Source organism: Anopheles marshallii, chromosome 3 (genome assembly GCF_943734725.1).
Source record: "Anopheles marshallii chromosome 3, idAnoMarsDA_429_01, whole genome shotgun sequence".
NCBI classification, from domain to species: domain Eukaryota; kingdom Metazoa; phylum Arthropoda; class Insecta; order Diptera; family Culicidae; genus Anopheles; species Anopheles marshallii.
In genome coordinates this window covers 52,837,468-52,909,556 of record NC_071327.1, presented here as the reverse complement: position 1 = coordinate 52,909,556, position 72,089 = coordinate 52,837,468, and the positions used below count along the sequence as shown (strand labels likewise).

The following is a 72,089-nucleotide window of genomic DNA, read 5'->3' as shown; positions in this document are numbered from 1 at the left end:
GTTTCTTTGTTTTTTTTTTGTAATAGAGCGACTAAAAGGCAAAAATACATGTTCTGCCTTTTTAATTGTTCAAACACACAGTTTCAATCGTTAACGTCTGCTTGCTTCGCCCCCGTGCTTTCCACCTAAACCCGTTTTTGCCCTGCCCTTCCCTCATATACGGTTTAACCCCTTTATTTCGCGTTTGTCCTTCGCGGCCGTTCAAGGGACCCCCGTACACATTTATTTCCTTCTATCCTTTAACCCTTTTGCTAGTGTGTGTGTTTGCTTGCACGCACATACGCCAACCATTCCATTTCCATATGTGTAGGCGTATGTGTAGGGTGGGCGTGTGCGTGTGAGTTTGGTTAGACGCATCTCGCGGCAGTTGGGGCAAAAGGATGGATAAACAAATGACGCGGCTGCCTATGATCGAAGTAGAAACATGCAGAAAGCGAATGGAAGCAAATGCAGACAGAAAATTTGCCTCCATCACTACATTCACTCTCCATCTCACCCTGCTCGCTTAGGCGTCTGCTTTGTTGCGTTTGCGATGGGTGAGTCATAATTATTTCATTCTGTACGATCCACCACCACCTTTACCATGCATTGCCGTCATTTTGCGCATCCATGCTTCGTTGATGATATTGTAGAATTGGAAGGCACTTTGAAGCAATGGCGGGTGTGTGCGAATAATATGTATTTTCGCTGGGAAAGAGTTCCGGTCGAAAGAAAATTTAGTTTACGAAGTAAGGAAAGCTAAGTTTGTTGGAAATATACTTTTTATAAGGATATTTATGGTGAAAAAATGAGGTGTGAAACATTCCATATGGAGAATGTTGTCTCGAGGGGGTGCCCCTCTTACTCGAGAGTTCAGAGAAGAATACTGAGTCGAGAACGTATAATCTCATTGGTTGATTAATAATCTCTCATGAAATCTCATCTCAAGAGATTTGAACCCACTTTGCGGCGTGTTATTCAGTCGTGCTTTACTTTGTATACTACCAGACAGATGTAACTACCATTATTATGGCGCCTAATATAAAGGTACGGTTGCTACTTCTGTTCTATCAGCATAAGAACCTCAAAATGTCTAGGCCTGTCATATCTGGCTTTCTGTGACTTTATTTAACCGTAGCTGGATAGTCAAGTCCTTGCGTACAGGAGGTTGGTCCGGATGGGTTTTTGGTCCGGTCCGTTTGTGTGAAGACCGGATTTCTAATATATAATTCATTACAAAAAAAATGAAGTTACAGAAGCAAGAAGTAAGTACATCTTCTAGCGAAATCGCATATGTTCAAAATTCTCAGACGGGTTTTTTTCTGAAGTACAGGCATATTTTCACGGAAAATATTTTTTTTCAATTTTAAATTTTCGTCATTTGACACAATTAAACATACAATTGGTCGATATTTTCAGTGAGATTTTGTTTAATGCACGTGTTAACGAATATATCTTGAAATGGAATCACTTTCTAATCAATATTAAAAGGATGTTCTTTAAAATATTAAAAAAAATGTATTTTGAGTCTCCCAGCAATAACTTTTCTTTACTTGATTCCATATATTTTATTGCTATCAGCAGCTTCTGCGTCATATTGCAGACTTATCATTCAACTGACAAGCAAGGAAAGAGCCTATATTTACTGAGTAAAATAAAAAAAAAACATTATTGTATTGCCCTTTTTTGTTGTTGTTCGGTGTTGAGCAAATTTGTTGTGTTCCTTCCGAGCTTTCTCGGCTATCAGCTTTTAACTCTTGTGTGCGCTCACCGTTTTTTCTTTGTTTTTTTTTTTGGGGGGTTTGCTCTGCAGTTCTGTTTGATTTGCTTCTCGTTTCGTTTTCATTTCTTACAGTCTTGGCTTGGTTTGTTTTTTTTTTGTAAGCAAATTTCGTTCCACTCGTTGAACAACACCACAACACAACACACCAAAGTGTAATATGGCGCGCGCACATACACGCACACAGGTCGCAAACAGCTCACTCATTCGTTGTACAACAAATCAACAAAAAAAAAAAAAAAATAGAAACAAAGCTTCAATTTCGCGCCAGACGAAATTACCTTATTTAAGGCAGGGAGTTCGTCCGGTGCATAATGAGCAAAGGTGTGTGTGTGTTTGGATTGTAGACCGGTAAAATGCATTTTACCTTCTTACCTTATCATACACTAAAAATGTTGTGAACCCATACGGCATCCTGTCTTACGAAGCGGTTTTTTCTTTATAAGCTCCAAAAACACCGCACCTCACCAGAATTGCCCTTTAGAACGACCTTTTCTTAAGCCGTGTTTGTTTCTGGTGCATTATTTATCTCGGGGGGGTAGAAGGAGGGAGTGTGCTATAATTTGTGCAAGACGTTCTTATCGAGCGCAAACTGTGCCATTTTTGTACTCGACTGCGACTCGAATGCGCATTTTTCAACTTTCCGTTCTATAACGTACCCGCCAGCAATGCGTTCGTACAGAACAAGACTAAAACAAGGCGAAAACGTTCCGTGAGCTTTGTTTTGTTGGTGTGTAAATATTTTTTTCCCCTGTTGCGATTGTACCCTGTCTTGGTACTGTTTGCGGATAATTGTGTGCTGTCGGATGATAAGGCCGTAGTTAATCATGTCTCAGAGTTTGAGAGTTTGTTGCTGAGCTGTGGCATGGTTGCATTGTTGCAATGGGTTGTTCTAGAGTGAAATGAACAACATTAATGAAATGGAATTCTATATTGCCTCTTGTTTTGCTGCATAGAAGTCTGTGTAGATTTCAATTCAAGTTCCAATATCGGTCGGCTTCTTACATGTACAGCATAACAATAAACATTAATAATAAACACAGCTATTCATGTGGCTGAAAGCGTGGTAAAGGAACTCTCGCATCATTCCATCCAACCGGAAACCGTCAATCGAACGATGAATTTGCGCAAACGTATTTGACACATGCGGATGAACTACTTTACTTTATGATTCTTGATTTCGCTGCTAAAGTTGTAATCTTAGATTAACTAAGTTTAATCAGTTGAAAAGGACCCGCTCTTTCTGCAACTGGTTCCACTTGAACGTGAACGATCGGGTTTCTCTCTTACTATTCCGTTACGTCTTCTCCTTCTGTCGATAGGTTAGTTCCTTCGTGTTCAATCATCATTGCGAAAAATGGTTGATCTTGACCCGAACTTTACCCCAAAAACCATCACGTTAAGGGAACAGTATACTGTACAACATTTTTAAAAGTTGCCTTTTTGCCTAAAAAACTTTCTAAGAATTGTCTGTTTGAAACACTATCAACCGTTGTAGCGAGTTGCCGTTCCAAAGTTAAGCTACTGACAGCTTCAAAAGCGATTGGCGATCTTCAATGCGTTTCAAAGTTGGTGGTCATCATAACTGATTGCAAACCCGTTATTAACGCAATTGCAAGAAAATATAAGTGTTGGTCTTATTTCAACGACACGAGCCTCTAAGATGTCTACGATAATCAATGTATTATCGATTAATTAATTAATTTTTGTACTCTAAAACGTCATAACAGTCATGGGTTTGCTATGTGTTTTTATGCATTTATAGGTATCTTAAGAAAAAATACGTTGAATAACCTTTTTTTCAGACCACGAGAGTGTAGTGTACTACCCCTAAGAAAGGTCCCAATGTTGCTGCTGCAGGTTTCCTTGGACACGAAGCACGAACTTTGTGTTCGTTTCACCTTCGCCCACCACCACTTGACATACCCCGCACATCGACTCAAGAACAGATAACTTCCGGGCATTAATTTTAATGTCCATACCGTTTTGTCCCGTAAAATTGTGGCCGATACTTCCTCTCGTTTTTCGCACCATAGTCGGATTTCACCAGCTCGCCCCGTTGGGCGTGCTGTTACCGGTGTGCCAGTCGGCTGTGTACTTTCCTGTTTTTTTTTCGTTCTCTATTATTTATTTCACCATTTGTCTTTCACCCCGTGTGCGTATCGCGTGGTTTCCATTGTGCGCTTCATTCATTCCTTCGTTCGCTTGCCGGTCGATTTGTACGAACCCTTTTTTTTCAATGTATTTAAACTTTGGAACGTTTGCAATTCTTGCTCATTTTTGCACGACTAAACGAACCTCAGCCACATGATCGCTCTAAAACAGCACTTAAGCTATGGACGGATTTTGTCTTCTTTGCATCACAACAGTTGGCTATTGCTTTAGTAGCAGCATTAGAATCCCTTTGGGACATGATCAGATCACGCGACCAGTGCTCTGGGTGTTTTGCTATTGCCACCGCTTCAGCATACCGGATGCGCGAATGTCGTTTCACGCAATAATGTTCCTTAAGCCGGCGTCACAACACGTGTGCTGTATACGCAAGCGTGCATTCGAATGGAAAACGTTTTAGTAATCGGTACATGCGGAAGTTACTGCCGACTATGGTCTCGTAAATGTCGTATAAGGTGTGAAGAGGAATAAGGACCGTTAGGAACGAATGTTGCTTTGGATTAAGAATGGTTAGGAGTAAACTGAAGTGTATTATTTTAACGAGTAAATAAAGAATCAAGAGTCGAATGTCTGTCGGAATTCATTAGGTTTTTGGAAGAATTTTGTCTATTGTTTTGCACAGTACTCTTTGCATTAAGTTTAATTATTAGTTTATTGAGTAAAACTAATTTAACTTATTAATGTGTTGTTTTGTTAGCATTGCTATAAGTGTCTTTTTGTGTTGTAATAATAAGCAAATCATAAAAATATTCTTGTCTCCAAATGCCATTAAAACATTTTTAAGTTACAGAAGTAAAAAAATGTTCATGTAGGTTTATAATTACAATATTTTTTGGAAAAATTCTTGAATTTTTGATTAAATTTGAATGAATTTTTGAACTGAATGACACAACCCTGAATCTCGATTTTATGAATCCTCTAAGATTCGTCAATCTTCCAAGATTTATGCCCTCCAACTTTGAGCTAATTCGTCATGTACTCCACTGTCATCAGTTGCCAAAAATGGGCCCAACTATTATTTCGCTTTAGGTCTCCAATAGGACATGATCCACCACTGCTCGGAGGATTCATGCATCGTTTGAGAGTCGAATTTCCCAATTTGAATGATTCTTTACTAATGATTCATGTTAATGTGACTCCTCAAAAGCTTCCTTCGGCATAACACCAAATCGGAACCTATCGTAATAATCTAAACGGCTTTAAAAAATACTATCCACCTTTCGGAACAGAAGCTAATTTTATTTAGAGCGAACCACTTATCTCATCAGCAGCTATTGGCTTAATTAGCTTCGTGAGATTGGGTTTCGGGAAGCGATGGAAGATGGAAAAAACCAACCAGCCGCCCCGGGTGGTGTGCATTTTCGCATGACGATCACTTACAAATGGTGCTGTTTATTCTCACAGTGGTTTTCTCCGTTCGGTTTGGTTTTGCCTAATGATTCGTTCTTGCCGCTGCGCTGCTGTTTCTGGCTGTGAACGGTGTGTGGGGACGTATCAAATTTCTAAACGTAACTTCCGGTGCACTTGGTTGTTGTTGTCCGCCTTGGACGGGTAGAACAGTGCGGTTTCCGCAATTCGGGGTTCGGTGTTGCATTCGGGGTTGCATCGATTGTGGTGTGTAATACTCGTGACTTTGCGTTTAACTTTTGTTGTATGTGCAATCATTCGAAAGACACAAAAGGGAGTTTGAAAGAGCTATACTAACATGTGAAAGATTGTTACAGTTATAAACGGCTTATATTCTGAGGCGGTCCGGTGGCATCATGGCTGCGGCGTCGGTCTTCACACGAACGGACCGAACCAAAATCCCATCCGGACCAATCCTGCGTCGTAAGGACCGACTATCCGGCTACGTGGTGAAATGAGTCGATACGGAAATTGATTAAATGCTACAAAACGGATTGGATTGAATAAACTGAATGCTAATATATATCATATAATATTTATAATTTGGTGAAAATGTTTCTCAAACTTCACTAAATATTACTAGCAGAGCTGTTCAATAAAATTCATAACTTGAAACACCACAACTGCAATAACAAACGGAAACATTTATGCGATATTTACATTATAACATTACACCGTGCACTCGCCGCCTTGTTGTGCCTCGCCTGGCACGTCCGTGCGTGTGTCTGTGTGTGTGTGCATTGGTGTTTGCACTTGCAGACGACAACAGTTGCGTCTGAGCACATAAGCTGCATCTCATTTCACATTTGCCATCATAAATCAAACCCTGGACACCATTCTTTTCTGGTTTTGTTGTGCGCCCGTACGTTGCAACACATACACACACATTCACATGGAGCGTTGTGTGAGAGTGCGAATGATGTGACCAGGACTCGGAATTGGAGGACCGCTTGGTGGAGTTTGATGGAAAACAGGGCGGTGTGTGTTGGGGGAGTGCTCTGAAAACTCATGAGTTTACCAAATGCGGGGAAGTAGATTTATGGCGACAAGTGGAAATCGTACGTGTTTCCTCACGCATTATGGTTGGGTTTTGGTTTGTTAAAATTTTGCGAGCGAAAAGTACGTTTTATGGGGGAGATGATCAATTTTGTTCACGTGGGAAGTTGACAATCGAAGTGGTGAAGTGCCATACAAGTGCCGTGTGCTCTATTTTATTTCCCAATTTTTCCCTTCCGCTGGTCCACTTGGCGAAAAAGCGATTGGTTTTGATTGTTGTTATGAGAAAAGCTCCAAAATCATCATGCATGATACAGTAACATTACTGAAACATTCAGCAATTAAAATCACTGTATCACTGTAAACGCAATTCCTAACTGAAACCATGTCCTTGATCAGGCTCCAATTGTCGGTTCGTGGTCAATTTTGCATCAATTACGCCAACGCCAATGACGGCGGTGTGTGTCCTTTCACTTTGTAGCCACTACCGCACAAGCCGGGCCCCGGAACCTGCTGATGGTGGTGGCGCCAATGTTGAGCGTGCGGCTCCCATGTCCTCTGCCCGCCCGTTGTACGATTCAGAAAGCACCCGAAATCCCTACCATATGGCAAGCGAGAGGCCAATAAGAGGCCGCCTCGGATCGTCCCGGCGTCCATTTTTCGCAAACCTAAAACCCCGTGCAAAAGCGCTTGTGCTCTCTTGTGCGACTGCGCTGCCAGCGTCTGCAGCAGTAGCGGGACAACCACCTCCCCTCTGCATCGCCCACGCACGGTCAGGTTGGGCTTAGGGCAGCAAGACCGTGTGTGGGACGCAGAAGAAGATGCTGTTGCGCTTTTCCTCGGTCGGGACGGGTCCACCTACGCGTGAAATCCTTCGATATTACCATTACTGCCGTACCCTCTGGAGGCGCGGGGGTTTAGGGCAGCGGCAGGAGGGAGAGTGTCCAGCTTTTGTGGTCTCGGGAATGAGAAGAGAGATTGATTGGGCGAGCGAACGAAACATGGAATTGAAAATCATCCTTCGGGGATAATGTGGTTCCATTAGGTGCACTGAGTTGCAGCAAATACCTTCTGCTCTGGATCTGGCTTCCATTAGTGGTGGTCCTTTAGTTTTAAATGCTGGTTACGTACGTGTGTTGCATCGAACAAGTTTCTGTGACTGTATTATATTGTATGTTTTTTTTATTGGTAATAGATGATATAAGAAAAGCGACAGTAATCGATACAATTATAATTTTAATTTCATTCTGTTAATAATGATTGTATAAGTAATTGTAAAAAAAAGCCGATGTTACCATCCAAAACGACGGTAATTTATAGTTTTTACTAGTTTATTGTCAACTCTGGTAAGATTTTTTTTGCTATAAATTGTGCCACAGTTGTGATATCATCTGCTTGTTAGAATGTAATTGATTTATCATGCTTCTTGTGTTTAAAATAGCTACGATTCTATTGTATAAATCTTATTTGTTTCCAAAATCTGCCCCTATAAATGGATTTCATATTCTTTCTTTGAACGAAGTGTAGTGAAATTTTACTAGTCAAGTTTTTCTGATGAATTGGGAGCAATTGACAATATAATAGAAAACCTGGACTTGGCTCACATCACACCCGTTTGCCGGAATGTTATGTGTGGATAAATTATTTTGCGTATGAATTCCACTCCAGCGGAATAATGAACGCAACAGCTTAACGTCTCTCTTCCCTTTGTTGACAGCTTCCATCACAATCGATTGCCATTGATGCCAGCGTGTGGTTGTATCCATGCTTACCATCCGCACATTCAAATGAAAGAATGTCCGCTTTGTGTGTGAGAAGATGCATGCATCGTTGGCTGGGCGAAGAACGATTCGAAGATTTATTGGTGGATTTTTTTTGGTTGGTGTCGCTAGTCTCAATGGCAAAATATTTGGGTCATTTAAGGCATTAAGCGGAGAGAAAATGAAACAACCCGGTTTCGCAAACCATTCCGCTTGGTACTCGGATGCTTGGGCAAATCAATTCTCATGAGAAGCATCGGCCATCAGCACGAAGAAACGGCAGGATGAGCTTGGAAGTTGGTCGTGGATGATTGAAATTAATATATCGTCCAGACGCGTATAACGTTGGGGGGGTTCGGGCTTGAGTTTTTGGATCACACCCCCTTTCCCGGTGGCAGTTTTTGCGAGTACAACACCCCGAAACAAACCTACAGTCTGTCCATGTGTCCCATTGGTCAGTGTTCTTTGCGGGGCCGTGTGTCTCGTACGGGGTGCGATCTTTCCAGCGGGTTGTGTACGCGTTACCCTTTGCTTTTCCTTTCTCACTTTAATGACTGCAATAAATTGTATTATATTGCTTTTTATCATAAGTTGGTTGGGGTAGTAGACAAGGCGAGTGAAAGTAAGTGGAGCACAGCTCAGCAGAGGGACCACAGTCGTCAAGAACGTCTGACGCACTTTGGTGGGCACATTTGGCAAGCAATAGTGACTGCTGTGACATATTACCACGCACTGTCAAGTGGAGCAACAATTGCCGGCATATGTACCGTTTATAGTGGGTCTGCTTTTTGGAAATGTTCAGTTCCAATATTGAATGCTTTCAAACTGCGACTGAAAGTTCAGCGAGTGTTGAATTTTAAAAGAATTAAAGCAATGTCGATTGTTAATAAATCGTCTGCAAAAATTAACTTTTGGTGGATATTAATTTATTGAATGCCGTTAGTAATCCAAACGAGAAATTCAAAAGAACTACAATGGTAGCGCAATATCAGATGAGCTTCAAAATGAAATCTTATATAGCGCGAAGATGCAGGAGGCAAGAAACAGATCGAGGAACTTTTCGCACATATGCGCCTCCTTGCGCTGGAAATGGAAAAGGCACTGAAGATCATGGACGATCGCTGAAGATCACAAGCCCGAGGAAATAACGCGAACGGATGATGCTACAAATGATGCATTTCCCTTTTCGACTTTCCTGGCCTTTTTTTTTGTGGTGCACTTTTGCAAAAGTTGCCATTTTACCATACGGTCTGGTGTTTAATAAATTATTTCTTTAATTTCTGTCGCACTTGTTATGATGCCATCTTTCTTGGTGGTTTCGCTTGTAGGAGAATCGTGTGGTGCAAGCCTAGGGCCACTACAGGAAAGCATGTGCGTAAATTTGAGCTTAAGGAATGCAATAGAGTTGAGATTTCATCGTCGTAACGGCAGGAAACTGAAGCAACTAGTGGCAAAAAAGATCCTGGCAGATATGCTGTATTCTCTGGGTTTCCTTCTTTTTTATCTTTCTTCGAGTACGTTTCGCCATTGGACAGTGAGTGATAAAATATATTACTTGCCCAATGCCACAGAATAATGGGACTGTTAAATAAAATTTAATATTTTAAATTTTATTTAATATTACTATAACGTTATTAAATTTTATAATAAAGAATAATATTAATTTCAATCACAAAATATTGCTTAATCAAAATCTAAACATATATAAACCATAAGAAAGAGTATTAAATAATGATCTTCTTGTTATGTTTGAATTTTTAACGTTAAAATAAATATGTTACCAATACCGTTTCTTTAAGATGAATGGTTGTTGTATTGTTTCGACGCTAGGTTAATTTCTTTTTCACCCCTTCGCTTGCCATTTGTCTTCATTTCCATTATCATTACTTTGGGCAAAAGTATTAATCCATTTTCATAACGGAAAGCTTCCAGCACACAAAACACTGCTAGGACAGGGAACGGACAACGAATGCACAAACATTTGTCCAACAATTACGGCGATTTGTAAGAGAAAATCGCCAGCAACACCACACCATCATAGGCGAACGATTTTCTCTCTCGCCATTGCTCTTAGATTAGGATCAGTTTGTGTCATGTTAGCGGATGCGCAGACACGCGCCCGTTTGGGGTAGGATTCCGCGTGGGAGGTAATTGAGGGTAAACTCCACTTACACAAACCTGCTGCCCGGTCGCTGGTAAAGCGCCCGAAAGGGAAAACTTCCTGCTCGCATAGGTTGGCCTCCGTGCGCGAACAGCATCGTGCTCCGATAGCGGTAATAAAGAAATTTTACAATAAAAGTCAGCAATTATCATCGTTTCCCGCTGTAAAACACATTCCGGTGCATATTGCGGGCTCTCTTCGGCTGTACGCTTCTGTTGCAGTTGTTGCGCCTGCGTTACCACACGCCGGGGCATACACATCCGGCCGCGCAAATATCGCGTACACGATCGCAGTCAACTTGGGTTCCACGAACCCTGTAGATTGGACCGTACCGAGCGGGAAACGAAGAAGTTTAAATATTTCTTCAGATCTGTACGATTTCGCACCTCTACCCGGTGTTTGAAAGTACGTCCGAAGCGAATAAGTGCATCGGGCAAACGATAATGTTGTTTGATGTTCGGAATGGTTCGCAAACCGGGGGACAAGGTGAACAAAATCTGGCTTTGATCTAAGGCGAAATATTTTCTTTGCAAAAGCAACATTTGATTGTATTGCAAAGAGGAAGTAACGGAATAATAGGCTCCGAATAATGATTATTTATTAGACTTAATTGTAACCAATTACAATTTACAGTCTCAGTAAATTTTCCACAGAAAATACCTGTCGTAACCACCATCGCTGGGGGAGATATAAAACATGAAGTTGGTGCTATACGTATGGTGAGACCAGGCTAGTAATCATCTATTATGAGTCATTGAAACTCCAACTGTTGCTAAAGTAGCCCAGCAGGTGTCAGATTATTGGTTTTTGAGGAGATAATTGGCCTTAATATTCAAAATATGATTTTTTTGTTTTAAAATTCAATCATCAGGCGTTTATTATTCATAATTATCTTGCAAATGTGAAATAACAAATTAAACCTCATTAATGACCGGAATCATATTTTCAGCTATTATACTAATGAATGCTTCAGTCAACTGCTCGACAAATGTCAAAACAAACATTTTGCTAGCAGGTCTGAACAACGTATGGCCATGTTTCTCGTATTTTAAAAATGTAAACCAAAATTTTAAACTAAAACTACTGCTAAATGTGTTTTTAGTAATCAGATTTAGATATTGGTTTCAAATGAACTGCATTAAAAATTTAAATTTCTGAACTTAAATACATTTTTCTCAAATTGTAGTTCTGAAAAGATGATCCCTTATGTCATTCTCTATGTCAAAATGGTATGTCCTTTACGAATCTGTACAGAATGATACAGCCCGGTTCCTGGATTATTTGACAGAAACAGGCTGACAGCTTAAGCTTTCTAACTTATGGTATGATCTACCCCAAAATATTTTGTTTTTGCTAAGTGCTAAGTGCTTTATCTCACTCATTATGAAAATTGTTTCAAAATTTCCCTGTCTCTCTTGACTGTCCAATTAGTATTGATTATGACATTCATTCCTCATTATTGGACGATTTATACATTTCAAAGTATAAATTATTTAAAACAATTCTATAACATATTATGTTATTACAGATCATGTGATCGTTTTAACACCCTGTTAGTAAACTATAACTTCACCTCGCACAGCCGAAACGCAGGCAACGATAAATTTCGTCTCAATTATATTCCATTGCTTTACAGGCCAAGTTGCAATGTGGGGGTATATGGTGTGCCGCTTGCGTATTGGTCTGTATCCCGAGGCTTTACTTCCTTCGAATCCTTTTAAAACGGTCGGCATTCTCCACTATATAGCCATGCCCTCTCGGAGCCACTGTACCACACACACCACCACCCCTAAGAACTCAATCCTTTTTGGCGCTACGTTTTCGAGTGCAGTGTTTTATCGGTCTTTACGGAGCAGTGTGGACCGTGGCAAGCGCACTTGCGGTGTGTGCGCATCGCGTCGACCATCTTCATTGCCGAAAAACCGCAAAGAAAATGGAGAATACATTTGGCTCCCGCTTGTCACAGGCGAAACGCGTTCCGCGTTCTGCTGTTGTGTTTGTGTGCAGTAAAAGGGGCAGAAATTAATTGGTTCTTAATGAATCATTCGTTGACGCTTAATGGCGTATAATGGATCGCTTATTTAGGATGATTTAAGGATGGGAAACGGTTTCCTGTTCCATTTGCATTGGAACGGAGTTTTTAGCGAATGCATCGGTTGGGGAATATTGCAATTTAAATGTATTTTTAATTAACTTATTGGGGACCTGCTTATAAATTTTGCAACATGCATTTTGGAATTTATAAATCAAGATCACTTTCAAGTACTCTAAATGGAGCACAATTTTCAATAAAAAAAACCCTCCGAATAGGTGAAGTTGTGCAAATCTAGACTGGAACAAACCCATCTGTAAATCCCTCCGGCATTGTCTAAAACTTCATCAAATTGCAAACAACCGCCCGAGAAAGTTCGCTTTTTCTTTCGTTTCTTCGCAAACCGAAGCACCATTTTCTTAATCGATCGTCGAATCTTCTTCTCTACATCTTCCATCCGTTGGCACTTTCGTTCCATCAGCAGCGAGATGATGTTTGGTGCGATTTTCTTCTTTTCAGCGGAGTGGTTGGAGCCCATGCGTGGTTTTGAATGGTGTGGTTCGTTCCAAACGCATCTAAAGCACACAAAGCTGTAACTTGATGTTCTCTCCCACTAGTGGCCTGGGTGCTGAGGGTATCGCCATCTATCACAATAAAATAGCAAACCAACAGAACGGGCTTCCTCCGTTTTACTGGGCCCGAAGAATATGGAGTCCGAAGAACCGTTCACTTCAACGCTGGTAATTTTGTAAATTTAAATTGCCTTCGACCATCAGCGGCGCGCTTCCACGCCATGATGATGATGCTGTTGGTCATTTTGGGGTGAAAACTCCCTTATGTTTGCGGTAGTTCATATTCACCTTGTACACCGGCTTCCCGCGCGGTTCTGCCGGAGTAATCATTTTCCCAGTCTCCCTGAGCGTAATTGTCTGGCGGTGTGCAAATTTGTGTAAATAAATACTTTTCTTTTTCGGTCAGCAATGGTTGACCGTTAGAAGTCGTCATGTCGGGGACGGGTTTTTGTGGACAACTTCATTCTTTTCCCATGTCCGCAAGTGCAAATTTGTCTCGTTCGGTTGATGAATATTTTCGTTGCGAAGTTTTCCACTGTTTGGGGCGGCCGAAATGAGTGGCAGAAGAGCTTTGATTTTTATGCTTTCATGATTTTCCCATCTCCCCATCGCTGCTGCGCTGTGTTGTTTGTGCCCTTTAATCACTTTTCTGCTAGCTTGTCTGCACAAAAAAAACCCGTATGATGGTGTTGCTGGTTGGCTAAATTTTCCCGTCTGTTCGTGGCTGTTGTTTTCCGTTGACCTCCCAACATCGTTACAACCGTTGTTTCTCTGCCTTTCGCTCAATTCACTACATAATAATGATGATGAACTCAACGCGAGCTTCTGCTGGTTAATACGAAATGGTTAGGTTTTATCCTCGCCTCTTCCTCGACGGGTTCAACCGTACTCGTCTCCTTCTTGTCTGTGAACCGCTGTGTGTCCAGTGTGTGTCCTCATATTTGATGTGAACCGATTGTTTTTTGCTTCCTTGCTTGTTGGTATTTTATTTGCTTTGCTTTGCCCATTTTTGGTTGGCTGGCTAAACCACCAAACCAGAAACCAGGATGAAATTTGCGGTTTTTTTTCATGGCTGTGCGAATTTGGCAAAAAAAAAAATGCAAATGAAATGTAAGAATGACATCTAATTAGAAAGCATATTTTTCTACGGATAGATGCTTTTTAAATTCGTTAATTTTTTGGATGAGAATCCACCTTGATGCTGAACTTGAAGATAACAGTAAGAAGGAAGCATGCTCTCTGTTCGATCGCAATTAAATATAATATGCCTGGGAAAATGGGGGAAAACCCTATATGTTTGCCACTCCTCACCCTTTAGGTCATATCGATTGGTCAGCTTTGATCGCCTGAGTTCTCGTTTTTATGACGCTTCGTGACGCTACAATACGCTTTGTTTTTTACCGCATTATGATAGGAGAGGAACCATTAATTGGGATACAACGTTTATCAACGAAAGGAAGGCGCGCGCAACGTTTGGTGGAGGATAAGCAAAAACGAAAAAAAACAGAGGCAAGACCACAACATTAATGACTTAATTATTTCGATCATATTTTGTATCAATCATCATCACGTTTCGTGCCGTTTTCAAGTGTGTGTTGTGGTTTTATTTTCGAGTGTTCTCGTTTTTGTGAGTGTGTGTGAGTGTTTTTTTTGGATTTTGCGTTTGTCAGTATCATTATTATGGGGTGGTTTCACTTTTCTTATGAAATAGTGTATTATAGTAATTGCTTTTAGATTATTTTTTAGAGCGAGTTATACTTTATGTAGGCGGCAGAATTACAATTTATTAGGACATCATGTCCTCTAACGCATTCATGTTAGTAAATGCAGAAGACATAATATGAAATGAATTTTTCATACAAATTCGAACTTTGAGAAGGGAACACGCACGTTCCCAATCAATTTCAATTTAAATCCTCATAACAGTCAAGCGGAAGACATGAAGAAAACACCTTACCGTTCCTGTGGCCTTCTTGTGTTGCTAGAGCCTCTTTGTTGGCTTGGATACACGCGAAGAAAGTAGGAAATTTTCTCCAAAAATAGAAAAATCAACTTTGATAAGCAAAATGGGACACGTTCTGCATCGGTAATGTGCTGAAAATTCCCCATTTTTAAATATAATAAAAATAAAATATAAAATAGCGGAAATAGCGGTTTTACGTGAATATTTTTTTCAACGTGTGCAAAATTGTGTGTGGCCTTCGGAAAAAGGGGAATATAGGAAAAAAGCCAATGCATTTAACTGTAAAAATAGTTTAAAGTTTTGTGAAAGAGTGAGGCAAAATGACTTTAGATTTACAAGATTTAACACCTGAAGTTGTTAATGAAGGTGTAAAAGCGTTCAACGCGAGAAAGTAAATAAATGCACTTCATTTAAATGTGTTTGAGGCAGAATGTGGAGCTTCTTTCGTGCAGGAATTTTTGGACTATTTCATGTTAATGTTGCTGGTGGGTCATATTTAAAGCATAAGACCCACTTAAAACTTTCTTTCCCTCTCGTCTCGTTCCTCCCAGTGATGAGATGCAGCGTATTTTATGGGCAGCATGATGTGTGTGCGTGTCGATTTCCTTTTTTTCTTAGTTTTTCCCTGTAAGTTTTAGAGAAAACGGGTAGAAAATAAATACATACATACCGTCAATTTTCTCTCTACCTCGCTTTAACAACATTCCAATACATTCCTCGTTTACCTCGGCGCTGCTCACCGCTAGCAGTCCCGTATAATGTTTACGGAGCTTTCCACCGGCTGCCTATCATCTTTTGTGGACCTAGCTCTAGCAGTAGTTGTGTTGTACCTTCGGGATGGTTAAGATTTGTAATTGCTGCTACACTAAGTAGTTAATTTTATTTATTTTTTTCATCTTTTCCCAAACATTCACACTGTTCGCTAGTGATCCAGTGTTGGATCCGAAAATGGAAAAGTGTGGCAAATAGTAGTGGTGTTACCATTTTGCTGAGATTCCTTTTCTCCGTACGGAGAGCGCCACAGAAAAAAATATGTTCGGTACTGTTGTGTCTAACAAACCGGTGAATTTTGTTCGCAATTTTTGCTTTATTTATCTCCCTTTTTGCATCGAATATCTTTAGCTGGCAATGGCTGAGCATACTTGACCATATTGGGACACACGGTAGCCTGGGTTGCAGTTTTAGAGCTTTTTGGGAGCTTCAACTTTGTATCGAAACGTTGGATCAGTGCACTTTTGGCAGAAAGTTGCGATGCAAGACATTTCAGGGCCTTTCAAAGCGTTTGTGTGCGTCCGGTGTATTCGGTCCAATACAGAAATACCAACCTAGTGATTCGTTAGTAGTGGATGTTTTTGTTTTCTTTTTCGCCTGCACACCCACCTCGCCACCTTTTGTCCTTGTTCAGTTTTTGGGGTTGAGAATGCTTTTTCCCACTCGCTAGTGCCCGTACGGGCCAGCAACTGTTACACGAGCGTTACACTTGACGAATTGCCGAACTCAACCGTGACCGATGTGTGTAATATGGATTTTTTAAAGTGGGTTGGAAAGAGTGCAGAAGCGGAGGGAAGAGTGTCGAGCAAGAGGAGAGGCGCAGATTGTGGAGTGGGCAAAACAAAAACAAACGCTTTCGATACGCACCACGCGCGCGCTTATCGACATTGACTTTGAAAATGAAAACGAGTCGCTGGGTTGTTTTCCCGGAGGGGGAGAGTGGTGGGGCAGGGAGAGGTTTCGGTGCATGGCGTGGTGATGTGCCTCCGTGCAATCCATTGCACCGGGGACTAGTGCATTGGTAGAATACCGGTCCAAGGTTTGCCATAAAGTTCGTGATGATACTTTGTGGCCATGGTCGTGCCCAAACATTCCCAACATTATCGTTCGTGTATGTGTGTGATCCCCAAAAGTGGAGCTGTGTCTTGTGGGTGACATGAACAGGGGGATGATTTTTGTTTTGTTTTGCCTACTAGTTAGTCCGTTGATTTGTCAAGTGTTTGATGAATGATGGGAAAAATAACCACCCGAAAGATGGGTGGCCGAACGGGAAACGAGATTGCTGCTGGTGACAGTTCTCGAGTGGGAATTAAATGCATGAGCATGGAAAACAGTCAGATTGATGAAGAGCAGGAAGCGTGCCTTCTCAGCTCTGACGTTTAATGTGGAAAAACAACTTCATCACATCGGTGCGAGTGGTTTTTAGGGGTGAGAAAATTGTGTTGCCAGCGGTCAGTCCTATCTTGGGATTGCGTTTTTTTTTTATGTGTTCTCAAAATCAATTGGGCAATGTTTTCGACAACTTCTGACATGTGCTCTCAACGTCGCACGGGACATGTGGTCGGGATACTGGAGTGTCTCTATTCAATTTGAGCAAGTAGTAGTAGTTACATGTGCACGCCACTTCCTAGGGAATAAGTATTATATTTGGGGATTATTTATACTTGGATAGTCTTTAATGAGCAGTATCCACAGTGACAGATCCGTTGTTTGAAGGTTAGGGCTGTTATCTGGATTAGTGTTGGGCGGACCGGATCGGATCGGATCATTCAGCGGATCCAATCCCTAATCCAGGATCCTCTGGATTGAAATCCCAAATAATCATTTTAGATCCGGATCTGTCATAACGAGAATCAAGGATCGAAAGCCAAAACAAGAGTCCGGATTCAGAGCATTTTTCATGATGGGAATCCGCGGAATCCAAAGAGTCCGGATTCGGAGGAATTTTCATGATGGATAATCCGAGGAATCCAAAACAAGATTTCTTACGCGAATCATTCACGATTTGTGATGATAAGAACGTTTTGCGATGGGATTCACATTATTTATTATAAATATGGAATTGTAGTTATTGTAGTTATGAATGGAATGAGAGAGGGATTTGGAGGATCGATTCCAAAGTGGATCCGGATCGGTCAGTTCGAATCCCTTATGGGGAGCGATTTATCTCATCAATAGACTGGATGGTTCCGGATGGTAGGTTTGTTGAGTCGTAGATTAAGAATTTTTAGAAACTACCTTCGGCATTTGTTGGAATGTTTTCTTTTATAGATCTTGGTTTATGAAAAAAAAATAATGCTAGTTCCACATGCTTTGTGTATATTAGTGTTGAACAGCATCTCCTATCAATCTGTTGATTCGTCAAATTACGGAAAGCCTACATCCCGGTAAGTGCTAAATCCAACTCCAGATGTTTCAGAAGCATCACTAAACGTTCCAAATAATTGAATTGTACGCAGTACTAAACATCAGTACCGACGTTTTTGTGTTTAAAGCCTTAAAAACTCCCTGCAAAGTATGCCAAAAACAGAGCCTTCAACCACCACACTGCGGCACCAGACCAGAAGTGAAATGAGTAAAGTCAATTTGCATAATTTGGGAGAGGGCAAATGGTGCGTTAATAACACCCAACTGTTCAGGGCCTTGCTCCAACCCCCCGGACCTTGCTCCGCACCCGTTCCCAGGTTCTGGTTACCGTATTTCCACCCCAGCAATGGCTTATCAACCCTGGAGATGGCGATCCCTGGTTACCGTTGAACCTGCCCTGCTCAATTACCTCCAAATTACATTCCCCAGTTTGGCCCGGACGGGCAATGGTACCATTTTCGGTTCCGATGGGCTATGGCGAGACCGTATCATGGGCACTGCCACCGAGTCTCGTCGGAAATGCTGTCATTTTCCGTCTCCTCCACTCCATAATGCCCACTTGTTTCCTTTTGGGTGTGCGCCGTGAGTTGGGGATGGATTTGTTCAATTTTTTTGCGAACAAGCTGCCATTTTTGGATGTCGCTGCGGCAGAGGTTTCTGGTGTGTGTGATCAAAGGAGGCGGACAAGGAAGAATGTATTTTTCGCCGTGAAGGAATCTGTCAAGTTGTCTTTCAGGACACGATGTGCGGTGCGGAACGGAGCACCAAGATTCCAATGCTTCCTGTAGGAGTGGAGGGAGGGTATTGCGCAAACGTCAATTGCACAGGAGGACCACCGGGTTGTTGGGTTCTAGTACATTAGAGATCGCTCCTTTGCGTCTCTAAGCATAACGGTAATGACCGGTTGTCGACTTTGTTGTGCTATCGAAAGATTCAGCGGTGAATATTAAATTATCGGCAACGGCAAGTGTTCGCACGCCTGCCTCTCTACATACCGGATGGTCCGGAAAAGCGTTTTGGTGAGGTGAGACTAGGGTAGAGAAACCCAATTACGTTACATTGTAGTCATTTTACAATCGCCTTTCGCTTTTGTTCTCCAACATCATCTGGATGATATTGAGTTGTGAAGGTATCGAGAAGTATTTAATCTAGTTTTGTCAATTTTCCCATACAATTGTGGAAGCCCAGAGCATATTTTACATTACATCTCTCTCTGTTCTTGGCGTAAAGACCTTTCTAGGTCATGCCTGCCATTTCTGGCTTACTAGACTTAATTTTACCATATAGCCGAATAGTCAGCCCTTGCTAAGGTCCGATTTGGATTTTGGACCGGTCCTGTCGTGTGAAGACCGGCGCCGCTACCAATACATCACCGGCCGTCCCACATTAAAACTAAAATCATAAATAATTTGGAATTACAATCATTGAACGAATGTTACAAAGAAAACGTGAAATGACTATGATGATCTATTAGAAAATAAAGTATTACAATATTTGATAAAATACCCAAGCAACAACATTACGTTCCGTAAAGTAAGTAGCAGAGCTTATAATGAATATAAATGTATATCATTTTTTCTACCACGGAGATTGGAGGCGATAAATATCTTCGGTAGCGGCAACTCGCCATTAAAGGAAGAAACCATCTATCGTCTCTTGTAAAGCAAAAAGATAGTGATCGTAAGCAGATCTGTTCGCTTCTCCCTTTTCCCGTAGAGCGACACTTTACTTGAAATACCAGATTTTGTCCTCCCGTGTTTCGGTGTTGTTTTCGTCCTGTGAAATAAAAGTTTGGGAGTTTGGTTTTTTTCCATTGCTCCCACAGGATAATGTTGTACACAGAGTTGTCTTTTCTCTTCTTTTGCCTGTCTCCAGCACAGCTCCAGAAACAATCTTTGGGTAAAAAAAAGAAGCAAGAGATCATTTTTAATGAGCTGCCATTTTGCTTTTTTCCTCCTGCCGTGTGTTTGTTGGTACGTTTGTGGAAGCACCGTGAAAACTTGGTCATAGTTTTCACTCTCTTCGCTTTGATTGTCTCATTTGGAGTAGTTCCGCATGTATGTGTCGTGTGCGCCCCCAATGGGCGGCTTGCCGAGAATGCCGAACACAGGATATAATACATCTTCACAGTTACCATGTGCGCCCGCAAGTAGTGCAGGTGCCTGTTCCCCGGCTGTGCTGGAGGTATGCAGAGGGCAACGGCGTGGAATCGTTTGCTTTGTCTTGTCGTTTATAAATATTTACACCGGCTGGAGGAATTTCGGAAGGGTCGTGGATACGGCGGAACACACAGCAGCAAGCGGGGTTTAGTTGAGAAGTAACAGCAGTAGCAGCATCCATTTGGCATCTTTAGGATCTGGTCTTGGGGAACGTTCACTTTTCCTCGCTTCTTCCGATTCGGTTCGGTTTGCTGGTGTAAGACCCCGTTAGCAACGACGCAACATGCGGGAAATGAATTTTTTTTATGCGCTTTCGTTCATATTCTTGGAAGACGTCACGAGAAAATTATATTTTCCATGTACACTCACATACAGTAGTTTTGGTCTTTGTGCTTCGGTCGGAAATGCATATTTGTTGAGGTGCTCCGTGATTCTGAAATGCACTCCTGTTACAGGGTGAAGAGATCTTAAATAATCTTGAATCATTCTTTGTTTTATCACAGTAGCCACCGCCGTCGCCATTGATGAATAGATATTAATTAAAATAGGATGCATTGATCACAGTGTGCAACACCACCGTACCTAATGTCGGATCCATTCTTTATTTTCTGTATGTTTTCAATCCTCAGACAACATCCGCGCGAGCTCCTTTTTAACGCATAATCAGCAAGATGACTGAAACCACAGAAGCACCAGTCGTTGCACAGACCGCCGAAACCAAGACACCGTCGCCCACGACCGAGACGGCAGTCGTCACGCCGGCAGAGAACGGTCATGCCGAGGGCGGCGATGCGAAAGCGGCTGCCGCAGCGGGCGAAGAACAGACCAATGGAGCTGCGACCCCGGACGAGAAGGCCAAGGCCGAGGAGAAGAAGGAGGACCCACCGAAGGAGATGCGCGCTGTCGTGCTGACCGGTTTCGGTGGTTTCAAGAACGTGAAGATCCTGAAAAAGCCCGAACCGTCGCCCCAGGCCGGCGAGGTGCTGATCCGCGTCAAGGCATGGTAAGTAAGTCACCGTAGAATTCGGGGCAAGGCGAGGGTTTCTTGCAAGCAGGGGGATATCGTCAGGCGAGAGAGTAGTAGTGGTAGAGATCGTTAATTAAGGGTTGCAGTAAACGAAGTGAAGAAGGGGAGAAAGGATATCTTCAGAATACTTTCGGTAACTTTCGTAACCGAACGACAGATCTCTAGGGTCTAGACGGGGCCAATAGGTCCACCGGTTAGGCGTGGGTTGTCTGGAGGGTATCCTAAATTGGGACACAAGAGAGCCTTCACAATTCTCGGTTGAATTCATCTTTCCTGTGCGTGTTTGTGTTGTTTTTTTTTCGATTCCGTATGCATTCTCGTCCCTTCTGCAAAATTATAACCAACGAAAAAGAATGATGTGCGACAATTCTTCCCTTTCACGTCTTATTGAGGCACAATTCCCGGCAGGGAATTGGACACCTTATCTTCTCCATCTATCTACATCGTTGAAGCGTGAATTTGATGATTTTGGAGTGTCGAATTTACAGCAGAAGGGTTTCTTCCCTCTCGTGTGGTTTTGTTACGCTTGATCAGTTATGTTTGATGTTTTCAGATCGAAACGGTTGACGGCATGGGTCTTTTTGAAGGGTTGTTGAAGGTGAAATGATATATTTAAAAACTGTGCAGCAACAAAAAAACAAGATAGTAGTGTAAAATTGCCTGTTTGATTGTTTTAGAAGAACGAGAACATGATACGTTTTACTGTGAGAGGAGATGTCGCGAGGAGTGGAACAGATAAATCAAATGGAAAAATTTGATTCTTGTGCCGCGACTGTGTTGCAATACTCTGAATAGGCTTCAATTTTTCATGCACAAACCTTTTTTTTTGTTTCAATTCTTCTATATCATAGTTAAGAAATTTCGTAGAAATTCATAATCGTTTCACCACTGATAAAGTTATCAGACCGGGGTTCTGAGAAATTTGTCATATCCAGCAAAAATCCATAATCGTAAATCATGTTTTTATCACTCGGAGCAACGCAGGTTGGTACCGTAGGTGGTGTGTGTAATACGCTCACCCGACGAAGCCGATATGAAGTTTCCCAAAAACTTCACCGCTCGACACATCTTGAAGCAGTGAAAAACACACCCTCGGAACACGGAATCGCACACACATGGGCGCATCGTTTCGGGGCATCCTCTTTCAGCTTCAGTTTCGCTCCGCTTCTGCTCTCGGAACGGTTGGGAACGTACTGCGTAAGCGAACTCACAAAGAACAAGTGGCCCGATGATATGTGCGCTTGGTTTATGATACATTTTTTTTTTATGTGCAAACATTTATGATTCATGTTTTACGTCGAACGGGCCGCGTAAATACAGGGAGCAGGATTGAGAAGAAGAGGCTGAGTTCAACATGCACGGACCGGGTGTAATGGTGCAATGTTCTGATGTTGGGGGACGAATTGGCGGGAGAGAAGAAGGGGCGGGTTTGTGTATTGGAAAGGATTCTGAACAGGATGTTGGCGGTTAAAACGAGTTGTGCCCGTTGGTAAAAGCAAACGCCGGGAATGATGGGAAGCGGCCATGTCCAAAACTTGTCCCGCAGGCTGAGTAAAAACTGATTGTAGCAAGTAGAAGACGCGTGACGTTCCGGCGTATGGGTACCCTTTTAGCGAAGGCAGCACTGGTAATGGTCCGCTATCGCAACACGTGCACTGCACATGTGAAGTTGTTGTTTTTGGAGGTTTCAGGTTTGATCTGTATTTAGTTTTTTTTTCCTTTGACTGTGAGCCCTGTCCTCAGTTTGGTGCGTTTCTCCACTTCCGAACGATTTTCACACACAAGTGTGCGCCATGTTCGAAACGCGCACCTTTGAGGATTCCTTCTGCAGAGAGTTTTTGTATGGAGAGCTCAAGAATGGAATAGCTGGGCTGGCCATGTTTGATTTTGAGCGTAACGGTTTTGGGGACGTTGAAATGTCCGACGCATCTTTCGTGGTGTACTATAAACTGGCACTGATTTCCTGGAGGCGACCGAATCATTGCAGTCTATAATTACAGAATTTCATTTCAGCCGCACTTCAACAACATGAAACGTGCACTTTATTCGCTAATCGGTTGGGAGAGTTGGTTGCAAAAAATAAATATTGGATTTCAGTTTATCAATCAACAACCGCACCATTATCAAATTAACGCTTTATTTGGCAGTGCAGGTAAAATGTAAATCGATCCACTGCTAGACCCAATATCAAGTGATTAATATTGCTTAACCTTCGCCAGATTGTTGACAAGTGGAATGATTTCGCTAGAGTGCAGGGCGATTGAGGTCGCTCCGCACTTGCAAAGGCGAGACGGTGCATTCTCCTTGCAATGCTCAGACGATTGCAGTTAGTCAAAGAGGAGGTTCGTTTCCCGTTGAGGGGATCATAATGATAGCTTTCCTCCAAACGCCAACGGGAGACGGATCAGATCTGTCAGATCGGTGATCAGTATGGTGTGACTGTCATCGTGTGATGGGTGGAGGGGAGTTTTCAATTTTTGACAGATGAAACGAAACCAAAAAATGGAAACCCAAACCAAGATGGGGCGATCTTTTGAGTGCTGCAGTAAGAAAGGAACTTCAGACTGACTTTGTATGGAGGAAGTGTTGCTATGCATCACAGTGACAGGGAACGCTTAAAGGTACGGTTATTGTGCTTTGGTTGATTTCAGTTTGTTTTATCTTCAATATTCACCCAGCCTGCGATCGTGCAACATGATTCTCAATATGATATGTGATTGCTGACGACTTGTCCCATGTGTGGAAGGATTGAAGGATAGCAGATTGATTTCAGATTGCATCCCACGCACACTTGTTATATCCGGTGTGATCACGTGTGAAGATATTTGTTACTCAACTCATGACAATTGATTCTTCGAATGGCTTTGACTGGGGAAAATGCAGCTTTTAGACGTCGATTGAAGATGAAGGTGCACAGTTTTGTAATTGAAATTGTGAGTTATTACCGGAACGGTTGGTTATAGACAAGGGAGAGTACGTACAGAGCATCGAGAGACTTTTTAGTGTTCAAAATCCATCTAAAGTCCATAAAAATCGCATTGAAAATGTTATTGCTTTTATTGTTTATTATGCACATTTAATGGTCCATCAGAAGTGGGTTTATATTTATTTGTTATTAAGATTTTACCACAAACTGATTCATTGATGAAAGTTTGATGGTGAAAGTGATGTTTTGTCACTACGAAAAAAAATGGGTGTAAAACACACGTAGTTCGTATGGGATAGGATAGTATCGGTTTGATGTTTCCATACTCCGATAGTTCCTGTTAACAGAATTGAAAATAAAAGTCAGTTTTCATTTTGGACACTGATCGAAAATGAAATCTTAACGTAATTTTCCTTTCAGAGTTTGCACGAGCGAATATATGGTTTTTTTTTCTCTCTCCCTCGACTGTGAGTAACGATCGAATGTCATTATTTCCGGTGATAAATCCCGTCACGAGCAGTGATTTCACGTTCATAACAAAATAATTTCCACGCTTATCATATACCAGCGTGCTATTTATTTCCAGGTGCTGCCCTTCTATGTGGGTGCATGTAGGGGTGGGTGGGTTGTGAATCATTGATTAGACACCGATATGAGGGTGTCGAAGTTGCAATTAGCGTTGCAGCAGTATTCCGATGCCAAGTGGCCCGGTTCGCTGTGCGAATGCTAACGGCGCCGTTATGGATTTGCCGTATGAAGCAAGTGATATCTTGAACGATGCAGCAAGACACAATAGATCACTTATGGTACGGCGACGTGATGAGTCGTCGGCGGCACAAGTGTCCTGTGTGTACAATGTGCTCGACCATGCTGGAGGAATTTGTCTTTGGATTTACAATAAATCACTGACGGCAGGGTGAGCCCTTTTGTATTGTGTAATTGAGAACGTGAATAGCACAGTACACAGCACATTGTTTGCAACTGCGAGTGATGAGCAACGCCCAGAAGTCCCTGGGTATCGATCGGGACAGCTCATCATCACCTGCGTGGTTGAGCTATCAATAGTCATCGACGTGATTTTAATATTCCACGCATATACTGTTAGCATCGAGCAAATGCGATGAATTATGGTGACGGAATGTGCACTTGGTTCCGGCACTGGAATGATAGGAATGCAGAATAATTTTGCCCCGTTGCGTGTTAGTCAAGGTCTTTTTTTTTTTTGAAAAATTGGGGAATTCTTTGAAAATTTAGACGAAAATTAATTTCTGAATGATTTGGGGTTTGTAACGCTGAATTTAAATTTAAATTTGAATGTTTAAATATTTGACACTAATTAAAAGTTATGCGCAACGCAACAAAAGTGTGGACTCTTAGGTCCATTCGCTTCTTTAGCGCAAAATGTACTTCATCACGTCAAGATGTCTAATGGACCTTTACATCTTGCGTCGTACAATCAACACGTTGGACAGCTAGCCCACGCACGTCCCGGGAAATACCGGGATACTTTCTTCATCAAGCTGTCCATCTTCCGTAGCTCAGAAGTCGTCGGATCAGATTAGTGTCCGACTTGCAGTGCCCACTGTGCTCCTGCTGTGCACAATAGATTGCCGTTGGAAGCAGTGCGCCCGCTAATGCTGGCGTATCCGACAGGATTGATTCGTTAAGGCGTTTGTTGGTGCCGTGACCAGGATTCACCAACAATCTCCCGGTGCCGCTATAATTGAATCAAATCAATCAATTATCACCGACACGAACTGGCTGGATAGGGCAGCCAGATTGGATTACCATCATCAGAGCGCGAAGGGTGTAAGATGCGATGGAGATTAAAGTCTTCACTCGACGGAGTGTGCGAAGCTTACTTTGGTCATGGGGGTTTTCTTTCACAGTACATTTTCTTATGGTTCCAATTACTGCTTCGGTGCGCGCGACCTAGACCTTTGGGATTGTTACTTGTTAATTGTTTCTTTTTTTTTTTTTAGAGGATGCAGTGCCTTCATGAAAATGAAATTTAATGATTAGTGGCAGAGTTTGCCGTTGCTCACACATAGCACAGAGGAAATGCGATAAGCGAAAGCCGTAATCAAACGTCAGAGATTCGACACACTGTCGCTGTACTGGTAGTAATGATTCATTTCAGTTCTTGATAAGCAAGTTACTCATGCTGCGTACAAAAATAAGTGGAATAAAAGCGCAGTGCTGTTGCATCACATATTATGGCGATAAATATAGCACTTACACACTGACTGTTTAGAACGTTCATGAATGAGCAGATACACGGTACGGTTAGGAAATATAAGGCTACTGTTACTCATAGATCCGTTCGTTCCGTACGCGAGGAGGATGACGAAGAGCTTCATTTCAGTGCACTCTGCACATCATTCTTTTATTTCAATGTTGTTTGTTTTTGCTACATCCATCACCTCTCTGGGGTGCATAAAGTGAATGTTCTAAGCCGTGAGAAGAAGAAGCTGGTGTGGCAATCATTTGTCCCTTCCAGAGATCCTAAGCTCGTTTACGGGGACATGGGTGTGTGTTTGTCATTTGAGTAGGGTCTATTCGGGTATTTCTCCTAGACCATTCCTATACGGGGTCTATGCAATGTGTGCTCTGTCCTTTTACGCCACTATATTCTCCGTACCTTTTCTCGGGAGTGGATGATTATTTGTCAAACCATACTGGCGATCCCTCGTCGTGCGATATGCCTCCCCGAGAGCATCGAAAATGCATCTGACGGTGGTGTATTAACCGTGGGCATGGGTTTGATTAATTACTTATCGCACAATTGATGGTAAACCAACCGCCATCGATGTGTGGCGGCGGTTCTGTCCCTACGTTCGGGACAGGAGAACATCCGGAACGCCCGCAGTGCTATCGAATGGCCAGAAATTTGTTAGTAGTCAAAATGGTGCTCACGTCTGTGGCTAGAAGATAGTCACTCTGGGATTTTCTTCGTGTTTGTGGTCTTTTTCCAGCATACACATCCCGGCGTTGCTTGGTCCTGTTTAATGCCCATGTATCCGTGCCACCAAGCTCTGCACATGGTGTGAAAATCATTAACCGGATCTTTTTACCAGCGGAACAAACCATTAGAGCCGGGTCGGAAACGGTCGTATCACGTTCACCCAGGGGATGAGATGACATTTCTTTCTTGTCCCGTTCGTTTCTTAGAGCCAGCCACAAGGCTTACTTGTTGTCGCCTTGCGCGTCCAAGGCCCTCCAAGGGTGATGATGTTGATCCGATGAGGATGATAATAAATAATCGTAATGATGGTGTGCTTTGGGTCTTTCGTGCTAATGCACGGTTGCCGACAGGAGTATGGGTGATTCGTTTCCAATGAAACACTATCCGCGTTGTGATTTTATCCTTTTCCCCTTTTCCTTTTTCATTAATAATGGCATGTTGGTCGTGTAAAGTGCGCGGTGATTGCGGCTTTTTGGTTGGCCAACATCATATTTCCTTGCGATAAAAGTCAATTGTTGCGGAGTAGATTATGTCGTATTTCAGAGAAATTGCAATGATTTACTCAAGTAAGAAAAGGTGACTGTGCTGAAAATTGAAGAAAAAAAATCTTGAAAAGAATTATGTTGGCAGTTTGTTTAACTTCCAAAAATCAGTCGCCACCGAATGTCCGATGATAATAATACAGCGCTAATTAGTCGGCTAGAAAATTAGCAACTAAAGCAACAAAAAATCTTGCTCATGTCCAGCGATAACAGTAACAATTCGAATTAGGGTGATGAGTTGGCAACTCTTGATGATTGGCTTGAAAATTTAGAAAAAAAGTGAGGTTATCTACTTTTACCTCCTCTACATTCTATATTCGCTAATTGGCAGTGAAAGAGCTGAAAGACATTGAAATCATTTGATTTATGAATCAAAGGGGTTTTAGCACCCTATTATGGTCTATCACCATCCAGTTGCCAATATGTGGCGCCTGTTCCCAATCATTTCAGTGGGTCCTGTTCTGTCTTCCGTTCGCTTTTGTTTTTATTCACATTTGGCTACAAAGGTTAGACATAAAAAAGGTATGATTAATGTGCAAATATTTTGCAAAAGGTTGTGGTCTGCTGCCATAAAAACTAATTTTGACTAACATTGTTGGGTCCCTCTCGAGTTCCTTGCGCATAGAAAGTTTTACTAATTGTTTTATCCTTCGCGGAACAATTTATATTCTAGCTCGCTCTGAATCTGTCTGTTTTTTCGTGATGTTGCAGCGAACCAGCCGCAAAAAAATATAAGAAAGCATAATGTATTATTGACACCACTTAGCCTGGTCCTTTTGTAATTCCGGTCTACCACCTTCCAAGCACCATAAAAATTGCCAAAGTGAGGTTAACCGTCGATTGTGTCTGCTCTCCTCCTCCTTTCGCGCATTATTTTTACTCGTCTGGCCGGAAAACTCTTACCTTTAGCCAGGTCTTGCTCGCTCAAGTTCGTTATAGTTTGTGTTTGTGGTACTACTTTGGCACACAAAGAAAAAAAAAAGCCACATGAAAAACAATAGCCACACAATGTTGTGCTTTGCGTTCATGCTTCAGGCTGGTTTTCCGCAACGTTCGTGGTAATTTAATTATATCGATCTCTGGGGAGAATCGACAACCCGTGTTTTACTCGAGTAATTCCGAAGGGTGTGTGAAACTGTCGGTATGCGTTAGGCCACAATACGTACAAATCGTCTGTGACCGGCAAACGAAATAGCTTCAACCTTTTTGGTGCTCGTTCGGTCCTTTTGGGTGTTGTTGCGTTTGGCGAGGCAGTTTCGGAGGGAGCGTGTTGGAAAAATTATTAGATGCTCACACCGGTCTCACCGGCTCGGGGTAGAGTGGTAGAGAAATATGGCTACCGTTAGTCTCAACACCACTGGGACGTTCGGTCAGGTTCAAGGTCAGTCTGGGTCTGAATCTGATAGAATAAAATGTAAATTATCCATTTCGAGTGTCGATCCGACGGTGTACATTGGGGAGTTCTAGGAATAAATTCAAACTCAAATATTCGGGAAAATAAGCACGAGTACAGTAATACGACTACAAATCTGCTATATTTTCAAATTATAGGTTTAGGTGAGTATTGCGTTATACATACACATTTTCCGACACCGATTGAATTGGATTAGAATCATAAAAAAAAAGTTTGCACGAATAACAGCGAAGCAAACGTCGCAGGCAATGATGTAGAACAATTTATTTGTCTCGGTATTTGGATACAGACAACCCGGTCCCTTTTGGGTAACCCCTTTTGTGGATCGGGTTCGCGTAAAGGGACGCACGTAGCATAGATATCCTTTTCGGTTTCTGATCAGCCCCAGAAAAGAGAATACATTTCTTCTGCCGAAAACATCGTGTTGTTTTCTGATCTCAGATGTGGCGTCGTCGACTGACCATTTTTCACCACCTCAACCTTTGTTTTTGTGCCATCGTTTTGCTGTGTGTTGGAATGTGTTTTCTATCCTTTAATGGTTGCTGGTGGTTAGCTCGAATCGTAAACCGTATCCAAAAGCAATTTATCTGATGATATGCGTGATGGTTCGATTGTATGAATCTTGATCCTTCCGATGAATAATTTTCCTAAGTTTCATCCAGTGGAGAATCGTTTCGGTGTGGCCTTTGAGCAAAGCGTGAAAGGCAAAACTCAATTGCTTTTAGAAAATCGATGAGGGGGTGAGTAGGTGTAGTTTGCAAAATACGTCTAGCTTTTGCCGGTTCTCAGGGGATAATGTGTGATGAAATTAAGAATTTATGGAAAAAGGAATTGTAAATTGCATCGCGTACGTACGAAGCTAACGTTTGCATTAAAACAATGGACAAATTTTATACATTTTCAATGTGAGTACTCTAACATCTAGTGGCGAATTTAGCAATGTTTCATCTTTCGTAATTATCTTATTGTGCACATGTATAGTTTAATAAGATCGAGTTAAAGTGATTTCTTCATTCGCCAGGAGTATTCGAACCAGGTGCCTATTAAAGTGTTAGTCGAGGTAATACGAATCAGATTAGCAAACAATTCCCCAGAGGAAGCTGCTGAACAGAGATGATGTGGCAGGATCTTGATGGATGATGATAACCACTTGACTCTAAATGTCAACATCAGATGTGCGGATTGTATTGTTTAAATTTTCCATCCAGATAACAATCGACGACCATGTTGCGGAAGAAAGTCCTTGGGTGGTGAACGATCAGCGGAAAGGGAAATAGGAAGGAAAACATGTTTATATTTCAGCCAGCTAGTTTTTGGGCTGGATGTTTGAAGTTCCACACGGTGGTGGTCCACACGTTATACACGGTCGGGCATAACAATATGTTTAAAACAAACGTTGATAGACGAACAGCGAAACATGGTACGGTTTGTTGACCTATTGGTGTATATTTAATATTTCATCGATTTTAGTTAAATAAAACCACGAAACAAACTGAACGTGATTGAAACTGCTCGCTGCACTTTCCCGTCACTTACGATGACGCGTGGGTACATCGGTGCACGTTTCACTGTGCCCCATTGCCGCCTTCCCAAGCAGATACGATAGCTGTGGTAGCAAATTTTTACTCGTTAGCGAATGCGTTGTTACGCACGAAAAGCAACGAACCACGGGCAAAAGGAAAATCCCGCGCGCGCACCTGTTGGAAAAGCGCTTCGTAGAGAAATTTTTGATAACTAATAACCACAGGCCCAACACTGTACCCCCGCTGGTACCGGGAGGGTTGAGGTTAGTTTTCACTTTCCGTGTGGCAGGTCAGTTGGGGAGGGGAGGACACGCCAAACCTGCGGTTGATGAGGGCGGAAAAATATCGCCGAACTTGCCCACGGTGCGTGTATTGGGCTTTGCGGTGTATGGGCACGCTGGTTTGTGGACGTCTTGAGAGAAATGTGAAATCATCCTTCATTTTCCGTCTGTCTTTGCTTGGAACATGGAAAAGAGAAGCAATGGAAGCAGACGGAGCTGTAGTTGGGGCTGATTGTCGGTTGCGTTTCACTGCATCTCCTATGCCGCGAATAGCCAGCAACCCAAGCTATTCGAACACACCGGACACAAGAGTCGCTCGGCGGTACTCCCAAACAGAAAACAAAAAAAAAATGAAAATCGGCATAACATTTTTCACGCTTCGTCATACAACAAGTTTTTCGTTTTTCTGCTCCACAAACAGTACGGGCTGTAGAGCGCATGAAACGGGTGGCAAAAAGGGGAAAATTGCGATGAGTTTTCGTTGTTTTAGGATTGAGGGGGTTTGCGTGTGTATTTTTCAATTTTGTACAAAGCCGGCGTGGAAATAAGGAAGAGACCTACAGTATTTGCAAGGGTGCACAAAATTGCATCATTCTACCAACAGCAAAAACTCGCTTCATGTGGAGCTTTTCACTGCCGATCATATTGCCGCTAGGGCTTTATTAGAAATTTATCATTCCGGAGGTTTGCGCGAATTGAGCGTAGAATGTAGCTAATAAATGGTAGGCGCCCTTGGTCGTTTCTGGCGCAGAGGACGGAGTTCTCGACAGTGCTCTATCTCTACCAGGTTTTAGAAGGAACAGGAGAATGCACATGAATGAATGCATGTTCGCGTACGTTTCGTAAATTAGCATTTATTTTGCCCGATCCTGGAGACTTACTGTCTGCTTGTTCTTTGCTCGCATGTTGTCTAATGAATAGTTGCACTATTTTATTAGAGAAAGCCTTTTCATTACTGTTTCTTTTTCTGTTATACCTGTTTTTTTTTTGGAACGCTCCAATTCCAAAAAAACTCATCATTTTAATTCATATTTAGTTTATTATTTTTTTAAGTCCCACTTTAACGATTTTCACCTACCTTCCGGGTAAGTGAGTGGCGTAAAATCATGCTCTCTTTACGATGATAACAAAATTAGATCATCATTAGTGCCGTAAAGATCGAGGATGGTAATTTGGGTGGATGGGCGGTGGGGATTGGTGTTAAAATGGGGCTTTAACTAAATTATGCATTCAATCAGGGTGCCGAAATTTGTAAGTCGAAGTAGTAGTATCTAGCCTGGGTGTGTGTCGCTACCCCGGCGCGCACCGTAAAGTGGGCATCATTAGGCGGCGCAACGTTGTAAAACAAATCGGGCACTTAGGGAAACTAGTTTGCTATTAGAGACCGCCCCGGGCAAATTGGCGTTTGCGAATGTGAATCACGTTCATCATTTTCTCTGTAATTGTAAATGACTCAAAGGGGGAAGAATGATGAAAGCTTCCGAGTGTCATAAATAGTTCGACGTATCACGAATTTTGCATTGCTACCGAACGTGAGTGGATGATTCATCGTTAGCATATAGATAAATTTAGCTTATGTAGATGTTATAATTTTTTTAATTTGGGCGGGCCCGGTTGGTGTATTTAGTAGTGACGTAGATATTCACACAGTAGAATCGGTAAAAAATCCCATCCGGAGCAATCCTCGATATGCAGGGCTGTGATTATCCAAGCCACATACGTCAGGCCCTTAGACTTCTTGAGGTTGTTGGGCCTAGAGAGATATCAATAATAGTCATCAGATATTTCGTAGAACGTGAAGAATTTGTCAGTGATGGAGTGAAAGCTGCAATTCCAAAGATTATAGAGCCTGCCATAATCAATCTTATCAGCACTTGGGGTGATAAAATGGGTTATACGGCCAGTGTATGACTTCACCGACTGCATACGACCGAATTAATGACTTCTGACCAAGACACCAACCTTTTGTGTTTCTGCACAAATCCTTAAAGCCAGTCTGTCACGAATTTCAATACATTACATGGAGGGGTATTCTAGAATATAGCTTAGGTCCTTTGTCAGTTAATGACGCTTATCTCTCGCTGGAAGAGTTGAATTGGCAAAGAATAACGACTTTTTGTGAGGGATGATTTTGGTTTTATGGTCGGCCTTACCTCATTCCAGTGCTATATCACGGCCGTTGCTGATTGTCGGTTACCGTGCTTGTATTATCCCTTGACAGATTAAGACCAGTTGCGTCTGGACACAACGGTGCTCGTCGGTCGTCAGGCCGCCTCGGTCATCTCGGACCGTACTAATTCTGCCACCAAATTGTCAGTGATAGTCCAAGAGGAGGTTTTTTTTCGGTTTTTCGAAGCAACAAACTTCTTACCGATGTCAACTTGGTCGCCGTGAGAGACGTGCTTTTTGCGTTTGCCAGAATAACTTGTAGAAAGTTCTACTACGGCAAAAGAAAGAAATGGCAGACAGACACATACACACACACTGTATGAGAAAAGTTTTTGCCCTCTTTAAGCGGTTAAAGAAAATGCGACCACCAAACACTCCATCGGGCGTGTGATGTGCGTGTACGATGTTTGTCGTGCATGTAGACGAACCGAGAGTAGCATGTCGGGGTTTCCACGCCAGTTTGCCGTAATTGGTTTGCCACGGTAATAAAGCTAATGCGATACAAGAACGCAGCGGTGTTACCGGAAGGATAAGCCATCGCTGGTGTGCTGGTTGGTGTCTTTCTGTAAGGGTGCGCATGAAAACATAACCTTTGTGTGTGGTATTTAACTTTCCGACACAGAAGCGCGCTTTAGTGACTTTTTTCGTTTCATGGTTCAAGACATTTGGTGGCATGAAAACGATCTATTCGTGTTTGTTTTTCTTTATCAATGATATTTTATTCTTTTCTACTGTGTTTTATTTTGAAGTTGAAAATTGTATTTGTTTTTCTAAAATTTTCACTTTGCTACTTCTAGCTGTGGTCTATCAAGTGGGAAGATCACATTGTTAGCTATCTCTGTTTCTTGGCTAGTGAAACTTCATGGTCCGTGGTACAACCATTCCGGATGTTGCATGTCTTAAAATATTACTGCAGATATGTTGTGTGGATAGATATGCGGGTGAAGTTTAATTATTTTTGTGAAGATGTCCCCGGAAACCTATGCTTTTCAGTCCTTAGGTGTTCAGTAGTTTATGGAAACTCGAGGGAAATAATCACAACAGTTTACATTCATCTATTTAGCAATGTTTTCGTTTGGTTCTTGATTCAACAACAGTCTTATATCGGTACAAATTAACAAGACAAAATAAAAAAAATTGTTGCATCTTGACATTGAAATTTTTTTACAAACTTGCACGGAAAATTGGTAAAATTCAACCTGAGTCTCGTATTACATATGACTTATGTTCTTTTCATATTGAAAGTATAAAAGTGAAATGAAACTATTGTGAGCAATTCCAAAAATAGTTCTCTCTACGAAATTACGAGTTATTGGTTTCTGTATGTTTACAACAAGGCTGGTTGGCTAAAGTTGTCATTGGCACGCTTATTGAATGTCGTCATATTGCACTATCCAATACCTTGTGGAAAGCATTTTTTTTTGCAAAAGAATTTTCTCTTTCTTTTGGAATCGGAGTTGCATTCGTATTGGTGTCGTGTGCAGCTCGCACACTTCGGGCTTCCCTTGAGATGGGCGGAAATGGACACGAATTGTTTTCGAACCGCATTGCTAGTACGAGCGGAAATCTGTCATCGACCAGATAGGGATCCCACGGGACGGATTTCCCGCGAGTGGCGCGGACATTTTGATAAGACTGTCCATTTCTCACTGCGAACTGCGTCGTGAAGAAGAAAGTGGGAGAGTTTGAAATTGAACACACGATCAGACTGTCCAGAGCACAAACGTTTTTATTTCCTGCCGGAAAAGAAAGGACAAAAGAACTAAGTCATAATGTGGGCGATCTTTGTAAGGTGTCCAAGACGTTCCCGCTTCCGCCGGAACTTTCTGTAAATCTGAAGAGAATCTTCTGGTTCAATATTGTCCCGAGCGTCTCGCGTAGGCAACGTACGCGCAACCGATAGAAAAATGGAAATAATTGAATTAAATTGATTTCTTCCATGTCTTCTGTTCCGACCGTCCGGATTCGAGAGATCCGGGTGGCAATAATGACACACCGCCGCTTCTCGTGTATGTGTGTAGTTACAGTCGATCTCAGGCAACAGTCGGAACATTGTTGCGGTGCATTCTTTTGCTGCTTTGGTTTCGTAGCCCTTCAGACGAATGACCCGCGTTGGTCACTGAGAGATGTCGGAGGTTAACTTTTTTTTTTTTTTCCTGTTGCACTTCTGTACTGACAAAAGCTGATGTAGCAAACCAACGGCAGCGTGTGTGTGGGAGTATGTGATGCAATGGGAAAGGAAACTCCCGCTGTTCTTTGAGCTCCTTTGAGCTAATAAATCTCAAGATTATACATCCGCTGGGGTTGTGGTAGCTGCTAGAGAGAGTCGCCGGGCGCGCATGCGCTCATACATGCTGGCGGAAAGCTTTAAACCGGTATGGATGAAAAAGATGAACGGGGACCGTTGGCTGGCATCTGGGGGAATTAAAGAAATGGTTCACTGCCACAACGCCCCATTCGGGAGCAAGTGCACGTTTCACTGCTGAATGTCACTCATATAACCCATCTTTCTAGACGATGTGTAGAGCAATGGACCCTTTTGCAGCAAGAGGACAAATCTCGCACTTGAACTTCTCGCTATTGACTGGCTAATTCCCTTTTGCAACATTTTATCGTTAGTCGTGCGCGGATTTCGTTGGCTGCTGCCGGAAATATAATTTTCGACCTTTATTCAATTACCGTCTGGAGGAGGCTACTGATGCCGGCTTCCACTGGTGTCTGTTGTGTCTGTTGAAGTTCGTAGATAGTACCAGGGAATTAGTGTGGGAATTGGGTATTATTTTCTTATCGTGTAGAGTTGTTTAGTTTTTATTGTTGGTGACCCAATACATATGTTTAATGGAGTTTGATTTCATAAACATAAATAAATAAAAAAATAGGGTAAGTGTTAATAACCACTATTGGTAGATTGGAATCTCTTAAACCTTCACATTTTTTCAGGCAAATCAGTAATTAAATTTCGTTGATATCGAATTAATAAAATTAAAAATGCTTTTTATATACCTAATGCGTCATATTCACCCTATAAGGGTAAGCAGCATTTCCACGAATACTTCAAGCCAACTCCGGTTCGCAGGATCTCGACCCAAACCAATCAATAAACCGCTTGCGGGCAACGATACATATGCGCTTAATTTAGATTGATAGCGTTCAACAGGCACACCGACCTTTAGCAAAGAAGAATCCGATAAAAAAGCCGATAAAGGACAGCTTTTTACATCCGCTATCGCGATCCCTTAAAATCAACGCCAACTGTAAGTTTAGAAAAACTTGATCCCAAAAAGGAGAGCCAGGAAAAAAATCCCACCTACGAGCCCCGAATAATGTAGTTTTGGAATTCCTGTGGCCTTTGCGTGATGTATCCTTGTGTGTGTTTAACCTCTATGCTGTCTGGTTGGGGGGGTGAAGGCCAAATCCGTTTGTTTATACCCTAAAATGGTGGATGTGGACACCTACGAGACGGACGGGTTGGTGACGGACGGACGGAGATGCACGAGATAGCGCACGGGGTGTAATCGTGCGATCGTGATCGAATGAAATGCCGACAAGAAAATAAGCATCAGCCCTCCGGGTTTTGTTGGGCTCGCTTATAGGAAGGCGCGATCTAGATTTTTTTTTCTTTCGATCCATCGAAAAAAAAGGATGCATGAAAGAAAAGGAAAAAAAAACTAATCCTCAACTTCTAATCCTTCTCATGGGCTTCACACGAAATCTGCCCCAGAGGTTTAAGTTTTTGGGCGAATGTTGTTGAATTCGGCTTCGTCGCTGACACATCATGGATGGGCGTCTTCATGTGGCGTGGTTCTTCTTCGTCCTTACGATCGCATTAGCCGAAATGCGTGGGTTAGCATTTGATGGTTGCATGTGTGGATCTGCCACGCCGGTAATTATGCTTTTGTGGTTGTTGCTCTCCTACAAAGCAAATATATGCAATACAGTGCCTAGCAACAAGTAGAATTAATGTCCAGCGACACAGACTCAACTGTGTGGCGAGAATGTGTCCGTCCATCGTGGAGGATTATTTCTTTTTTTCCATTTCATCCACTGCAGCGCGCTGATGTGTGGCAAGGGCTTTGTGAATAAGATACACGCAGGCAGTACATGTTCACACATTCCTCGCACGCAGTGAAAAATACGTGTGTGCCCTTTGCGTTCTTTATTTTTTTTGCCAATGTCAAATCAGGTACGTGGCAAGGACGAATGGATACGTGAAAAGCGGAGCAGGATTTGGAAAATGGGCTTTGGTATTCACGATGGTTACGCTTGATTTGGCTTCGATGCTTCGTATATCCGATTTATCTGGATGAATTTTATAGGCATTTTATGCGTTGGTTATGTCTTATACGTCTGGTATGTGTGTGTGTGTGTGCGGTAGCATGTCGGTAAAAAGCTGTGATTGTTTGTCGTTGGTATATCTCCAAAAAAGGAACATTCCGAAATTTTGGGAAAATGTTTATTTTTGGATTTGGCTCTCCGCGAACCGTTGCGAGCTGTTATCATGAACCATGTTCGACGGTCTTTCGTAGGTTGTGTCGGCGATATCGTGAAAAATGTGATTATTCTCCAGCCAGGTGTGTTTGGACTTGTAACTATTTCTGAATGGGAACGATAAGAATGATAAATAGCATCCAAAAGTTACAGCTTGCGGTAACGTTGTGTGCCATGGTTGATGTTTGTTTAGGACACGTTAAAGAGGATTAAAGCGCGCCTTGTGTACGGGGCACGAAAAAGTATGATTATGATGCCGGGCCTGTTATATTTTTTTAGCAAATTGGATAGATTGATAGATTTATGCGCCCAACAGTCGCATTGATATTGTTGCACGAACGTATACTACGTTCATTACACGTTAAATCGATGTTGAATTATGCGGTTATCATAATTCAAAGATAAAAACTTCACTGCTATTCGTCTACGATCGTACCTGCTGACTCACTGATGGAATTCTACGTTTGCGAATATGGTTCTTGGCATGGGTATGTGTAAATATTTTGCTTTTCCTTGCGTCGAGAAACCAACCCCTAAGTAATAAGCATATTAATGCAGGTGTGAAAAAGCTCATGCCATTTGTTCATTTTCCTTCTCGGAAAATCGTCTTTTCTTCCCCGATTGCAAGATTACTGTGGGCTTGGTTTGTGAGATTACATCATCCGTTGTTGACGATTCGTGTTTGCTCTAAGCTTCAAATTAAATTCTTCCCTTTTATTGTGAAGAATGCGCACTGCTCGATTTAACACTGACAACATTGTGTTATTTTGCTGAATTTTCTTAGCTCTATTGGAAGCTCTATACTGGGAAGCACGTTATCTTCAAAGATTCTTCACAAGGAATGTTTGGTATTTCTATATGAAAATTCATCTTGGAAATGGTGCTTACATAAGTCGCAAGGTTTGATGGCACACGTAGCGTCACGAATCTGCCGTATTGAAAGATTTTCCCGTTCTTCTTTTAACCACGGCAGCATTACTCTTAACATTGTGCGTGCTGACGAGTGTCTGGAGTGGAGTTTGGTAGTGGTACCATAAATCATAATGATGATGTTGATGATGCTGACGTTTATGACGGGGTGCTACGCACATGCCGTAGAATATCGAGTCACACTCACCAAGGTTCTGCTGCAATGGAGTTATGGAGACAGTAAAGTGACTTACCTCAGCTGGGCTTATCATCCCGGGGCCCCTACCACCTCGGATACTAACTTTAAAGATCGAACACGTTCGAAGCAAACGTGACAAATCGAGTGTACCGTGGGACTGCGTGGGTGATGGTGTTCACCAAGATGCAACGTTGGAAGAAAAATTCAAATGCCAACACTTTTTGCACGCAATTTTTCTAACTTCAATAATGTATGTTTATGGGGAAACGGAAGAAGAATAGGTAGAGGGAGAATGAATGTGTTTCCAACAAGGACCTACTGATGGTTCCGCCCTTATCGGCGGAAAGTCATCTGTCTGTGAATATTTGACGCACGTAATCGATTTTTCCTCTTCCGTAGACATCAGCAGATTTCGAGGTTTTCTTTCTTGTGAGTGGAAGAATCATGGGCCATGTTCGATGGCAATCCTTTTGTAATACATTCGGTCGATTGTGCACAAGAACAGCAAGTGGTGGTGGAGTTTTTGATTCATTTAGATAAAACGTGTTCTACCTCGGGAACGAACTCCACTTATCTATTAGTTCCCCTTTTTCGCTGTTTACAAGCCGTTACATATGGGGTTTTATGCTCAATATTTGATTATTCATCATTTCGTTGTGACATGTGGTATCGTTTTATTGTTACCAAAAATGCCCCGTGCAGGTGTATAAATTGAAAATAATACACAAATGATTTGAAATCGTAGGCAAAATGTTGGGATGGAAAGAGATGGAATTATAATTGAATAACAAAAGAAGCCGGAGAGAAAGGAATTTTGGGAGCAACCACTTTTCATAATGTCCTTTTTTGCTTAATAATATTACCCATTTATACCAACTAAACGGCTTTTGTCTAATGCTTTGTTTTTCTTTTTTTCCATTTTAGGTAAGTTTTCTTCAACAAATTTCGGCATGAACTAACATCAAGGACACGGTTGAAATTAATACGAATAGGAGCAAAAAACAAAAAGGACTCAAAGCAATCAGCAAAAACAAAAACAAAAGGTCCTTCGGTAATGACGCCATACCCAGCACGACGCCTATGTATGTGGTCGATAGTCCGGGTGTGAAATGTCGAGCTCTGGTTTGAACCTCTCCCGCATCAGAACCGTGGGCCCTTTTCAGCTGTCAAAAGGTCACTGCCCTTACATTTTGGATACGCGGGACCTAGCGTATCCGCTGTGCGGAACGCAACGAACCGGCATGTTTCTTTGTTTGCCTGAGTACCGCGCACACCGGTAATGGGATGTTTGCGTTTCAAATAGGAATTTAAATGGAAAGGACATTCTCGTCGGCCAGGTGGGCTTGCTTGTTTTTCAACGGTCTCACGGCTAGATGGTGGGGACCATTTTTTCGAAAACGACTATACGCCGGCTCACGAAAGAGGCAAAGGATTTTCGGTGTATAGTAGAAAGGCATTAAATCATGGGTTGAGTTTAGTTTAATTTTTATTTTATTACGATACAGGAAATAGCAATTCGTAATGGTTTACTAATCGGGGAAAGTATATAATTACTGTAAGTCATGAATTCTTCGAATCTTAACAAGTAAACGTTATTTGATAGTTTACCCTTGCCTTATCGATTTAAGTTTCGAACTAACTTCGCAACTAACGGTTGAATGGCTGTCTTCCTTATTTTTGCCACGTCTCTGTCATATGCTATAAATATTCCCTCAAAGCAGACAACCGTAAAAGACTTAAACGAAAACATCTCCGCAGATATTCTGTGCGAGGCGTTTTTGTTACAGTGTGCTTCATTGGTCGAGAATTTTACTGTTTTCACTGTCACTGTGAATAACCGGGCGCAAAAGGGTTGTTGTCAAACGAGCAATGTCCGTGACATAGGGACCGGAAAAAATCCGAGAAAAGCTATAAACTCCATTTGTGGTGAGTTTGTCTGCAGGAGTGTACTCCGTTGTAAGCTATGGGTGGAAATGATTTTTGCTGCGCTTGTTCTCTCGCGAGGGATCGCAAAAAGGATACTGTAAGAGGAAAGCGAAAAGTGCTGGAAGAGTGCAGACGCGGTTGTCTGGAAAATCTTGGCCGAAATGTTTCGCCACTGCTGTTTTAGAGTAGCATTTTTGTTGTAGCTGGAGCGTTGTCCTGCGTGTCTTAAGCAATGAAACCATCTTGCCTGGTGGTGAAAAGCAGCCGGGAAAAGCGAAGTCTTTTTTTGTCTGTTGTGTTTCGTTATCGATCGTATTAGACTGTAGCTTTATATGGCGAATTGTTTTAAACGGCATCAATGGAACAATTGTCAATTGCATGAAATGTTTGTCTAAATTGTGTAAGAAAATAATTACCAGACCGCATTGTTTAGCAAAATCACCCGTAGGCATAATGTTGCATTATCTTTGCATCATATTTTGCCACAATTAAATTTTCCTAGGTGTGGTTTAGTTACACTAAGCATTACTTCGGGGCTTGATTTAACGCCAGCTCAAACACACAACACTCACGGTACTTTTCCAACAGCTGCGCCCATCCCGAGGGCAAAACGATCTAGTGCAACTTTTGCAACATTGTTGTACAAATGCAATTTAACGTCGCTTGAAAACGATTGCGCGAACACATTCTGCCCTACACGAGACATACTAGTTCAAAGGAAGAAATGGTTTGGAGAAGCCGCGGACTTGTTGTAAAAGTTACTAGCTTGTTGTTGGCCATGTTGACGCTCGCAGTATTGCCCATGCTGTGTTCACTTCCCAATTTAACCCCCGGGAAGGGTGAGACCCGGACATCATCGGAAGCACATACCTCTGCATCGTGTCGTATAAGTAGCCGCCGTAGCAGCAGCAGCAGCAACAGCAGGATTTCCGGAACGATGCGTCCCCGGTGCTGAACGCGCATTAATGGTGTTTACTTGGTAATTTTAAAGCGCTTTTTATTAGTTGGGCGAAATGGTGTGCCCTCCCGTGCATAGTTGTAGACGGAACATGTCGTATTTTTGCCATCCACTCTCTTCTCACTACATGTAGTTGGGATGGATCATTTGGGTGTGTAAGAAGATGCGTAGGGGTGGTCAGGGTTTGCAGTGGGTTTGAGGAGCAATGTCGGCAGAATGCCCGAAGGCAAAATCGCTCAAGGGACGTGATTATGATGTTGACTTTTCCAAATCCCCATCCGAGACGTCCAGTACACAAAGCGAGAATCGGTGTAATATGGATGCCTTTGGTGTGTTACAATGCCGATGGGATGCGCGGTAAAGGTTTTCGCGTCGTGGGGCCAACATTGAAAGTGCGTTTAATGCATTCTGTTTATAGCCGCATCGCGTAACGGATAGTGTTGTTTGAGGGAAAATAAAATGCGATCAATAAATATGTCGGCTGCAAACACACATGTACGCGGTGTTGCGCCGTGTGTACACAACAATGTTTGATTTGCTCGTCACAATTATGTGGAAACGACGTAGTTTCCATATAAGTAACATTTAGATGGTATCAATTTTTAGAAAACCCGAACCCCCCCCCCCCGTTGTTGGGTGACCCGTACTATCCAGCTATGGGTAAATAAAGTCACAGAAAGCCAGATATGTCAGGTCCAGACCTCTTGAGGTTTGTTGTTGCTGATAAAGAAGAATGTTTTTGCGTAACGAAAACAGTGTTACATATTACTGCATTGTTCTGTTAGATATTTTATAGAGACTGAAAAAAGAGCGTCATGAAATTCAGTTTTAAGTAAACAGTTTTCTTCAATCAAAATCCCTTTATTCCTTCGAATGAAAGAAGAATTCAGGAGTTAAAAGATAGAATGAATAAAAAAGGGAGAAATTGATAGACCAAGCAGGTGCCTGTTGAATTTTTAATTTACAGCCTTCGTAGCAGTAAGTCATGCGCGTATACTTGTTTGTGGTAAAATGGTTAGGTTTAGGGTCTGAAAGGTAGAATTTAATGCGATCCACCCAGCCCGTGCAATCGTTAAAGTACCGTAAAGGAAATCCGACTCGTCTGGTAGTAAATATGGGATAGCGAGAAAAAAAACATCAAGGTCGATAAAGTAACAACGGGACGATACTACTGTGCCTAGTTGATTGTGTAAGGAATAGAGTTGCTCTGCTTCAGTGTGTGTTGGTGATAGGTAGTAATCGTTTGAAGAGCTGTACAAAAAATCAACATGGCTTTAGTGTCAAATGGCAAAGGTTGAAATAAAAAAGCTGTCTTAACTAACTTTGGTTTTGGGAAAATGAGTCTTTTTCAATGCCTGGCATGTGTATGTGTGGTGTTGATGGAGTCTCCATGTTGGATTTGAGTACCTACGACCGACATGTCTCCGCACACTGCATGATTGTTTGTGTATATTTTTTGCAGACCACTTCTCCCCATGTATCCTGATTCGTCCTTGCGATTGGCATCCTTGACGAAAAAGCTGCAAGCACACCGATAGGGGTTGTTGCTGGCAATGAATTTGTTAGCAGTGCTTTGATGCCAACAATGAGCAATGGTTTTCGGCAATGGAATGAGATAGAATTTTATGTCTTTAGGCATTCAGCCAGATAGCGTGAAAACACAAACAAAATAAAAACGATAAAGTTAAAACCGAGGTGTAGTATCCTCTTTGCGTAATAGGAGGTTACGCGGGCGGGTTATGTCGCATGTGGGTGGTGGTGAAGTGTTAAGGAAAAATTAATGAGACCATTCCGGGGGTTCGGGGTCGAATTGTAATGCTAGAGTATAAAATGAGAAAGAGCACATAAAAACCTTAGCGGCCAAACACGTCCACGGTCGGCTGTGGAACATAAAACACGGCAGCTGGAACAGGAATCGAGCGTTAAGACAATTCCGGTAGTCGGCGGTCGGATGATGGAGTCTAAGTTGCTAGGTTCGTTAGATATTCAACTAACCGTTGGGTGCGTAATGGCAAAGATTGGATGCCGATCGGGGGTTATTTTGTGGGGGTAAGTTTTTTTTTGAAGTCTGCATTACGACGTCGCTTGGAAGCAATTTAATTTTATGTTGCGAAACTCCCTTTCCTATTAATCGCCCGGAAAGCTACTGGAGCCAGTGTTTCCATGATCGATAAATTCTAAATCGACTGAATATATTTAGTATGAGATTTATATTGATTATCAGTGAATTATTCACAATTATTTTACAATAATGTAGATGCGCTGTAAAAAACTGGTCTAAAAATTGCCTTATATAAATATATTTGCACAACATAAAATTTAGAACTGGAATAATTTGGTGTTTCTGTCATGTGCTCCTCAAACAATGCGCTTAATCAATCGCACGGCATGAGGCAAATTTAAAATACATAAAGCGTCGTAAATCTCAGTGCAATATTTATAATTCATTTTTCATTTCTCTGCAAACCTGGCACGAAAATATTGTTCTTTGGATAGCTTCATAAAAATAATAGTGCTCCGAATACCCCAACAGCACACACAAGTAAAACGGCACCGTTAAACTCACCATGATGATGGCATCTAGCAATCAGGAGGATCGTTTCTCCCAAGGGGATTGCATCCTATTGCCATGCCGTTAAATGCCGGTGCACTTGCTCTGTGAAAACGGTGGTTCGCCTTTTGGTGAAGGATGCGCCGTCTCGAGCACTCGTCGGAAGCGAGAAATCGACAGCGAAAAACTGTACCACACCCTTTCGTCCGATCTTGTACTGCAACCCGGCGCAAAGGTCGTCTGATTGGTCTGGAAAATAATGGAGTCTAGCCCGTTTGGGTGGACCGCGCGTGTACGATGGCGATATGGCAGATCTCGTGATTCGAGTTATGTGGGGCTGTTTTGTATGTGGGTTGTGGATGTCGTTGACAAGTGCACTTCCTTCCCTATTGTGAGTACGTCTGTGGCTTGTCGGACCCCCGTGTGGAATGCTGTGAAGGTTCACGAAGATATCGTTAGCATAAAATCGGTACCTATACAATTCTTCCCGTTTTAGAACGATGCACTCTGTACTGCTTCATCTGGTTAGATAGAATGTAGGAGAAAACTAAAGTGTACGGAATGGGAAACACGGTTGATAACTTTACTGGTTCGTTTCACCTTTTCGTTCGTTTGCTGTACATATTAATCGCCACAGTGCAGGCATTTTCTACTTGAATTGGGAGCATGATTATAACTTCTGTTATTCGATGAAGGCGGAAGTCGTCGCCGAAGACGAAGAAAAATGTTTCAGACTCGAATAATCGTTTGTATCACCAGTTGTGGGTGTGCGGAAAGAATGAAACTGTTTGATAAGATCAAAGTTGTCTTCTCGCATCTTCATCATAATCGTCATTTTTATTCATCCGATGTACGTTTCACTAGTTCTTTGGTTGCTGTAGATTATTTTTAAAATTTAGTTCTGAAACATTACTGCAGTGCTGCTGCTTGTTGAGTGCTAGTTTATTGATGCATTTAATCAACTCCTATTAAGCTGAGCGAATAAAACTAAACTTTGTTTTAATTGCATAGCTTTGCAAGCTCTTGGAATCAAATCTATCAAGGAGATGGGGGACTTTGCTGTTTGCTGTTCAAGTACCAATTAGTTAATTAATCATGCTCAATCTTTTCCCCCTTGCCGGCTTCATGACAGAGATCATCTATTGAGCGCAACTGAAGGAAGTAATTGCTCGTTTATAAATGTATGAACCACCCAAGTTGACAAAAAGGCAAATAATTGATGGAATTGAGGATAGCAAATCGTTTATTATTGTGGTTTTTATGTGGCCGATAGTTTATCTACCGATTATTCGATTTGAACGCTGACGATGCAACATTGTTGCATGTCTGGCAATCATCATTCTGTAGTGAGTTTGCTTGAGCGATAGGAAGTATTGACAGCTTCCTTCCTTTTCAAATGGTCGGGGAGATGGTTGCGAAAAGAATGTGCATATAGTGCAACATAAATGATGGCCAATGATGTACGAGATCAGCAAATATGTTGACGTTGATGGAGTGATGCAAAATTTATGCCGAACAATGTTACCAGTTGTCTGCCAGCGAAGTAATGGAGAGTGAAAGAGGCCTCAAATTGAATGTGAGCCAAATGAAAGAATTGTATCAGACGGGAAATAATACAAAGCTAAAAAAATCGTTATTACATGTATTAAATTTCAAACTACCAATGTCTTGTTGACAAGAAAAGACACAAAATTGTTTTCTTAAATCCCTCGTAAATCTATTTCTTCCCCTCAATGCAGTGTAATTTCCTGCTTTACCACAAGAAGGCTACGTTCTGTTTTATTTAATTTCATATGTCGTGAGGATCTTTCCTTATCAATAATAAAAGCTATATCTCCCGGTCCTCGGCGGTAGCTTTACATCATTTGATGGAATAAAATTGATGCTACGTTTTTTGTTCACCCCTTCGTCCCGACACAATTGGAATGCCCTAGGCAAAGTAGATATCCTGTTTATCTACGAAAGGAATCCCCATTCAAACACGATTCGGGCAAGAGTGGTTTAGTAGTATCGCACCCCGTAACTGATTGAAGGGTCGTCAAATATTGCGGTGCAATGTAGACTTCCGCTTAGAGTTGTTTCCTTCCTGCGGGGGGAACGCCCTTCTTTTCAACGGTCCCGGGTATATGGTGGAGTTATCCTTGTCTTATGACTTGTTCACCGACATTATTGACTGGTTGTTACGGATAACGATCTTTTAGGTGTGTGGAGTTTGTCTTGAGAGTACGATATTGCGGCACCATTTCCCGAGGGATTTTTGCTTGTTTTGAAATCAATCAAACAGAGGGTTAAGACTGTCAATAGCCTCTGCTGCACAACAGGGGTTGCGGTGCAGAAGGTGAAATGTGTGGTATGTTTATATTTGATAAGTATACACAACAATTTTGTTGAGTGTGGACAAATTTCATGGAAAATGGCTTTGCCATCCAAATTTCTTTGTCGAATTTTAATGTGTGATAAAAATATTTTAAGAAATGTAGCATTGTTTTTGCATGTATAGCAGCATGCACAGCATATTGGTGCCACCTAATAAACAATGTCATCACGATGCTAAGAAAAAGACACTCCGTATCCTGATTGCCTTTTTTTTTATAATTCAACCACTGAAGAATACGCTTTAAAGGACATTTTCAGACAAAATACCAGAAAATTGTCCTTTTCAGTTTGTCAACTGCTCTTTCTGTTAAGGATTCTCGTGTATATCTATTTTGGGATCCATCGTCTGTGTGGGTGATGCATGTTTAATGGACTTTTTTGTATGGCCTTGCCTTTAACAGGTACGTGCTTTTTCGCTAATTGTGCACCGTACCAATAATACGATTCAGTTCGTTTCCGGTTTCTTCGCCTTTTCCTGAACATCGTTCGGCATTAGAAAGGTAAAAAGGAAAAGAATGGTACAAAAATTGAGCATCCCATTTCCACGGAAGAAGTTTGTTGCCCTTTTTCAACGAGATACTTCCGAGAAGTGAGAAAATTGTCGTCAGTTTTCCTTTCGTTTTTCGTTTCTTGTCATACCATTTTCTTAGCTGCCTGCAAAGGTCGTTTTGCTCATTTGCGCTATAGTCAAATGTTTTGTTCTTTCCAGCAGCCAAAATTTCCGTTTGTTCGGCCCCAATTTCTGACCGAATGATACTTTTGGCACTCGGTCTCGAGAAATTGTTCGCCAATGTTCGCCCGTCAGGAAATTTTCCTCACGCTAATTAACAGCATTGTGTGCGTGGCTCTTATCGGCGTAAGAAAATTAATTAAAACTCCCTCTAAAAACGATCTGCCAAGCAGCTTCCCCAAGGACATTGTGAACCTCAAATGAACTTTCACTGTGACAAATTATAAGTGTGTGTGTTGGTAATACAGCTATTCTCTATCTCTCTCGTAGTCTCCACGGTTGCAAGCCTCCGCTGAAACAGATCAAATTTTTTCCTTCCCAAACCCGTAACGACCTAAACCTTCGAATGATGGGTTTGTGTCGTCCTCCCTACTTATGCCACCGTTACGCGCACTCTGCATATCACCGGGAGCGAACAAGTGAATAGACGTCCTAGAGACGCGATTTTATTACACTTTTTATGACGCATACACCAATCGGTGAACCGACCTGCACACACGAACCCCACCAGGAGTTTGTGGGAATTGTCTGCTCGGATATTTTACGAGCTCCTTTTGCCCATAACTGTCCTTTTTTTTTGTTTGTGGCGCGCCTATTATCATTCGAAATTCGTTCATGGCAAGACCCGGTTTCCGGCTCCCTTGTAACGGGCCCCGAAGACGCAACGACTCCGACCACCTGTAACTTCCGGCTGGATAATCCGGCTTCCGCCAGTTTTGGGGGTTTCGCTATGTGTAGTGTTTATTTTTATAGCTTTCCCAATTGTATCGTAAAAATCGGTGGCACTGTTTCTCTGTCTTCGCCTGTCGTAGGGACAGTAGTTGGGGACACTGTCTGTCAACCATTCATTCCTTTACAGACTACCGCGTATGAAGGAAGGTAATACTCTTCGGGCACAATTTGGCAAGTAATATCAAGGAGATTTAAATTTTTAGGCGTTATAAAGCAATGTCGTAACTATTGATGAGCTCGATCCGACTGGAGACAGCATCGTGTTCGGTGCGCAAGGAGGGAATTGATAACGATCGACGATGCTGGTTTTCCGAGACACAAGCATACATAGTGCAGTTTGATGTTTAAGATTAAGAAGAAGGATACGCTGGGAAGGTTGTGGATCGAATCTCAACTGATGGAATGGCCGGAGGATAAAGGAATTTTCATTCAGTAACGCGTGGCATTTAATAAATTGTTTTGTTCATGGTGCAGATATTCATTATTTATAAGATCACTGTAGCAGGAATAATGAAATTTGGGGGTTCTAATTTGCATATTCTACTATAACTAAAGAAAGTCGAAAAAATATAGATTCTCGCTTGGAATTGATATCCTCTTTGTGATTTTTTAAGGAACGACAGGTCCCAATCGGTAAATTGTTATCTTAATCCCATCGAAAGTGTAGCGGCGAGCTCAGTATTTCCATTACTAAATGGACTGTGTTTTTGTCATTTACTTAAACCGGAAACACCTGGGCGCCATGCTTAATTTCTCTATGGAAATAAACTCCTTGTTCTGCTGTTTATATTCTTTTCTCCGCTGGCTTAGTCGTACCACCATCATCGACATAAACGTTGAATTGCATTAGCGTTTTTTTTCGGGGGAATTTTTCGGGACGCTACGCGATTTACTTTAATAGCATGCATCGTCGCAATGTCGTTTCATTAACACACTACAGAACTGATGAATACATAATTTCATCATTTTCGTCTGCGTTTTTTTGTTTCGTTTCCATTGGTTGCCCTCCGATGCTTTGTCGCCGAGGCTCCAGCGGAAAAATAAAGCAACAATTTTCTTTCATGTCTCGAAGGGAAGAAACAGGTATGTTCGCCTGTTTCGCTTTCCTTGAAAAATTTTTTTTCTTCCCATCTAGCAGTGTGGGCCCTAATCCCTTAAGTAAATATAATTCCTTTCACCACCCGCCGTGCAGTCCATTTCCGGACTAGAAATTCCACAAAATATGTAAACGTCTTATTGCTTAACAACCGAGTAGCTCCCCTTTTTGCGAGCATTCTACTCTTCACGAACTTTCGACATGACATGCCTTGCTCTCCCTGCGGTGGATTGAGGGTATGTGTCACCACATTTTGGAGGTAGTGGTTTCCTTCCGGAGATGGAGACGCAGAAGTGGGGCGTGTTGTGGTCGTATCTCGAAGTAATGATTCCGCCCGGCGAGAGGACAATTAATGAGAAAAGCGAGAGCCCTGCCACGCTAGCAAACTTCCGTTCCGTAGTTTCGTTTGTGAAAGAAATTTCCACCTCCGGTATGCCACCGGCAGTGGCATTTTCCCGGTTTAATAGGAACATAAGTGGGGGAAAGGATGGACTATCAATTTTCTATTGTTCAAGTTTATTTCCCGGGCTCATTTTTCTACTTTTCAATTGGACGGGTGGGCAGGAGGGAATGTGTACCTTCTCTATTTGCCGATTGTCTAGGATGCGGATGTTGTGCTCCGGGTGGACAGCTTCGATCACAAACTGAACGTTCTTTTGTGCTGTGTAGCCCCCAAACTGTGTCACAAACATGCACCGAGAGCTGGAATAGAAAACAACTTCCCAGTGACTGACATTTGAGTGTTCTTTCGATGGGCCTGTTTCTGGAGTTTCCAGCAGATTGGTCTTGTGTGCCCGGGGGGAGTGCGAAAAGTAAGTGAAGGATATGCTCTCGGGCGTTTGTTGAGGTCAGATTGCTCGGGGGTTAGGTATAGGTGGGAGATCATTCTTATCTTCTGGAAGTGTGAAACGTTGATTAACATTCTATTGGTCGAAATTCCTGATGTTCATCCTTAAGATCCTACAATTTGGGAAAAATAGTCCAAAATGTGGTGGTAATGGGGAAGTCTTGTATTTTTTTTTTACTCTTTTACATGGCTTTCAGAAAAATTAAACTATGTTTGGGGAATTATGCACTAGATTGAAATAGAATTGTTTTTTTCTTCACAATAATAGAAATTTTGTTTGTGGAATTGATTTAATTTAGCAATTTATAGTAGTTTTTGATGATTCTAATACAGATTCATGAAGTTTTGAACCAAAAGAATGATTCTTGTTGAATCTTTATGATTCACGAATATCTTCATATTAACACATTAATTTAAATTTATAGACTCGTAAACTGTCAAAGAATGGTTTTTGTAATTGAAGGCTAGAATTACTTCGATTGTTTTATATGAATAAAAAGTTGTATTGCAGAAATTCGTAATATTCTGAATGTTTAGAGATTCATCATTACCGATTTGTGAATCTTCAAATGAGTTTCAAAGGACTCATATTTTTAACAACTCTTAATGATTGTTTATGATTTACGACAACTCCTCCATAGGTGAAATAGTGTAAACAACAGTAGTTTTATTTTAAAATTGTTTGTGTTTTTCATTACCGTTGCAGCTTAAATTATGTTAGTCTGTTTTGTGGTATTAATTGATTGATTTTTCCTTTTCTAACTTCTATTTCTCTATACAACACAAGAAATTGCATCATCTTTCCGGATGATAAAATAAATAATGTTACGAACTTTCCACTCCATTGCCAGCAAAGTTACGCAGCTCTTAAGTGTCGTTACACCCGCCGGTTGTAATTTCTATGTTCTACGCGACTATTATTAGGACGTAATGAAGAGCGAAATTTTATTAATTGGTCCATGTTTCGCCTTGCTCGGCGACGACGACTATTGAAATTGAAGGAGAGGAAGTGCGCTGTACATTACACAAAACGCGCCGTCCTATTTCTGGTACTAGCAATGCTCCTGCCGAGCAGAGTGTTTTGGGGGAAAGCGATAATTGAGCGACATTTTTCATCCCGAATCGCTACGGGTTCGGTTTTCCTTGAGTGGAGGGAAAGGTAGAGAATTGAATAGTGTTTCTGTTCCCTGTAGAGTTAAGTTTGCCTCATCGATATCGTTTATCTTAGCTGTGTGCACCTTGTCGCTGAAGCCTTGTCTATCGGCGCAAGTAAAGAAGAATTTTTTTTCTATAATTGTGTCATTTCTCACGTGTAGTAGCCGGTCTTACTTAGTTCCTAATGGAAATGAAACGGAAAATTAATGAGTGTGTTGCTGAAGAATAAAAGCTTAGTTGTGCGAAGAGTAAGGAAGCCGGTTAGTGGGTTTAAATGATTGTATTTAATATTTCTCCATTAACTAAAGGGTTTATTTGAAGTGCTTCCCAGTACAACAGTTGTGACTAAGATCATTTGTAGTGGCTTTGTCACACGACATTATCAGTATTATTCAAAGCCAAACAAAATTTTTAACGTATAAAAATCCCATGGATATTTTCCCACATTTACATTATTAAATCAGTGATGAGGGTTTTATTGTGTAAATGATGATCTTATGCTTTATTTCAATGTATTTCTCCTCCAATTGACACATTGATGTGGCAAAATACGAAATGTGAAGTAGTTTTGTTTCAAATAATTTATCTTTTCTATCATTGTTTATTTGTTTACAATTTCTGCTCTTAAACAACAACAAACTATAGATGTCAAAGTGCAGTAGAAAATGTGCTTTGCCAAACAAATCACTTCGCTCTCGCTACAATCTTAATCTAAAACGTTTGAAGCATTCTGTTGACACCAGAATGTGTGGTAATTTAGATAAAACTCTGTAAATCCGGCGGGGTTGGCACGATCAACATGTGGTGAGATATGCACGCTAACCGACACTAATCGCAGGAATAATTACTTGCCTATAATTTAGCGTCTTAACCGAACAACTTTATCAGAACTCCCCCAGATAGTTCGGACCCCTTTTGGCTTTCTTGGTTCGAAAACTTTTCATCGTTATTTGGAAAATATAGCACCAGCCAGATATAAACCTGGCAAGATTGTGTGAAGTGGATGCGTCCGTCGGGTTTAGGAAAAGAGTTTTTCTCCACTTAAACAACGGCAGCAAGAGCCTCAGTTTGGTGTGGTCTGGTACGTGTCAGCACGTTTTCCTTAGAGTGCTTCGACGACGCGTTCGGTGACAGCAAGCAGCCGTGCTCGATTGATGGGAGTTTTTCGGCAAAGCTCTAAGGGTGTGTGAGGGTTCGGTTGTAAATTTAGATATGGGATGGAGAACATGGGGGACAGGCAACACTTGTCATTCAAATTTTTGGGTTTTTTTCCTCCCCGATAATGAATGAAATACGCGTCACGGTCGTCTTGTTTGTCGCGTAGCTTAATTCTTCTAGTGCTGTAAGATAGAAAACACTGTTTTAATAGGGGAATAATGGACACAAACAAACAGTGAGGGGAAACAGTGAGAGCGAGGAACGGCATGCATTTATCTAAAAACATTCACGTTCACCCCGCACGGTCGGTCCCATGGAAAATCGTTTCTTAATTTAGAGATTTTCTCATTATGAAGTAATTGTCCTTTTCTTGCCGCTCCTCGATTTCGATCCCATTTTCCAACGATCTCGACAACACCACTCCTGAAACTGCAGCTGACATGTGGTTTTTGGAGGGCGGTTTAGAAGTGAAATATCTCTTTGCTAGCACCAGCCTAGTATTCGAAAGAAAAGGCTCATCGTCACACGGTCAGACTCGCTGTCTCGAACAGTGACGAACAGTTCGAAAATTCAAATGCTTTCGTGGTGCTACAAAGAAGTACCGATTGCTTTTCTACGCTATAGCAATACGTTCATGTGTATTTTCCACAAGTTCCACAAGCGTTTGAATGCTGGGAAACAAATAGAAAACCATTGGCGATGCACGTCGTGTCTTCGCAATAAGTACGTGCATATAACGTACGTTTCCAATTGTGTATGTGCTGGAACACTTGCTGGCAAACACAAACTCTTTACCCTGTCAGGGCGCTTGGGCGCGGTTTTTCACATTTCCTGTGGCGTACAAGAGAGCGGTAGCTAGAAGAAGGAAAATAAAGCAGTTTGCAGTCGTCTCCACGGGCTACACATTTGTCGCTCCGGCTAGGAATTCTGTTTACTGAAGTGGTTTCCCCCAAGTTGTGAATTTTCGTAAAGAAATTGAGCTTGTCATGAACGTTGTGAATTCCAGAATTCTATCGGATTTTATTAGTTTAGCACAATGTTTACAAGATTTTAAGTGGAGTTAGTCGAAATTTCATCATATACTGAGGAAACCCATGTTGTTTCACCCCAATGCTTACAAACATTGGGGTATAATAGACTTAAACAAATTGTTTTAATAAGGTTTTTCCAAGCAATGTTTTGTTTGACGCATTCAAATTTAGATACTTCTGCTTAGTTAGCTGCATGATAGGCAAATAAACAAACAAATATAATGCACACTATGAATCGATTCAGTGAATTACTTATAGCTGAGTAGTTCTCAATGTTTATACTAATACTAGTTTTTTTTTAGATTTAATACTTTACTAATATAAATTTTTCCATTGTTTTCTTATCTTCCAGTGGATTGAACTTCCAGGATTTGATGGTCCGACTCGGTGCAATTGATTCGCCACCGAAAACTCCAACCATTCTCGGTTTCGAATGTGCCGGTGAAATTGAAGCCGTCGGCGAGGAGGTCGAAGGTTTCAAGGTAAGCTTCGTGATTTTATGTCATAATTTGTGCTCCTCTTTTGTAGGTTTTCACGATGATTCGTCTTCTTGTTCTAGACGTTGTGCGTAATATAAAGAGATGTCTTAGCAGTCGTGTTCGGAAAGAGTTTTAAATGGCCAATAATTTTCTTTTATAAACAAAAATCATTTGTTCTTTTGGTAAAATTTGTTGATTAACTAACATAATTTTTCATACAAGTTCCGCCTCCTAGTAACTGTGAAGGTTTGAAAATAAAATCACTTCCCTAGACACCCGGTGGATAGTGCGGCAATCCAAACCTATCATTATCCTTCCCCAATGCACCTTCGGTTTATACGGTGGGTCGGTCCGTGTCGTGTGCCGGTCGTTAAATCAACTACCGTGCCGTGGAGCTTCGAGACGTGAAAAATAGACCAAGCTGGGGAAGTATGGTAGTACTTGCACATTATTCAACCACGGCAACAAGGACGACCGAATGGGTAGAAAGTGAATCACTTGATTACGAATTGTGATCACGTTCCCACATTCAGCAGAGAAGCAGGAAAAAGAATACGCTCACATCCCCATCAGTTCGAATTTCCGTCATCATCATCATCTTCATCATTGTCGAGGTTAGCAAGAGCAATGGAACCGGGTTCGGTTAGCCAAGTATCTTTATAATCAACATCCTGACTCTGGATACCTGTACGCTCGGAATGTGCTTCCCAACGGGGTGGTGTGTACTAACTTTCCGCACGATGAAAGTGGAAAACTTCAGATCAACAACCCTGAGACGCATAGCGAAAGTTCAGACACTCAGATACGGATTTTTATTTTCTACTTTTCGTACAAGGGTGGTTCGCAACTCTGGTCAAACATTTCCACCATCACGCTCGCACATATGGTCCGAATCGTCGTATCTTAGATTTTCCGGAAAGTTGTAGAAGCTTTGTTTGTGCTCGGTTGGTGCTCCACAGTGTGGAATTGGTTGGTGGAATTGAATTTCTATTGTTTCTCCCAGTGACTTGCTGGCAGATGAATTACGATCGATCATTGGGCATGATTGTAGATTCCTATTTTTTTCTGCTGAAGTTTTACCGGAAAACTTTAGCATGTACCGTATGGTCATCAACCGAAAAATTCTTACCGACATATTTGGGATACTTTTGACCTCCACAGACATTTGAACTGTCGCTGAGTATTTGGAAGTTTTTTTTGTTGATCATTTGATTATGTTTTGGTGGTTTGCTATTTTGGGATCTAACTTTGGAATATTAAGGACTCCTGTAAGGATAAAAAAATCTCTCTTTTTGAGCAAAAGTTACTTTCGTCTTTACCATCTTGCCTCTTTTTGGTTCATGATCGATGGCGGCAAAGTTGGCCGACCGTTTCTTGTCTAAGTTGCTTCAACCAATCAATAATATATGTACTTAGCATTATTGTGCAGTTATTGCTGACCACTCCCGGTCCCATAAGTGGATGATGAGAAAAAGTTGCAGATGTCTGAAATTCCTTCAAGACGGTTCAAATAATCCCTCCGGACAAAGTTTTCTTAAGGATCCTTCACCTCCGGAAAGTGGAAGGAGAGAAAGAGAAGGATCGTTTGAAATTTGTTGAAAATATCGTCCAGTATAATAATTGCAGTTGCCATACTTCAATGAGCATTCGCTTACTTTACGCCTTCTTTTTCTTGCATATTGTTAACCCTTTTCGGTCTCTTTTCTTCTCGTTACTTCCAGGTTGGCGATCGTGTCGTGGCCCTACCGGAATTCCGGGCCTGGTCCGAGTTGGTGGTCGTCCCGACCAAATACGTCTATCACATTCCGGAGGAGATGACATTCCAGGACGCTGCTGCCATCGTGATGAACTATCTGGTCGCCTACATTCTCATCTTCGATCTGGTGTCGTTGCGCGAGGGCAAGTCGATGCTGCTGCATTCCGTCGGTGGCGGTGTGGTAAGTGACGCCGTAGCAAATACGTCAAAACACGGCGGAGGTTGGGAGTGAAAGATGAAGAATATCTTCGTGTTTCCTTAAGCAAAATGTTTTATCTGTAAAGAAAGAAGATGGAGAGAGAGCATCGTTAGCATTGGGATGTGTTGCTTTTCTATTGCTTGGTTGGTTTCATATCGTGTATTTTAGGAACGTTTGTGATTATTGAGCTGCTGATAGAACTGCCTGGGACCGGTCAGATGAACTATAGATAGCACGATGCGCACAGCGGAAATGGTCCAGGAACGATAGCGGACAATATGACTCCAAGAGCGTTCGGCATAGTGTGTGTGTGTGTGTATGTGTGGGTTTGGAACACGCATAATAAACAAACGAAACGTGCTCGGAACCGCAGCGATTCGGATCAGCGCTCTCGTCTGTAATATGTTTTTGTTGCTGCTTAATGCAGTGGAAATTGATGGTAGAATATAAACCGTCGAACCCTGTTTCGAAATTCGTATTTCATACCGATCGGATACAGGATCTAACCGCCCGGAGCTCGCATTGACCGTACACTAACCGATTTTGGTTGATAAATAAGTGGGTGAGAAGTGGTCCTTTTTACGTCTGGTGCTGTAAATGGCACTTTATTTAGGATGGATTCGATCCTTATTTATTTTTACGATCGGCCATGGATTTGCAAACGTGCCCAGGTAGTGGCGCCAGCCCATATCCTTGTTTATTATTTAGCTGTGGTTGCATCGATTGCTTCGGGTAAACCGGAACCCATACGGAAGACCGGAACAGGTCCGTTATTGTAATTCACTTTACCTTGTGCCTAAAATAACACAACCCATTTACCTTCATTGACGTGTTCGTTTTAATACAATCCAAGCGATGAATCACGCATAAAGGCTTAAAATTAGATCAAGGATTATGCTGGAAAATTAGAGCAACAGGCCACTTTGCATGCACTCATTTTGAAGAGGTAATATAAAAAAAAACTAGCAACAACTCGCTAGAAAAAGGATCTCACCAAACTGTGTGCACGATGAACTATCAGCGGGGGACGCCTGATGTGTTTCACTTTCCAACCTCCAAGGGTTGAACATGAAAGTTGGCGCCAAGTCGTCGTGTACGCCCTCATCATACCTTTCCTTTCCTTTAATTATATGTCGATCCGGGTGTAAATTGCACTGTTCGAATCGTGGTGCCAATCTGGCGAGTACTAGCAGCAGTAGTAGTGGTAGAGCCCGCCAGAATTGTGTCAAGAACGACACGGCGCATAAGGGACAACTGTACCTGGCAGTAGTCCTGGCGCCGCTAATGTTATGAAATGGATAGGTAGTTCCCACCGGAGCCTAACGATAGCCAGCCACTGTCGGGTATGAATGTCTCGTAGTGCTCCGAAAAGGGACATTCGATAAAAGAATGCATTTGCTTTAGAATATAACAATTGCATTGAATAGGCCTTATGGGGGGGAGGGTTTGATGATAAACAACGATGTAAAAATGGAAACCTGAGCGAGACAGGCTAGTCTCAAGGGAATAATCAACAAATGATGTTTAATGATTCCTCCTTCATTGTTTAGTGCTGTATGCATGTTTTATTTCGTTTTGTTTAGTAATTACATAAAAAAAATATACGGACACAAAGACCAAATAGCTTCAAACTCAGGTGTACATGTGTCTAATGCGGTATCACCAATAAAAAAAGAGGAAAACCTCGGTTCCGAAGTCTGTCGTTGTGGAAGGTTCGGGTTCGTTTGGGTAGCCTTGATATTCTTACCACACATGTGTCTGGTTTGCTGAGGACGGTTAGGACGAAGAGCAGGATAATTGCCCTCCATCAAACTGTGTAAAAGGGAGTACGTATTGCCATTGGTACACGCCACTATTCCCTAAGTGTTCTGGCATAGAAGCATAAATGTATTATTGAGTAAGAAATCGATCGCATTCTGGCGGGACGTAGTCCTTCAGTATTCCACCTTCGATTTCCTCCTGCACCCGTTGACGAAAAGTGCTTTAACTGGTGGACCTTAAGCGTGGTCAGGTGTAATGTGTTTTTCCCCTTTTTAATTCTTCTCGAACTTCGCAGAGCACTGTGAAAAGGATGTTGTTGTCTGTTCCAATATAAATGATCGGTAAAGTTTGGCGATTACTCAGCCTAATGTTTTGTTTGCTGTCTCTGACCGTTTTGGGACGCGTGCCTCAGGCACATTCCAACTACCACCAGCTGTGTGTGGACGGTACTGAGACATTAGTACGTCGACAACCGGTAATTGACCGAGACAGACAGTCGGGCGCCCCTGTAAGGATTCGTAATAGTAGGAATACAGAGTATCGCTAGAGAAAAAGGAAACATGCATCGGTTCGTTTCGGCAAGTTACCAGTCACATTGCTGTCACAGTGTCTTGCAATGGCTAATAGAAACTGGGTTTACTGGGTTTTTATGCAGTATGTTGGTGAGAGTGACGGTGAAATAGTACAGTTAATTTTGAGCTACCGTTCGATAGTATGTTTAACTTTCTCCTCTACGCTATGACTAATGGTGCGGACATACGAGGTGCATCTGATGAACGACTGCACTAGTAGATGATGTCAGCTTACACAAGCTTAACAAATAGGTCGCAAACATGCGATTGATTGATTTCGAAATATACATTAACTTTCCGGCAAGCGTGTTGTGCCCTACAAAGGGGACCGGGTGTGCAAATGTTATCATTGGTCAACAATAGTCTTATCGCCGAAAAAAAAATCAAATACAACATAGGATGTTGTTTGATTAGTTTTATGATACAAACACACATTCGCTAGGGTGTGTAAGTTTAATTTTGTACGGTTCGCGAAATGTAGGTATGATTAAAATTAAAAGATTGCAGTTTAGGTACGATTGTACCTATGAATCATGCATTACCATAAATGTTAATACCTGAAGTATCGTTATTTTCTTTTTATTGTTGTTATTGGCCTAACAAGATTTAGTTTCAAATTTACTTATTTGATTAAATTTTTCCTCTTAGTCAGAAATGTAATATTTGCTATCTCTTTTGGAGCTAATCCAGTTGACGTCTGCGAACGTGACCTTAGAATTTGTACGAGGAATGTGTTAAATAATCGATTTGATTTAATGCAATTCAGCTAATGTTTAATAATAATTTAGATAGATTCCTTTCCATGCGACTTTTTTTTAGTGATACGCTGTTTGGAAACTATTTGTCGTGTACGTGTATGTCTATCGGATTAAATATTCGACTTGTTAGTGGGTATCAATTACAGAATGTAGTAAAACAATGCACTCTGAAACGTGTGGGATGATGGCACACATTGTGGTATGCGATTATTGCATGTTTCTCCTAAGGTCTTGTTTACTTGTTGCAACGCAAATGGAGAATTTAATCCAAAGGCTATAAAACGTCTGCTCTTGTTTGTTTCCGTCGCAACTAAACCTCTCATCAGAGAACACATTAGAATGATGTTCCGGACGGACGGTATAATAATCACATGATCTGTTCTCTTCTCCTGTCGAGTGATCAGTACGGATTGTCTTGAGTTTATCTTTATTTCGTGGTGGGAATGTTTATGAAGACAGTATGAAATACGCTTGTGGTAAAGCTGGACATCGTTAGGACGAGAACAATGTCCAGAATTTGAGTCATCATACACTGCTTAATGATATTGACAAGTCGAGTCTTCGGAGCTCCCTGCAACACCTTTGAGTTTGCGGAAGACGTCAGCGTCTGGCATGCCAATAAAAAGACACAGGGTGGTCTTCCATCTTTCGACCGTAGTCTCTAAATTGACTAGATGCGACAGTGGCACGTCGTTATCATTTGTATAACGAGCACGACAATCAAATTATGTACCTCCTGAAGGAGGAGGCGCAAACATTGACGCACTGATGAAGCATGTGTTGCGAACATTCATACGATTCGTGCTGGTTTTCCCGCTGAGTAAGTTTATGTAGCAATAAAGCATTCATGTTTCACGATGAAGCATTAGAGAGCTCTGTGGATAGGTGTATGGGTAGATATGATTCTACGATTTGCAATTAATCAATTACATTTCGGGGGTTATGCGTATGCGTATGCGTACATCATGCGTGTTTCGAACGAGCTTATTATAAGCATATTTTACGTTTCTTTTCTTCTCAGGGTCAAGCCATCGTACAGCTGGTACGCACCGTGCCGAATGTAACCATTTTCGGTGTTTGCTCGAAATCCAAGCACGAAGCCCTGGCCGCGACCGGTCTGATTGATCATCTGATCGATCGTACCGACTATGTCAACGAGGTCCGGAAGTAAGTAAACGGCTGTTCTCGTTTGAGCAGTTCTGTCATGAGATGATCGATTGGCGATAGCATCCCAATCGGTGTATTTTATTCGAATTGTGCAATGTGTATCATTTGGAAGCAAAAGAAACCCCTTTTTGATGGTTGAACGCTTTTTCCTCCCGACTGTAGGATTACGACCGAAGGTGTGGACATCGTGATGGATTGTCTGTGCGGTGAGGAATGCAATCGTGGTTATGGGCTGCTGAAGCCGATGGGCAAATACATCCTGTACGGTTCCTCGAATGTTGTCACCGGTGAGACCAAGAGCTTCTTCAGCGTTGCTCGTTCGGTAAGTGTGGTTTCCTTCGGATATCAGAAAGTGGGAAGACTGTGCAGAAAGTGGGACGCAATGACATGTTTGTGTTTCCTAATTTCAGTGGTGGCAAGTGGATAAAGTATCTCCGATCAAGCTGTTCGACGAAAACAAGAGCTTGGGCGGATTCAATCTGCGCCATCTGCTGTACCAGCAGGACGGTTCCGAGTACGTCCGCTCGACGGTGGATAAGATCTTCGGTCTGTGGAAGGAGGGCAAGGTAAAGCCGGTGGTTGATTCGGCCTGGGCGCTTGAGGACGTGGCAGAGGCGATGCAGAAGATGCACGATCGCAAAAACATCGGTAAACTGGTGCTGGATCCGTCGATGGAACCGAAACCGAAGCCAGCCACTCCGGCCAAGAGCAAATCGAAGAAGCAGGCAAGTGAGGACAAGGGTGGCAAGAAGGACAAGGATGATGATAAGAAGACGGGCGAGAATGGTAGCGGTGACGAGAAGAAGGAAGGAGGCGATGTAGCCGAAGAAGCTAAGACGAACGGCGATGCGGAGGAAGGTGCGGCCCAGGTGAACGGAGATGGCGCTGTAGAGAAGAAGGAAGAACCAGCCGTTGCTGCAACTAACGGGGATGCAACCGAAAGTGGTAAGTGTGTGGTGCGGAGAGGGTGGGAAATAAAATGAAAACAGCTTTTTAGTGAGCTAACATGCATTTCCGTTTCCGTTTTCCGTTTCAGAAAAAAAGGAATCGAGTTGAACGGTTAGCAGCAGTACATCCGCCACAACCTAGAAGCATTGCAAACAACAAGCACAACTATCCCGCAACCCATAATTGAAATATATTTTACCCGGTTTTACATCTACAAATACACCTTTACGGCCACCAAAAATGCCCAGCAAAAGGTGGTTTGCCAAAGTGGTGATAATCAGCGCACCGGGCGAGCGGTATACGGTGTCTCGTGTGTGCCACGTTATCATCACTTTCCTTTCTCCCACTAGCGTCACCAGGAATTGCAACGAGATATGAGCAGCAGCAGCAACTAAATATATTATAAATATATCTAATGGCAAGCAAGCATACGAAAAGTCATACGGCAAACATCTATTAACTACAAAACTGCATCACACTATAGCTAACACAGCTGCGCGACTACAATAATTGTCCGCAGGAAATAATAAGTAATGAGCATTCGACCTATTGCATAAAGCAAATCAGTATCATGCGGTTGGGCGGCATGAAAAATCTGACCGACAAGAAATGAAAGAGCGAACGAAAGACCATTCAAAGCCATTATGTAGGTCAGAACAAAAATGTATATCGCGGAGTGGAAGTAATTGCTTTCTTCACGATACAAAAGGCGTTCATTAAAAAAAAGCTATGCAATTGGTTTTGTGTGAAAGTTGATCTCATGCGTTTCGTTCTGTTTTTTTTTCATAATTAAACAATATTTTTGTCCCCGCGAATGCTTACTGAATATCAAAATTAAGATTTCACTGTAAATCGATTCTTAGAAACGAAAACCGAATGATTTTTGCATCATTTGGGAGGTATGGCCTAAGTAAAAGTAGTTGGAAAATGAATTGAACCGAAGGCAACAAAGACAAAAAAGCGCAGCAAAAACACGGGAACAATCAAGAATAGTAAAACAGAGTCTTGCTGTCCAACATAAAATGAGAATGCGATAAACACAAACACATTACATAAACAAGCGCATACAACACAACATACACAATATACACGCAGTTACAGCGCGAGAGAGAGAGAGGGATACGACAGTGGATCAATTGGATATTTCTTCCTTTTTTAATATGTGTCATTTTTATGTAATATTTAAATACTAATTGTAATATTTCATATTGTATGTTTTGCGTCTCGGAAACAAAAGCTTCCATTCTGTGTCTGTACCCGGTGCAGCGTAATAATCGAAAATAATGTTTTACGTTTTACACGGTACCGGTTTCGGTTTCATTTTTTTATGTAATTAATTAAAGTAGATGGAGTTACTTTACCGTAGCACAGGCGCAGAGGATGGGGAGCGTGATGAACGCAAGCGGGTAAATGGTAGGAAAGCAAATTCCAGATGTCTACATAAAAACGATAAAAACAAACATTGTTAGCCATTGCTCGTTAGATTCTTTGCAAATGTTTGTTTCTTTATATAAAAATATCTCCAAATTATTCTTGGTAATGTATGGTAGGGTTTGTGTTTTTGGCAACTGGCACGATGCGTTGAAGCTAATACATAAACGAACGCGCGTTGAGGAAGATTGTGTCACAAGAATAGTAATAGGGGAGGCCCGCTCCTTGAATGATTTGTGTAAATTAAAGAAACAAAAAAAGAAAACTGAATATAATTATTATTTTTACATTCATAAATCGTCATGTTTTGCGTTGCATTGCAACACAGAAAGGGATTATAAATGGATAATAATTGTAAAGCTGAGATTTATAACTTTTGTGTTTGTTTCTGTTTATTTTATTCGTTTGATTTCCGAACTAGAGGTAATGTTTTTATTTCACTGTATTGAACACCACTCGAAACTGCTTTGCATACTACTACTAATACTAAAATGTAATTGAACTAACTGAACATATACCGGGCGCGGTACTATGAGGAACCGTGTTTATACGCTCTCTATGGAGAGCTTCCAATACTGAACGTGATTCTTATAAGAAACTATGTAACGCGCCTCCGTACGCTAATGTGTGTTGTTTTGTAGGACGTTCTATTTTGTTGGCTTGCGCATAATGCACTCTGTTGGCACTGTTGTTTCTTTGAGCTTCAGCAGAATCGTTAGGGCCAGTCCAAAATTATCCCGCAAAAAGCGTGTATGTAGGTAAGAGTGCAGAAGACCGTTAAATTCATTATTTGCTATCAACTGTCTGTAATATAAATACAGTGAACATACATAGACGATAGGCCATAATAGAGGGACGAGCAGTGGAATGACGAACGGCGATAGCGCATGGTAGTCTTTACGAAATAATTTGGAAGCTTTTTGAGCCTAAAACACGCTGTTTACAGCGTCAATATTATTGTGGTGAATGATTCGAGTTTTTCCGTTCGGTAATGACCGTTTTCTCGAACCTTATTTGGAATCGGGCGGGAGCGGGAGTGTGATATTGTGCTTTTTTTAGCACCATCTCATTTAACGAATGGCGAAAAGGCATTGTAGGTAGGAATGAATATTTCGGCTCAACTAGAGAAGGGTTAATCTTTTGCACACATTCTACGCTGAACGCTGAATATAAGCCCCGAAGAAGCTAACGAATTGCTTTCAATCATGTTCATCAATAGAGGAATAGCTTCACGGAGAGGAAACTCATATCTTGAAGGGAATAGACTTAGAGAGAGAGAGAGGTGAGGAAGGCTTCATAGAAACGATGCGTAGAGCTTCTAGCTATACTTTCACCTGTTTGTCTCACAATTGCCTAACGCGGCATTCATGGGAATGGGACGACTTGAACGGAAACGCCTTTACAAGAAAACGATCTCTACTTCAAGAATCTTTTGTAAACCACACATTACCAACCATCCCCCGCATCCACCGACAATGGAAACGACAATGAAAGACGCCATCAGACCTCATGTGATTTTAGCAAAGGATTTTTAAACGCGAAACTACATTGATACAAAGGTGCTTCGTCGAAGCCGTGCCAGTAATGTTTCAAAAATCACTTTCACCACCTGACTTTTGAACAGTTATTCCTAACACTGCCATACATCCTTCCTGCAGTGGGGGGGAGGAATATGCAAATGGGTGGGAAAATAAATAGCAGCACGTTTAAAGAATCCTTGGTGTTGTGGGAAGCGTGTAAAGAATAGCGGGCGATCATATGATCCTCAATGAGCTGATTGGGTTTCACTAGATGTGGTTTTAGATAAAGTTACAGCTCGTAGTTTGCAAATTAGACAGACAAAACGTTTCATTCGATGGCGCGCCTGCATTTTGAGCGACTGCTTGTGAGAGACTGCAAAACATTTTAAATGGTACCAACCAACAAAAAGCATTTCTTAACTCAACCCTTTTGGACGAAAGCATACGTGTGGCCCCGTTTTGGCACGCAGAGTAATAGCTTAGGTAGCGTTTGAATTCACTTCCCACAATATACACACATATCCGAGCGATTTGACCCAAAAAGAAGGGAGATAGTAGCATCACCAGCAACACCGGCAGGCAAGTGTTTAGGGATTAATATTTGCGTGAAAAGCGGCTTTGATATATGGACTCTATTATTGCTTCGTAAGCGTCTTTTAGAGACCCGAACGGATATCTCGGATTTGCCAGTACCGGGAGCTATTCTTTTTGAACACTTTTTATATAAAAATAGAAACCTTTTCCCCCTTTTTACAACTTGTACCAACGAGTTTTACGTAGGAGAAGTGGTGTGACCCCAACTACGGCGTAGAAAACGCAGGGAGAGTAGCTCGTTTATTTATCTTCTACGGCTTTTTTCTGCTTTTTGCAAAGAAAAACATTACAAATGAACTTTACTCTTAGATATACCATGGATGAAAGTGGATCGTTATGGCACAACACACAGGCTATGTCACCGGAAACTGTAAACGAACAACCTGCAAAAATTCTACTTCGTGTGTGTATTGATCTCTCTCTCTATCATCAAAAATGTCTGAAGAAATGGAAAAATCACGCACATAAAGAACGCTAAAAAGGGGGAACGCGAAGGGATCAAGGATTGGTTCGCATGAAAGGAAGTAGTAGATATTTAAGGCAGAAGATTAATGTAAAGTTGTGTAATGGATCGTGAGCAGAGCAGTAAAAACGAAACAAAAACCCAAACAGAGCATACAAAAAAATCAAAATAACACTGACGAACAAAAAATCCACAAAAGAACAAGAACTATGTAACGATCAAAGTATAAATATGTATATTCGTATAGTATTGTGTACACGGGGTGTGAAGCGTAGCAAAAGGGGGCTGGTATTCGAGGGACAGAATGTTTTTTTGTTCTCTGGGAAAACAGAAAAGAAGTAACCCCAAAAGGTGGCAGTGAGCAGATTTTTATCGAAAGTCAAGCACACGTGGCATTAGGCTGGGCGAATGGAGAGATCCCCGATAAAGAAAAAGAACGGACAACAGCAGATTCGGTATAATATCCTCAATATTGTATTTGAAAGATCAATCTACACACATATTTATATACACAAACCACAATATATATTTTCCCGATGGGGGATCTCGTGCGTGTCTAGAAGCAGATGATGATGATAATCCCCACATCCCCTTATTAGCTTCCTATAAAATCCCAAACATCCAGTCACACAAGATGATCCTGTTTCCTGTGGTGGAACCGAATGGATCGAAATGTTCTTCATAGAAGTGTTGTCTACCAGTAAAACATAACAAAAATACCCATTGGAAGGTAGGACTGGGATTGAGCATTATAACACGAAAGCATCATTATGCTGCATTGAGAGTGTTTTGTGGCAGGGAGGGACTCTAAGGGACGATGTGATGATGGACGCTCTGATGGCTGATGGAACAATAAAACCGATGGAATTGTACGTTGTAATTAGATTGGGTACTGAATTTTTTCTTATCATTTCGCCAATTCGAATTGTGTACCATTTCAGGTCTGGCACACTGTACCACACGGAAAAGCCTTTTCACATTTGCTTTTCAAGCCAAACGGAAAATTTGCTTCTGTGTAGCATCACATAAACTTATATTTCTATGCGATATTATGTTAATTCCCTGTTATTCTAAAGGATTTTGGCCTGTATGTATGTGCGGAAGAACTCTACGAGCTGTACGATAAAATCACGATCGTACAGCGATGAGACTCGTAAGCCTCCGATGGGCTTGTTGTTGTTTATTGTTTTTATAGAGGCTTTGAGCTGGGCAGCTTCATTCGCCTCTTAACCTCCGATGGGCTTATCATGTCATCAGAATGAAACCGGACAACCCGGCCCTTAAATATTTTTTAGAGGTCTTCCACATGTACAGATGAGATGTGTTATACATGAAATATGTAAGTAATTTGGTTAGTTAACTATTTAGTACATCTGTAAAATTAAGGTAAATAATTGATTGATTTGATTAATTTGAATTCATCGATTGCGCCAAATACAGTGGAGTGCCGATTATTCGGGTGAAGAAAATGTAGACATAAGTTATTCTTGTGTTTTATCTAAGTTGCGTTCGTTCTGTGCTTCAGTGTTAAAGCCTCAAATACACGAAAAGGCCCTTTCGATACTTGCGCAACGAATTGCATGTTGACAGCTTGTAGCCGGATGAGTTTTGTATTGTGTTGGTGAGCCTCCTATATTACAGGGGTCGTGTGCATGACACCACTTACGGGTCGTAAACCAAGAATAGAACAATTGGTGCAATTAGTTATGGTAATTAGACAACAAAAGTTTTTTAACCATGACCCGGAAGATTTTGCTTAAATTTTGCTTCTCAATACCGCGATATAAGTCTTTGTTTTGACCAATGGTAGTATAGCATTCAGCCCTGTAAGCTTTTGTGCGCTCCTTTCACATACACTATCACACCCGTGTACGTACACGGCGCTACAGCTGTCAATCTTATTATTTGTTATTATTCCCATCGAATACGATTCTGCACCGACTGTGCTCAACCTGTTTGTTTGTTCTCTCTCAGTACTGGTGGCGCGCGGACGTACCGCTCGCGTGTGCCTTGTTGGTTGCTTCATTTTGAGGTTCTAAAGTAACGTAAAAACAATAGTTCACTCGCACACTGATTGCGCTTGCAGTAATAAAGTATCGGAAATTTAATTTGTGACCTTTCTAATGAACCAAAGGAAGGCTCACCTGTTTAGTTCTGGTGTATTCACGTACGGGATTTAAAGCCATGCGGTGAGGAAAGTCATTTACTTATCCCCCTATCCCCATAACCCTGTCGCCCCTTATCCTGCACTAAACAAAGAGTGAGTGCAGCGAGAGTGAAGTGGTGTGCAGCAAAAAGTGTGCGTGGTTTGTTTGCCATAAATTCCACCCTCCCGTTACTATGATAGCCACCCTCTTCCCCTCCCCCTTCCCCGCTTAACCCTTCCATTCACTATCGATCTCAGCCAACCGTTGTGACCCAGTGAGAAGAACGCACGTGAAAAGTGCGGGAGCCCACGGTTGCGTTTGTGTGTGAGTGCATGTGAGGTGCTGAGAGTCGTGTGCAAAAGGTGGAGGGGTGCAAAGGTGGTGCACGAAGAAGCAATGTGAGGCTTCCCCGAACCCCAAACGCATGTATCGCAATTTTCACACGACGTAAGCAAAGAAAAGGCCAAGCACAAGGCGGTGGGCTCGCTAATATTGGGCTGCGTGTTGTTTCGTGTTCTAGCTTTGGTGGTGTGTACGTGAGATGGATTGTGTGGCAAACAGTGAGCATTGAATTGTGAGTGCGTGAGACCGCCGGTCGGTGTCGTATTTCGCTTTTTCGCGCTGCAGTGTGCAATATTTGCGTAATAATACGGTCAAAGGTGGCTATGGAAACGCGTTCGGGTGTGCAGTGAAGATGTTGTCCATCGCTCTGACGTCACAGAACGCACGGCAGCGGGTTAAATGGTAGAATCGTTCACAAACACTACCAAACGTTGTGGAAGTGGAGTGGTCTTTTTTGGGCTCGACAACCTGGAACCTCACACACCTTTCCCGGAGTGAAAGGGTGAGAAGATAGGGAGAGTGAGAAGAAGAAAGTTAAATGCGGGATAATCGTATCCAACACCTCCACACGCACCGCCAGCACGCACAAGAAAGGCAAAACATAACCCCAAACATAACTATTGGTCTTATGTAGCTGTGCTTTTGACCACCTATCATCAATCTTATAGGCAAATGATCGGTTGTAACGCAAGTAAATCGGTTTTAACGCAATGTTTTCACCTTCCTGCCAGATTGATCGTCTCGCATCGTTCATCAGCCCCCTAAAGTGCAACCATGTCGTCGACGGAGCTGTACGTGAAGGTAAGTAAACGCACCAACTCGACAGTAGGGCTGGACCCTATCTGTAGGTGCACAATATTGTGTTATTAACTATTAATTCTTCATTTGCGTTTGTGCGGCACCAGAAGTGTGCGCCCGGAAGGGTGCGCTTGTACGGTTTCTTCGTTCCTTTAGACCGGATCGGGTATCGCGGGTTCTTTGGCTTCCAGTGTCGTGACTTGAACATCATACCTTCAGAACACGCCTTGCCGTCCACACGCTTTTCTTCTATTGTGGCTTTCGTTTCGCCACGGTACAAAACGGAACCGTCCAATGATACATCCGGAAAACGGTGCTTTTGGGGTGTTTGTGTGGACCACCGGGCGGAGTGTGTTGGTCGTTCCCGTGTAATACGTGTCCGACAGCAAAAGACCAAATAGCTAAGGTTGGGCCTATGTCCCCACTATTTTGGGGGGATATAGTGGGGGGGGGGGGGGGGGGGGGGGACGCTAATGTTTTGTCTACCGGATCTTAATGCGATGTGTAATTGAGAAGAGTTTCGTTGTGCAGGGTTTGTTGCCTTCCATTTAACGACACTATGCGAAGAAGGCCAACTAAGGTTCGAGCCAAACATGTACATAGTAATTGCAAAGAATTGGGGTTTGTTTGAAATAAAATATGAAGATTGATGGCATAAGCATTAGAAGATATTTGTTAGAATTGAGTATTTAAGATGTTCTTACGTTTTCTTAACATATAGCAAATGTCACTTGTATTACCTGCAATTTGATCTCCAATCAACTATTTAGCCTTTTTAATTCTCTGTAACTTAGAAGTCTCTTTCATGAACTGTAAATTAATCACTTTCATGTTGCAAAAGCTATGGCGAGAAATCAAGATCTACTGATCAAGATCTACTTGTTATCCAAAAGTAGAGACAAAACACACCTTTTTGCAAATGAATAGTGTAGGCTCTAGGGTTCGCTCTATCCACAAGCTTTTTGGTGCCAAATTAGCAAAGAATACTGCACACAAAATTGAACTCTCTTATTCTTCTCAATAGTTTACCTTCATTCGTGCGTCTTTGTTGGTTCCATTTAGCAACAAGCCGTAGGGAGAGGGGGCCGATTAAATAGCGTAATCGATGACGCACGTTTCTGGTTTGGGTTCAAATCTCGACTGAAAACCCTAAGGTTTTGAGTGATTCACCTATGGGAAATCAATGCCAAAAATGGATAGCCAAGTGGGCAAAAGACGTCGCAATAGTTACTTTTTTCACAATGATTGTAGACACGAGAAGTAGTGAGGGGTGGAAGGGAAAGGCATCAAAGATAACACATCCCCTCCCCCTGCTGTAGATGATGGTGGGGTATGAATCTGTAAATAATGCCTCCTTCGTGGAGTGAAATATTTTCGGGCACAACTTCTATCTCAAAAGAAGTCACAACGCATCGAAAAGTAAAACAATGTCATCTTGAGTTCCTGAGTTAGACCTGCTACTGTTGAGAGCAATACTGAGCCTGCAATTTGATATACTTTTGTCACCTTTATTTGACACGCAATGAATAGCTGTGATCGTGAGAGGTTGATAACATTTCCCCTAAAGTACGGGACAGCCCTTAACCTAGTTGTAGTTCATTATCAGCCACATTGTGCGAAGCATTGTCCTGATTTGCCACTGCAAACCTAATGTCTCGATTTGGAACCCCAATTTAGTGTATGTTATCGGAGGCCATAGTCTGGGTAGGTTCGAGCCGTAATGCCGAGTTTTATTGTAGTTCAGGTTAAAGTTTTCCTTCCCTAATTTCATTCCTGACACCCCTACATCTCCCACGATCGTTAACCGCTAAAATCGAAGCTAATTGGACACCCACCGAGACAGAGAGAGGTGGGATTTTGAGATTTGCGGAACAAACACTAGAGTGGGATAAAGATTATCACCATGCCGAAGGCTTGGCAATGAACTTTGCAGCGTTACTGTTATTTTCTTGCTTTGAACTACAAGGGACGCTGAGTCAAGCACGGTACAGCACTCGAGTGACACTTTCCCGAGGGCTCCACGTTGCCTGCTACGAAGTGGCTTCTTTCACCCGTGTTATGACACCGTTTTATCAATCGAATGGTTTGTGCCGTTTTCAATGCTTGTTTTCGGTGCGATGAGTAAGCACGCGACTGATAACAGCCGTAGGCAGAGAAAACAAACGGAAAAAAACTTAAAGTGGGACGAGTTCTTGTCCGGTTGTTGGGAACACCGATCGAAAGTGGATCTAAGTTACATGGCTTCGTAATTAGTTCAATAAATAGTTGGTTGTCAAATATTGTTTCGTTGGTGGTGAACGTCACTAACATTCATGTTTTTGTCAGACCTCAAATTGTAATAAAATAGCTCTGTTATCAAACTTTCACTCAAAGCCCATACTTTGCTAGCAATTTTTTTTTAAATGAAAAGCAACTCAATAAACAATTAAATCCCACTGCGGATGACTTAATGATCGCTGACTCATTTGTAGCTTAATCCATTTCCGAATGACTGTGGGAACCGGCACTTAATAAATTGTAGTCTTCCTCCCGTTCCGTGTCAAATGGCAGTTGTAACCTTTTCTGCGTGAGGTGCTAACCCTTATCAAATCTTTCACTCCCTCCTCTCTGCACGGCATGACTCTGCCATCCAACCCGTCTTCCATGGTGGAAAAAGCAGGTCACTCCAATAGCTAGAATGTGAGAAGCGTTGTGACCCATTTATACGGGCGGGCCATGCCGTTCGACGTTTACCTTCCGGACCGAGCACGAGTTGGGGTCGACACGTAGAAAATAAAAGCACAACCTTCCCAATTTATGCTCCACGAAGAACTTTCTTACGACAACAACTGTGAGGGAAGGAGAAAACACTGCATTGCCTCTGTTTGGGTTGGTTCAGGTCTGGATGATCGTAATCGCCTATCTACCCCCTCCAACAAGCCTCAAGCGGAGTCTTTAATAGCCCTTCTCTAGACCTACGCAAAGAAATTGTTCTCTGAGTCGCTTCAGCTGTGAGGTGCACCCACTACAACCAGTAGCTTTAGAAAAACTCTTAAAACAGACGGAGAATGAGAGGTTTTTGAGCTTGAAACACATCTTTGTTGTGAACAGCGAAGGGAATAGGTTTACCTTTGTTCCGGACACGGTAGCCTCCACGCTGCTGTCGCAATCACGTGTAGCCACCGGTACGGTATGGGTGGAAAGAGTTGGCACCGAAAGCGGTGGAATAATAGATGCGAAAGCACTGCCAGCCACACGAGATCTCGGCTGGGTCAAACTGGGTGGTGGCACGATCGTGAAATAGTTCTGCAATCGCGCACTAGGTAGGTGTTGCCGCTGGGGTGCATCGACCATAACCTCACCCGATCGTTTGCCGATCCATACCCGCGTTGCCTTGTTGACCTGTCCTTGGCTTTGCTGCGGTTGGACGAATGATGATTGCGGCAGATCGCATGGATAATGCCGGGTGCCTCCGGTGGAAAGCTAACCGCAATAGCACGGGTACGTCCTTACAGCAGCCACGCCGGATGATCGCTTCTGAGGTGGTCTATCTTCGGGGTCACCAAACCGTGTCTAAACGGTTCGACAGTGTGTCGGTCGATTTCGAAAGGGTTTGTTGTGTCTATTCGGTTTTCGGCTTGCAGCAAAACCGTCGTACACGATGCATCTGTACGATCATCTTAAATGCTTCATCACGTTTACATACTTAGGCTGGTTGTTGGGAATATCCGTGAGGTACAAGGGTGTATATTATAAGGGCATAAGAGTGTATATTATCCAATTTTGTTTAAGATGTCGAAGTAGTTGAACGATTTATTAATTCATGTAACGAAACGTTATAACTAGCTGTTTGGAAATTATACCACGAATAAATGTTGAATGATTAATTTATTTGTTAACAAATCTGTACATTTATGTACATTATTAAAAAAAAATACACATTCACTTTATTTTTTGTTCATTCCCGCCATGCTTATCAAATTGAATCCATATGCCACGGTTGACACCTGCGTTGCCTTGTTCTGCTGCTTGTACGCCGTATCGTGGGTTTCT

The 72,089-nt window shown here is 42.0% G+C and overlaps 2 protein-coding genes across 2 annotated transcripts in view; both read left to right on the top strand.

Moving 5' to 3' along the window:
• Nucleotides 1-20,790: 20,790 nt before the first annotated feature.
• On the top strand, nt 20,791-60,870 carry LOC128713323 (synaptic vesicle membrane protein VAT-1 homolog-like). Its single transcript, XM_053808183.1, has 7 exons — nt 20,791-21,122; nt 53,475-53,604; nt 55,323-55,538; nt 59,669-59,814; nt 59,977-60,136; nt 60,225-60,759; nt 60,851-60,870. Exons 1-7 carry the CDS (start codon nt 20,791-20,793, stop codon nt 60,868-60,870), a joined length of 1,539 nt encoding a protein of 512 aa, XP_053664158.1.
• A 7,163-nt stretch (nt 60,871-68,033) lies between these two features.
• Nucleotides 68,034-72,089, top strand: part of LOC128715561 (unconventional myosin-Va) — a 14,795-nt gene continuing 10,739 nt past the window's right edge. The window contains exon 1 of the mRNA XM_053810466.1: nt 68,034-68,060. Coding sequence (XP_053666441.1) covers nt 68,034-68,060 — 27 coding nt within the window. The remainder of the gene's footprint in view (nt 68,061-72,089) is intronic.

Coding starts and splice junctions, on each gene's coding strand:
- LOC128713323 (XM_053808183.1), top strand. CDS start 20,791: ATGACTGAAACCACAGAAGCACCAGTCGTTGCACAGACCGCCGAAACC. Junction 21,123..53,474: donor CTGATCCGCGTCAAGGCATG/GTAAGTAAGTCA, acceptor CTTATCTTCCAG/TGGATTGAACTTCCAGGATT. Junction 59,815..59,976: donor TATGTCAACGAGGTCCGGAA/GTAAGTAAACGG, acceptor TCCCGACTGTAG/GATTACGACCGAAGGTGTGG.